The 61288-nt window shown below is 42.7% G+C and overlaps 2 protein-coding genes across 2 annotated transcripts; both read left to right on the plus strand.

Annotated features, from left to right (window-relative positions):
- The first annotated feature begins 13449 nt into the window (after positions 1-13449).
- On the plus strand, positions 13450-34872 carry HEBP1 (heme binding protein 1). The gene is made up of 4 exons (XM_087814782.1): positions 13450-13630; positions 20163-20301; positions 22058-22238; positions 34296-34872. Exons 1-4 carry the CDS (start codon positions 13553-13555, stop codon positions 34465-34467), a joined length of 570 nt encoding a protein of 189 aa, XP_087670908.1. The 5' UTR covers positions 13450-13552; the 3' UTR covers positions 34468-34872.
- A 16688-nt stretch (positions 34873-51560) lies between these two features.
- GPRC5D (G protein-coupled receptor class C group 5 member D) lies at positions 51561-58201 on the plus strand. The gene is made up of 3 exons (XM_087813946.1): positions 51561-52455; positions 56967-57023; positions 58112-58201. The coding sequence occupies exons 1-3, from the start codon at positions 51561-51563 to the stop codon at positions 58117-58119; spliced, it is 960 nt and encodes a 319-aa protein (XP_087670072.1). The 3' UTR covers positions 58120-58201.
- Positions 58202-61288: the final 3087 nt, after the last annotated feature.

The following is a 61288-nucleotide window of genomic DNA, read 5'->3' on the forward strand; positions in this document are numbered from 1 at the left end:
GGAAGGTGTTAGTAGGTTCAGGAATGTATAAATGTAAAAATTAGTGTTATATATGTTAGAATGTTATAAATGTTAGAATGAGAGAAATTGCTGCCTACCTAGGTTCCCCAGGAAGACCCATAGGGCACTTCCATCACAAGAGTAATAAAAGATAACACTGGTGATGGGGCACCAGCTTTGAGAAGTTAGGATTCCAGAATAGCAGAGGCCAAGTGGTGGCACCTAATCTTAAGAGTCAAGGTGAACAAAACTATTGTAAAACAGACCAAGCCTGAGTGATATTCAAGGTCCTTTGACCTACCAGGATTTGTGGTGATAGCTAATAGACCATAGTGTTATTGGGAGAAATATAGATGGGTAACAGATTAGAAAATTTCTTTGTTTATATATCCACACAAAAATTGAAAGCTAGCGAGCAAAAGGCTGGTATCAGTCACCACAATGGGTTTGAGGGATCTCATCTTCCAGATCTAGGGCATTTCTGAGACTCAGAGCCCATTGAAGAGGAAGACTAATCCACTTGATAAAGGACCCTGCAATGCCGCTGTAAGTACATACACTAAGCACTTCCCATTCCTTCCCCAAAGGGACCTGCAGCCATTTGCCAGGTATACTAGGGAAAGGGGAATAACCAGACCTTTTGAGGGCTACTAGATACACAGTCTGGACTGACACCAGGGGACCTGAAATGCCATCATACACCCCAAGCTAGAGTGGAAACTTATAAAAGACCAGAGGTAAATGGAGTCCTAGCCCTAGTCCATCTTGCAGTGGGTACAATGGGTCCATGAACCTACCAGTAATTGTTAGGTCCCTGAGTGCATCCTTGGGATGGTTATACTTAAAAATGGGGAAACCGTCAGATTTGCTTCTTGGCCTATTGAATAAGAGTCATGATGGTAGAAATGGCCAAGTGAAAGCCTCTGAAATCACCTGCCCCCTCTTCCAGCCATGATAGTATGTATGTCAAAAGGAAAACCACATACTGGGAAGAATCACAAAAGTTGTACTACCTCCAAAGAATGAAAGGAGGCAGGGATGGTGGTCTGCATCATATCCCAGTTTAATTTACCTTCTCCATCCTGAACATTGGAAAAAGAAAAAAGATTGACTCTGATAACTGCTGATTTACTGCTACAAACTTATATAATCTTAACCAGGGGGTAGTCTCTGTCACAGTTGCCATCCCAGATCTGACACCTTTAGCAAAACAGAACAGCACAGCCTCTGTATACACTGTTGATCTGGTAAATGCATTCTTTCTAATCTCTAGAAGAAAGAAAGTTTTTTTTAATGTAGGATGGACAGCAGTACTCATTCTCTGTTTTGACCCCAGGTTGTGCTAACTTTCCAGTCTCTGGTGTCTTTCATCATGGAGCTACACTTTCACCTGGCCCAGGACTCAAAGAAGCCAATTTTTTTTTAATGCCCATCCGGAGCCAAAAGAGGTACAGGCTTCTGCTCCCTGCCAGCAAAGTAAAACAGCATATGAGAAATAACATGCCTGAGTTGCAACAGCAGCTGATGCCCTGCACAGACCTTTAGAGCACTAAAAATGGCAACTGCTTCCTTCCTTTCAAATCTTGAAATTCTGAGAACTATAGTTCTAGCTTAGATCAGTTCGGACAGCACAAAGCCACCTCATCAATTTTCATGAGTGTGGTGGAAAGTATCATAGACAGTAGTTATCAAATTTTATTGTTGCAAAAGTATCACCAGGCATTCTGGTTGTCTATCGCTGCCTAATAAACCTCCCCCAAATTAGTGGCATAAAACAACAGCCATTTTATTATGCTCAGGGCTTCTATGGGTTAAGAATTCAGACAGAGCACAGTGAGGATAACTTGTCTCTGCTTTACAACGTCTGGTGACTCAGTCGAAAAGTCTTAAACAGTTGGGGATGTCCTAAATGGCTGGAGAGGGTAATAAGCTGGAGTCTTCCTCACCAACATGATGTGTCTGGTACCTAGGCCGGGATGAATCAAAGGCTGAGCTCAACTGCGATTATCAACCCGTTGGGCTTGATAATGTGGCTTGTGCTTTCTCACAGCATGGCGACCACAAGTAGTCAGCCTTCTTACAGGGTGGCTCAAGGCTCGAAGGACAAGCCAACAAGAGAGAGGCTGGTGGCCTCTCTAACTTACTCATTTTTGTCACATTCTATTATAAGTGAGTTATTTTAAGTGAGTGACTGAAGCCAGTCCAGATTCAAGGGAAAGGGAAATTAGACTCCACCTCTCAGTGGAAAGGATGTCAAAGGATTTGTGGTCATCTTTAAAACTGTAACACTGGAAGAGCTTCCAAAATGCAGATTCCAACTTTTGAATAAATACATTGATATAAAAGCAGAATCTATCCATTGCCTCTTAGAAAATTATCCCAAAACAGCAAGAAGAGGGAGAAACACAAACATCATGTTCAATAAAATTAAGAAATATTTGAAACCCTGAACCTCAAGATAGGCAAAAGAAAAATGCCAAAAGCAGAGAGGATTGAGCAGGGATTCAGGAAAATTCAGAGAGGGAGAGATCACCCAGGGCTGTCAATCTCAGTTGGCAAAGGCATTCCACTAAGGTTAAATGTATACACTGAAGTGCTAAATCAAAATAATTTGTTTGCAATAGGGGGGAGTAGGATGCACAGGTTAATTCCAAAAACTACAGGATGTAGGTTTAAAGAAGAATCCCTTGGACTAGGCATATCCCCTCCCTCTATTCTCCTCTTCCTCTTCATCATCATTATTATCATCATCATCATCATCACCATCATCATAGTCATCTGTCCAAAAGAAGGCAAGAAAAGAGACAATTTGCATTGTGAGTTGTTTGTATCTAGCTGGAGAGGAAGTGGGAAAGGCGTAATGAATTCCGACATATACCTCAGAATTGTTTTTTAAAATGTCCCTAACTTGAAACACATTCTTTCCCCTTTCCCACATTAACCTTCCATGAATAGCTGATCAAGTAGAAACTCAAGTCATTCAAAATTGAGTAATCAAAATGGAACCAACATAAGAGCTGTACAGAGACCCAACAAGGAAAAATATAGAGGAAAGGGACAGAAAAAGGGGGAAATCAAAAAAACAACAGAAAAATATGTCTATATAGGTCAGATGAAAATTTAGACCAAACATTTTATCATGACTTATAAAAATCTAATGCAACTATCACTAAAGAACAAAAGTAAAACGCAGAAATACAAAAACTCCAGGAAATTCAGGGAGAAAAAAGCAGTAATACAAATAAAACTGTCACAGAAATGAAAGAGTGAATGGAAGTGTAGACGTTGCTGAAAGTATAGTGAAGGAAACAGTGGAGATAATGTTCCCCCCAAAACAATGTTGAAATCCTAACCCTTAGTAACTGTGAATATAACCTTATTTGGAAATAGGGTCTTTGCAGATTATCAAGTTTAGATGATGTAATTAGGGTGGTCCCTAGTTCCATATGACTGTCTCCTTATAAAAAGAAGAAATTTGGACCCAGAGACAGATACATACAGAAGGAAAATGATGTGAAGACATAAGGGGAATGCCCTCTACCTGTCAAGTAAAGTCTGAGGCCATCAGAAACTAGAAAAGAGGGCTGGAATAGGACTATTCCTCCCAACGAACCAACCTCAGAAGGAACCAACCCTGCCAACACCTTAATCTTGAACTTCTAGCCTCCAGAAATATAAGACAATAAATTTCTGTTGCTTAAGCCACCTAGTTTGCTGTACTTTGTTACTGCAGCTCTAACACACTAATTCAAGGGAAAAGGTAGAAAAACCAATATACTAAATTTATTATTGGTCATTGTAGGGAACTAATCAGAATTATCTCAAGAAATATGTGAAATAGAGTTCTATAATTAACATAGTTACAAAAGAAACCACTTATACAAAAATATAGTGTTAACAGAAGAAACACACAAAAAACAAATTTGTTATAAATTGTCAAAACAGAAAATATAACTTAAAATTTTATAACCAAACATTAGTCTTATAATTAATGTTAAATGACTAAATTCACCTTTTAAAAGAAAAAGTTTTCAGATTAGATCGAAAGTGAAACTCTGTTATGTATAAGGGCACAAGTAACGGAGATTATCTACTGCATATTGCTTTGTCCATTTTAAAATGTATCTTTCATTGCTAGATAGGAGCTCAGTCAAGAGGGGTATGCCACCCCTAAAGATAACCCTGACCCTATATTACCTCTGTATGTCACAAATGAATTTGGAAACTTCTCTAGTACTGATTATACATTTATGGATGGGCCTCTGCAAATGAAAAGTGTGATTTCAGATATAGGGTACATTAAAGAACATATAGGCAGAGGTAGGATTCTTTGTCCATAGTTCAAATATGTGTGCCTCAAATTCAGAAAAGTTAAAAATAAAAAGATGGCAAAGGCATCAGAAAAATCCAACTGAAGAGAAAGCTGGGGCTATAATCTTAATATCAAAGTTGAGTTCAGAGCAAAATATATTAACAAGATTTTTAAAAGTACTCTAAATTCTAAAGGATGTAATTCAGAGTAAAAATATAAGTTATTAGTGTCTATGCACCAAATCACATTGCAGCAACAGTCATAAAACAAACCTGTAAGTGGCACAGAAAGACACAGGCAGAAGTACAATAGTAGTAGGAAGCTCTATGCCCACAAATTTCACAATTTAGATGAATTCCTTGAAATACACAAAATACCAAAACTCACACAAGAAGAAATAAATAACCTAAGTAGTCCTATCTCTATGAAAGAAATTGAATCAATAATTAATAGCCTTCCAAAAAAATAAATCACAAGGCCCAGGTGGTTTCATTGGTGAATTTACCAACCTAGATGGAAAATAATTTAATATCTATCAAAACTTAAAATGTACATATGCTTCAGCCCAGAAAATTTTTCTTTAGATATATTTGCACACATGGGAAGTGATATATGTTGTTCTTATTACCAAAAGATTGAAAACAATGTTAATGTCCATTGATTGGCTACTTGTTACATTAGTTATGGTACATCCATACATAGGACTCAATAGAGCTGCAGAAAAAAAATGAGAATGCTCTTCAGATATCATTATGAAATGATTTCTAAGATATATTGGCATATAAAAACAATGTACAGAAACCATGAGAATCGTAAGCTATCATTTGTGTAATAAGGGAGTGGGGATAAGACTATATGCATATATTTGCTTGTCTACACACAAAAAAATATCTCTTGGAAATATATCTTAAACTAATATAACAATACATGCTTCTGAGAAAGAGAAGTAGGTGGCTGGGAAACTGGGTTAGAAGGGAACTCTGTATTATACATCCTTCAGTACATTTTGAGCTTTTGAAACATATTTTTTACTCTAAACTATACATGACAGTTTTTAAAAGTTAACCATTTCCCAATTGGCCCCTCCCAGAGATTTTTAATTGGGGCCAAGGACTCTGCATCAATAACAGACTCTCCAAGTCATGCAGGAGATACAAGGAGCACTGTGAGCAACACGAATTCACATCTTAGGTCCACCAAAGTACTATAAGAAATGTATCACAGAGAAATGAGGCTGAAAACATTCAGGTGTTGATCCCAATAGAATGGGGAAATTATTGTTCTAAATAGGATAAGATGGAAGGGGAATGTACCAAAATAAAGCACAACCCACTCATGTAGATGTAAGTGGGAACTAGATCCTTCTACCATTCTAGCTGCAATTTTAATATAGACTCTGTCATCAAAAAGAAATAGCTGATATTACAATTGAGTTATGGACATAATGAAGTTCCTCTCTTTTGATTCCTCTTTTTCTCCAAAATTGCTGATTATTATCAGCCTCTAAGTTTCAAATATAAGCATATTTTACACAACTTTTTTCTTCTCCCCTCTAAAAAAAATATATTTAGTGTAGGATGGAATCCTAGATACTAATACACACACACCTCTTCTACTTGGGTAACCCTGTTCATGTTGCCACTTTTCCTAGAGTTCTGCCCCTCCCACCCCATCCCACCTTCATTCATTCAACAAATATGTACTGAGAGCTTATGTTTCTGGGATGATTCTACATGTTAGGGACAGATTCCTGATCCAGGTCCCTCCCCTTAATGATGTGCACACTCTAGCAGAAAGAGTCAGGCAAAAGGGAAAAAAGCATAGAAATAAGTATCTTCAGATACTATGTTCTTTAGAGCATTTTTTCCCTAGTACAGGGTCTGGTCCATGACCACAGACAGCATTTCCTTGTCATGTCTCTTTAGCTTCCATTAGTCTGGATCAATTCCTCAGCCTTTTCTTGTCTTTTAAGATACTGGCATTTTAAAAGAATACAGGCCAGTAATGTTAAGACTTTTCTTCTACTTGGGTTTTTCTGATGTCTTTATAGTTAGATTCAGGTTACAGACCTTTGGCTAGAATGCCGCTGGGTGATTTTCTGTTCTCAGAATGTTAATCCAGGGGCATGTCATCCATCCTTGGTGATGTTAATTTTAATCATTTTGATCACTTGGGGAAGGTATTGTCCAGTTTCTACACTGTATTGTTATTTTTTGGAGAAATATTTTGAGAACATATAAAATCATGCTCCTCATCAAAGGAACTCTTTGAACATAAACATTAATTTGTACCCAAGAAAAATGACACTGATTCACAGTTCAGTTTTCTGGATTATTTATAGTTTTTTAACCTTTAGTTTGTTTAAATCAGAATCCAAAGAAGGGCCATACAGTACATTTGGCAGCTATGTCCCTTAAGCATCTTTCAATATCTGACAAAGGATCACAAATTCTTAAATCTTACAAGCATGAAGTTCCATGATTGAGGAGATGGCCGGTCACTATATGCAGTACCTAGCACATGGAGCTCATAAATTTTGGTTGAACTGTGGGCTTCTCACGTACACACGGACTGTCTCATTTGGCTGCCGGTGGTAGCTGTGCTGTGGTCTCTCTAGACTCTAAAATCTCTCTGCTGGACAAGAAGCTTGGACAGGGCTCCAAAACATTAGCATAGCCAAAGTCCCAGTAAGGACTGGGCTGGAACTGCTCATGGCATGGAAATATCCAAGCTGCCAATTCAAGAGACAAAGGTGTAACACGGGAAAAATAGGCCTCTTTGGCAGTACCTCAGGGCTGAGCTATGCAAGATCCAGTGCTCCTTGCTATAACAGCTGAGGTGGGGAGGAGCTGCAATCCTGGCTGGCACTTGACTGTAAAATATTTCAATACCATTACTGGGAATGGTAGAAGCTGAAAGAACTCACTTCAAACACTGCAAACTTGAGTGTGGCATGATGTGGTATGGTGTGTGTGTGTGTGTGGGTGGGTGTGTGGGTGTGTGTGTGTGTGTGTTGCAATAGAGGCCTGGGTTGAGTTCCTTTTAGTGCAGACTGTTATGTTTGGGGAAACTGCTCACATAGGTCACTTAATTCAGTGAATGTGAAGCAGAAATCACAGTGGGAGATGGCAATGTTTGGGAAGCTGCAGCTCTCTGAGCATTGACAAAATGGGTCATCAGTGTGTGAACTGAGGTCATCTCTGATGATCACCTCCTTTGGGAAAAAAATATGTTCATTTTTAAGTATGAACTTAGACTGTGCTGTAGCTAAAAACAAACAGTTATTCAAGGGAGATATATTTGTCCTTATTTGTGCAATGGCAACCAAGAGGTGAGTGTCTGAGGCAAAGAAGAGTGCAGGAGAGACTAACAGACACCCTGTGTACCTCACTCCCAGGGAAGGGCCGCAGGGATAAGCCACTGCTGCTGTCCTCCATACTGTATGTTTAAGGTTTTTATTCTTCCAGGTGCTCAGACCAAACAGGCCATCTCACCAGCTAAATCCTACTCACTGTACCTTCAATTTCATCCAGAAGCAACCATGTCTCACCGTCTTTATAGCGCCCACCCTCGTCTGAGCCATCAACATCTCTCACCTGCCTCACCTCAAGGGCCTGATGACTGGGCTCCCTGCTTCTGCCCTTGGCCCTACCATCTATGATCAACAACACAGCAGCAAGAGAAGTCCTTTCAAACCCTCCAGTGGCTTCCAATATTGCTCAGAATAAGCCCAGTCTTTACAATGAATGACCTATAAGGTCCTACATGATCTGCTTTGTACTCCATTTGTATTAGTCAGGATTCTCCAGGAAAACAGAACCACTATGCGATAGATTGTATATTACATTATTATATACTATATATATAAGACATATATATTATATATCTCCACTATTTTTTACATATCTATTTTAGAGGAGAGAGAGAAGAAACATTGATTTGTTGTTCCACTTACTGATGCATTCATTGGTTGCTTCTTGTATGTGCCCTAACCAGAGATCAAACCTGCAACCTTGCTATATCAGGATGCTGCTCCAACCAACTGAGCTATCCAGCCAGGGCTGTATCTTCACTATTATACATAATCTATCTTGTTATATCTAATTTTATATATTATATATAAAGAGATTTATTATAAGGAATTAGCTCATGTGATTATGGAAGCTAAGAAGTCTCACAATATGCTGTCTGCAAGCTGGAGAACCAGGAGAGCTAGTGTGGTAAGTCCAGTCTGAGTAGAGATCAGTGTTCTGCTCAAACCAGGCAGAGATCCTGAATTCTCCCTTACCCCACCTTTTGTTCCATCCAGGCCTCCACCAGATTGGATGAGGCCTACCCACATTGGGGAGGGCGATCTGGTTTACTGGTCTACTGATCCAAATGTTAATCTCATCCAGAAACATGCTCACAGACACACCCAGAAAAATGTTTAACCAAACTTCTGGGTATCCCGTGGCCCAGTCAAGTTGACACATGAAATTAACCATCACATCATCCCAAGTGACATTTCTTTTTTCTTAGTTTAAGATTCACTTAGGCCCGGCCGGGCGTGGCTCAGCGGTTGAGCATCGACCTGGGATCCAGGCGATCGGGGTTCGATTCCTGGTCAGGGCACATGCTCGGGTTGCAGGCTTGATCAATGACTCTCTCATCATTGATGTTTCTATCTCTCTCTCTCTCCCTCTCCTTTCCTCTCTCTGAAATCAATAAAGATATATTTTTTTTAAAAAAATTCACTTAGGAAGCACTTACTGTGTGCCAAGCACTGTTTTAAGGTCTTTACAATTATTCATTCTAATAACAAGACTATGAAGTAGGTATTATCATTACCTTCATTTTACAGATGAGAACCCTGAGGCACAGAGAGGCCAAATAACTTGGTCACCAACTTGTAAGCAGTGAAACTGGGGCTTGAACCCAGGCAGCTTGCCTCTAGAGCCCATGCCTGTTGCCACTCTTGCAACTACCTTCTCCTGTTCTCAGTCTTCCCCAGCCACACTGGCATCCTGGCTTGCCTCAACATACCAGGTACTCTCCCATCTCAGGACCTTTTCACGTGCCAATTTTTAAAATGTGTGAGTGATTTTTAAAACAATAAAGCCCATTCTGAAATGGGGGAGCCAAAGCAAAATGGTCCATTATGCCCTATTGCAGTAATTCACAACAATGGAACAGGTTCCATTACTCAGTGCTTTCTGGGGGGAAAGGTTGTATAAAATGGCACACCCTCAGGGTATGCATGTTTTTGAGCTTCAATTCAAAGCTAGAATAAAGCTAAAAATCAAAGTCAACCAAATGTAACCCCAAAGTCATTGAACGTTCTTTGCTCATTTTATCTCCTCCTAATGCAGATATCAACTCTGGCACCCTTATAACCCACTCACTCGGGAAAGTATGCTGGCTTAATGAACATTTCTGCAGAGATGGAGGAGGCCATCAACTCATGCATCAGAAAGGAAAATTTTCCTTCAACATCTCTTTCCTCAAAATCTTCCTCTCCCCCCAGCAGCTGACTTCACTCTTTCTTTAACACTCTCTTCACCAGCCTCTTCTACCATAGCCCCTGGTCTTGCATTCTTGCCCTTGTAAATTTTTAGTAGAGAGTTCAACATGCATATGACTTCATTGTAAGGTTCTGCTTTGTCCTGCTTTGCACATAAATATTACTATCTCTGTTACTTCACTCTCAGGCTAGGCAAACTCTGCTTCTGAGTGCTCAGCCCATCAAGCTCCATATTTTGAGTGGGTTCTTCTGCTGATGATATCAGCCCCCACCTCCCACCCTCAATCTCTTGAACTAATCTCTCTTCCTGGGTATCATTTCCAGGGAAACAACTATAGCAGCTGCAGCAATTGCTCTAATTAACTGTGAAGTCCCCTTGAGTCTTCTTTCCCACCCTTTTCAGCCCTTGGTGATTTGGGAGTTTGGGTTCATACCTCCTCCCCTGCTGCCCGAGGTGCTTAGAGGAGCATTAAGAGCAGCATGGCTCTGGCCCTGCAATACCTGCCTTTGAACCCTGCCCTCACCATCACTAGCTCTCTGCTCTTAGCTGGATTCCCAAAACTCTCCATGCCACAATTTCCTAATCTGCAACGTTGGGGAAATAATAGTACCTTCCTCCCAAGGTTACTGTCAAGGTTAAATGAAATAAACTAAATAGAGCACTTACAGTGCTTACTGGCTCATATCCAGCGCTCAATGAGTATAAGTTATTATTACCTCTCTCCTACCAAATTCTTCTTCTTCGTAACATTTTATTCCTAATACCATTCCATAAACAACACATACCATTTCTTTTGTCCACAGTAAACACACACTCAACATTATTCAATCATAATACCTAATAAATTGCAAAAGAAAATATTTCACAACACATCATAGTCTTTAGATAAAGGAAACCATCTAATAATCTGTGCTTTAAAATGATGCATCTGTGCAATGCTCTTGAAGCAGCTGAGCTCAGTTCTTGGTAGCAAAACCACCTTTACCTGGGGGGTGGAGAGAGCTCAGCCCCTAACAGTGCTTTTAAATGCCTGAGCTCCATCGATCCTCCCAACAGCACTGTGAGGTGACCTTATTACCCCAACAGTGCAGATGTAGAAACTGAGACCTGCAGAGGTTAGAAAATTAGCAGAAGAGACATAAGTCACACTAGCAGGACGGAGTCAGATTGTAACCAAGATTTTCTCACCCAATGTTTTCTCATTCCCAGATGCTTTTGCTACTTGACTATGCTGAGTAATAGGCCCATTTCCTCGTGCCTAGTTCAGTAACTAAAAAAGGTAGTTAGGTCGAATATCAAGAACAGTCTTGTTAATCATTCAGCAGTTATTGAGCAACCCCTAGGTGTGGTGAGTGAGATCAAAGCTAAAGCAAAATATGTCTTTGCCCTTTAAGAAATTTGTTTGTAAAGGAGACGTGGCTGGGAGCAGGAAAAATACTCAAGAACGCTTACAAAGCAATATACAATCTCTTATGAATTGTGAGCTGCATGTCATTTCACACTTTAAGGTCTCTGGATGCTTTCGAGTCAATTGGATGTCATAGTTTACGTGGTAGCATTTGTTTTCTTTCTTGGTGGCACATAAAATACAGTGTCTCTTATAATCAATGGCATCTTAGAGTCAAGAAAATATAAAATAATTAAATGGCCACTTATTTTACAGCAATCAGCAAATATCTATTTGTCAAAAAGTAACCTTTTTTATATGCAGTTAATAAAGTTAATATCTGTTAGCACAAAACTAGAGGTCATCATTATCACCATTGTCGATTCCCACTGCCTGGCTCGGGTTCAGTGTCCCCTCGCTCAAGCAGGAAGTCCCTCAGCGTTGGTTCAGAGCAGCCTTAACAAAGAATAAACCAAAGAGCACAGGTTCAGAGAGAAGGCTCACCCCGTGTTCCCGGAGACACAGTGAAAGTTGTGCTTTCAGAAAAGTCAGATTTCAAGGGGCAAATTAGAGGGGGAAGACGTCATGATGGCGGCATGGGCGTGGCACAGGGTCAGGGACATACAGAGGGTATATGTAGCTCTGTAACAGGCCAGGGTGCCGAGTGCAATAAAAGCGTGGTGGATATTGAAACTGGTAGGCAGTTAGACATGAGCAGAGCAAGGACGCTGGGCCAGGTACAGAAGGTCACCAAGGTGGAAAGCCCCAGGTGCCTAGCAGAGGATAACTGTAGGGTGGGACCTCGCCTCTAGTGTGACTTTTCGTCTCTAGATCTATATCTGTGGTCATGCAGTTTGAACCCACTGACCTTTCCTCCCTAGAGATACCATTTAGGCCTCAGTTGTATTTCATCTCCAGGCCCAGAAAAGCAGCAAAACCAGCCACAGCTGACCTCAGGACCAACTGCATTGGATAATGGCCCCCTAGCATCAGCCAATCGATCAGTGGAGACATAGACCCTGAAAGGACACACCTGGAAAGCTGATGAATATTCTATTGAGATCTTGCCCTGGGACCTCCCCTAAAATCTCCACCCTTAAAATCCTTAGGATGGAGAACCCAGATCCCTCTCCCTCCTGAAAGCACCCAGGTGCCTTTCCCTCCCTCTTCCCCCCACCCCCCCTTCCTTTCCCCCAGGTGCATTACCATTACCTTCCTCACTCCCAAGCTCCAAGGGCCCTTCCTTTGCCTCTATAACTTGTTTCCTAAGCCCACTCTACAAATTACTTCTATGTCTGTGATTTTCCAAATAAAAGTTCTCTTATAGTTTGTCTTGGTTGTGAATTCTTTCCTAACCAAAACTCAAGCACCCAAGTTGCTGAACCCAAGTCCAGCCTGACCCCACCCGTCTAACATGGGGTGCCTCCTGCAGCCCACAACAAAACCACAGTGGGATATGAATCCTGGCCAAGCCAAACACTGGGTTTTTTTACCTTGGTAAAGTCACTGAACTATCTTGAGCCTCGATGTTCTCATCAGCAAAATATGTATGTTCAGTTGTGTGAGGAGTAGAGCTAAGATTTTCAAAACATGTGGCAGGGAGAGCAGGCACTCAATAAATGGTAATAAAACTGGTTAGAAGGTTTTGAATAGGAGTGAACGAGCAAAGCCAGGCACTGGAAAATTAATGTGGAATCCGTGATTAAAACAGACTGGAGAAAAGAAACTGGTAAGTCGTAAGCTAGTTAAGATGCCTTTTCTGTGGCAAACTAAGGGTATCTTGGAGATGCGGCCGTGGGAAGTCTCCAGGGGCAGAGGGCTCAGGAGACCGAGCCTGGAGGGCGCAGCACCCGCCCGCGGCACAGCCCTAGCCTGCAGGCCGGGACAGCACGCGAGGAATCGGGGCTCCCAAGTTTGGCGCCCAGGTGCACGAGCGCGGCCGCGGCGGCGACAGAACTGGGGGGTGGGGGTTCTCCACCGCTACTGCCTACATTCTTTGCGGGGGACAGTTTGCAGGCACCCCGCCAACGAGTCAGGCTCGGCCTAGGAGGAGGGGTTGGCGAAGGGTGACCCGCCGGCCGGCTCCTCCCCGGGGCGCGGGGGGCGGCCGGGCTCGGGCGCGGCGGGGCTCTTCCCGCCCCTTCCCGGCGAGCGCGCCCCGCCCCGCCTGCCCGCCCCGCCCCGCCCGCCCCGGCCCGCGCAGTTCCGCGGGGCGGAGCCCGAGGCGCCCCCCCCCGCCCCCTTCGCGCTGGCTGTGCCTGTCCGCGGTTGTCGCCCCCGGTCGCCCCCGGTCGCCCCGCCGCCCCCGCCACCCCGCGTCGGCCGGTGTGTCCCGAGCGCGGCGGCACCATGCTGGGCATGATCAGGAACTCGCTGTTCGGGAGCGTAGAGACGTGGCCCTGGCAGGTCCTGAGCAAAGGGGGCAAGGTAGGCCCGCGCCCCGCCGCACGCCGGTCGGGGCTGGAGCGGGTTCTGAGGGGCGGGTGGGACGGGAGTGTGCCCGGGGTGGGGCGCTGTGGCTCCCGCCGTGCGCACGGCCCCCACTGCCCAGCACTCGGCCTGGGAAGGAGGGAAGGAAGAGGTGCGGCGCGGCGGGGCGCAGGGCTGTGCGGGAGGAGGGGCCCCAGACGGGCTGACTGGCGGGGAGAACCCCCCTTAGCGACGTGGACAGCGCCTGTTGAATGCACTCGTCCATTTAAACATTCTGAACATTTGTTTGCTGAGAAACCCTCGGTTGCAGAAAGGACTGAAAAAGTGCTGACCTTTAGAAACTCCCAACTGCTGGTGGCCTGAGTATAAAAGAACAGGAGAGGGGTAAATGTGCAAGGAGCACAGGGGGAGAAGCGGTCCATTCCGCCAGGGCGTGAGGATGAGCCTTCGCAGAGAAAGTGTCTTCAGCTGGGCCTCAGGAATGTGCAGAGGTGCACCGAGAGGAGAGATCATGTGCAAAGGCCCAGTAAAATGGCTGTTGGCCAATGGGACTCCCACAGTTGGGTGCCTCGAATACAGGAGGAGGGAGCAGGGCATAATTGCTATGTCCCCCTGAGATTGGCATTGCAGCTAACACAGGCAAATTGAACTGCCCCCACAAAACAAGGAGCCTGCCACTAGATTATAATCTCCTGGAGGACAGGTACTGATACACTTAGTGGCTATATACTCAGCTTCCAACTTAGTGCCTCATTTGTTAAGGAACTGTGTTGTTGGGGGACAAGTTCTGGTACCTAGTACAGTGATGGTCACACAAAAGCCCTCAACTAGACTCTGGATTCTTCAACTAGAGCCAGAGGCCTGTCACTTCATCTGTCAGTATTTCAGTTTCTTCAGCTATAGGATGAGTGGTATAGCCCTGAACAGGGGTGACATTCAAATGCTTACAAGCAGCCAGGCAGGTAATGGAAATGAGCGAAGTTGGCTGTTTTAGACTAAGGTAAGGTGGGGACTGCAGCAAATCAGAGAAAGAACTCAGGTCTTCCTTGCAGGGTAGCTCCAGGCAGTTGTTGCCATGCAGTGATGTGAACCAGGGCTGCCAGGTTAAGGAAAACCAGCAATCCAGATTCTTCGTGTGACATCTCTCAATTTAAAATTAACTCACTTAACAAATAACTGTTGAGTGCCAACTGTGTGCCAGGCACTCTTATGGGCAATGGGGATAAAGCAGTGAACCAAACTGACATAATTCCTGTCCTCATGGAACTTACACTTTAGCGGCTAATGAACAAGTAGGCCGCATGTATCAGGCGGTCGTCGGTGCTGTGAAGAAAACCAAGCAGAGAGGGGGAAGAAGGGATAGGGAGTGTTGAGATTGAGGCTGTGGTTTAGGGTAGGGCATCTATGTCAGTTTTAACTGTTGGACATTGATGGCAAATGTTTGTAAACACTGCAGGCCAAAGGATCTGTCCATGGCTGGATAGTGCCTGAGCACATGCCTGTCTGTGGGCACAGCCTTTTTGGCCCTAACACTTGGAAGAGCCCACATGTTACCAACAGCTCTCAGAGAGCTTTTCTTTCTGTAGTGGAATCTGGCTCACTTGGTCTATTTGGGTTAACAGACAATGTGAATGCAGGCTGGTGGCCTGGGCTGGTCTGCTGCCTGTTTGCCTTCAGATCCCTGGCATATTTCTGGCATAAGGAGCTTCTCTGTGGCTCTTGCTAGACAAGCCACCATGGTTCTAGCTTCCACCAAGTGCTCCAAGTATCTGAGTTCAGGTGACAGATAATCCTCCCTCTACCTCTACTAGGGCACTTACTAACCTCTGGGTTTCCTCACTGTCCCATTAGGTATCTCAGCCCTTTTATTATCTGTGAAATCCATTCCTTGAATTAAGGTCCCTCTGTTCCTAATACTCTAGTAGTTTCTGTTTCCTGTTAGACATTTATTGATACAGTGTCACCTGCCACTGATTTGATGCCTCTAGGGATAAGTGCAGCACCCTGATAAGCATCTTCCCTCAACATTTGATGGGCATATGGGGCAATATGGGATATTGTTACTAGGCTGAAGCAAATCTTTTAAACTGAATGAACCTCAGATTCTGTAGCAGTAGAATAGGTATAAAAATACCCTCCCCATCTAATTCCAGAGTTGCTATAAATATTAAATTTTTTAAAAACATGAAAATGTCTTATAAACTAATATTATATCAGAGCTCATCTCAGCTCCACTCTTACTGGCTGTATGGTCACAGGCAACTTTATTAACCTCTCTGAAGCTAATCATGAGAGAAAATAATCATGAAGTTAATCTTAAAATATCTTATAAGATTGTTTTGAAGTTTAATGAGATAACCAATTATAAGCTCAACAGAATACCTAGCACTTGGTAGGGATGGTAACTGTTAGCTTCCTCAGTTTTACAAGTAATTTTGCAGGTAAGTTACTGAACTTCCCAACCACTCTGAATCCTGAAATTCTTCAACTATGAGAATGACAACACCTGTGTAACAATTAAATGTTCAGATACTTGTAAACCTGTTACATATATTCAGGGTGTTATTATTTTGAATAGAGCCTCTCCCTGAAATTCTTTCTTACCCCAGAAAGAGTCTGAGTGAGAAACTGTTGTCTACACTCCTGGGCACATGGGTGGCACATGCTGTGCCCCATATAGCTCGGGTTTGGGCTCACCAGATGTTCAAGACTGATTCCAGGCACCCAGAGTGGAGGCCCAGGCTGTTGAAGACCTTATCATGTGCCTTCTGTGTTGGGTTGGGTGGGTCTTGTGTATGCTCAGAGCAGAACTGATATTAATAACTGACATCTTTATGGGAGTTGTGTCCAGTCTGTACACACTGGTGGGGACCCAACTACCTGGGTTTGAATCCTGGCTCTCCCGCTTGCCCACTGTAACTTGGACACATTACTTACTTAATCTCTTGTGCTCCTGTTTGGTCTGAAATTAAAGATAAGAACACTAATTTCACAGGGTTGCTGGAGGGATCGTATGAATGAATCCATGTGAAATGTTTAGAATATTATCACACACAGAAAGTATTCAGTTAGATTGATGATCATTATTGTTATTATTAATATTTTCTTATAATGAGAGAGTTGTCTTCCAAAATCAGTGTGTATACACACTCAAGTGAAAAGGGGGAGGAAAAAAACCTGACCTTGCAAATCCCATAGCAAGAAGCATTCTTGGAAGATCTCTGTCCAGGACTTGAACTTGACCAGGGTCCCAATTGAATGTTGAAAATTGGTGTTTGTGGCCAAAGGCCAAAATCCGCATCTGGTAACCAACTGGGATTGTGAGCTAGCAGAATGCAGGATAGAGAAGGACTTACGTTCCATGGTACAAGGAAATGCACTTAGAGATATTAGACTCGAAAAATCAAATGTGTCATGTTAGCTGGATTGACTTAGCTGCTTTATTTTCTGCAGAAATAGAGAGAACTCTATTTAAATTCAGCTCCCTGGAGAACTAAAATAGTTTTATAATATCCATTTCTCAAGCCTAAATTTCCTCAGAGATCCAGTGATTCTAATGAGGGGTTATGGACATAAATGCTGGGAAAACAGGCCACAGCTGCCATAGAACCATCTTAAGAATTTGTGACCAGCCCAGCCAGCGGTTGAGCATCAACCTAGGATCCAGGAGATCGCAGTTCGATTCCTGGTCAGGACACATGCCCAGGTTGTGGGCTGAATCCCCAGTCGGGGGCGTGCAGGAGGCAGCCGATCAATGACTCTCTCATCATTGATGTTTCTCTCTCTCTCTCCCTCCCTTCCTCTCTCTGAAATCAATAAAGATATATTTAAAAATAAAAATACAAAGAATTTGTGACCAGCTTCTCTCCAGGATAAATATAACTAGACAAGGTTCTCATCTCTCCACCAAGCTATGACTATTGTATGCTTTGTCGTTAGAGTAGAAACCAGGTTTCACTTTACAGCCTCCTTTCCTGAAAATAGAGTGCCAACTATATGCATCAGTGACAAAATGTCCAATGGGATGATCTATAAGCACCTCAAAGTCAGCATAACCTACCCAAACACATAAACACACAGTCATGCCCCCAAACTAGCCTAAGTAACTGTCTTCTGTGTTCCCACACTGCCTTACACTCCTCTCCTCTTAAACATATCTTTCTGTTTCCTGGCTACTTCCATTAGACAGTGTCTCTCGTGAGGTCAGGGACCGTACCTTTCACCTCTGTAATGTAGCACCTGACACAGTGCTCATCACGTAGTAGATGGTCCATAGTTGTTGGTTGAATGAATAAAAGAAGGAAAGACTACAGGGAAGATCCAGCCAGCTCTTTCTCCAGTGAGAGCTTGTCATTGGTTTCTCCATTTGTAAGAGACGGAGCTGCACTTAATGACTTTTGATGTCTCTTTTCTGAGTTTGACACGGGCATACAAGTGTCTACCAAAAATAACTAACTTAAGAGCTAAAGAAGTCAAAAAATGCAGCATAAAGTTCTGTGGCAGCATTAAGCTAAAATTTGGGGACTTAAATTCTGGTTCCAGTTTCACCATTTAGTAGCCCTGTGGTCTTGGGCAACTCAGTCTCTCTGGTTCTTCTTCGTCTCTTTGGTAAAATCATTTTGAGTGGGTGAACTTTAAAACCTCTTTCATGCTGAAATTCTGTGATTCACAGAGTGGCGTTTCTGGAATTTTAAAACATTTTAAGTGGTAAGACTCAGTGGGCCCTCAAATGAAGGGTGAGTCTAGTCTCTGCTGTGACAAAGCCAGAAAGAGCAAAACACCTCAAGTTTACATAACACAATTTGCTTCTGAAGGCTCATTGGAAATGTCAGACTCCCCAAAGGGAGGGCCTCATAGTGATCCTCAGAATTAGTAGGCATGATGACCCAAAGTCAAAGCCAACTTGTGGCCTCTCGATTCTTGGTCTGGTATGATTTCCCCTAGCCCATGTGAAGGGAAGTTTATAAAATTGGCACTCGGTGTTTGCTTTCAGACTTCCTTGGCCCCTTTCTCACTATTCTCCTTTAATTTTGCATGATAAAAACAATAGTATTTTTACATTCTAAATATAAAATTATAATATCACATGGACTGTACTTTTTCACACTCCACAGGCCACTCATAGCTCCACAGTCCTGCCCTTCTCCTGAGGTTCATTATGTCCCCTTGGGAGCTGAGTATCTTCAGTCTAGGACGTCATAGGAAGGCCTATTTGACTGACCTGGGCAGCCAGGTCCTCTGTCGTGTCTATTTTGCATAATCATCAGTAGGAGAGGCAGTTCCTTAGTCAATAGATTAATATCTATTGAGTATCTCACATACAAAGCTCTGTGGTATAGTTCCTATCCACAGAGACTTCACAGCAGATTTTTCTAGTGTTTGTTACCAGATGGTAAAATCAATAATGAGCAAGTTTTTCTTTCCTTAGTGGACGTAATAAAATTCACTCAAGTACAACAGAAGTAAACACAATGGGAAAAAAAAGGGGGAGGGGGTAAGTATATCAGAATGCATCCCATCCATAGGATAAAGTATTATTTTTGTGAAACTTTGTTTCAATTGCACATATGTTCATGATACAGCATGATGTAAAAATGTATTTCTTGTATGGATTGTAACTTTTAAAATATTTGAAAAACACTGCCCTACAGTATATTCAGAAATACAAAATTGTATCACTGAGATATGAAATGGCGAGGAGGAGGAGATGGAGAGTCGCGCAATATGGGAAAGAATAATGGCCTTGGGACAGGAACTCAGTGCAGGGAGTTGTGATGAGGAGGGGGGTCCTGCTAGGGAGGCAGGACTGTGGAGAAGTGACAGTGGAGCTGAGCGTTCGGGGCAGTGGGGGGTACGATTTAGTGAGCTGACTGGGGAGAGGAATCGCATCTGGGAGCGCGGTGTGAGCACAGCTACCCTGATTCTTCTTGAATTTCAGCCCTGCTATGGAAGGGGGCTGATCTTGGGGCCTTAGAGTTCCAGGGGACTGTTGTATTTCTCTGTTTCCTCCTTTCCAATCCCTTTTTCTCTTTTTCTGGATCTTCTGTTATTCAGATATTGGATCTCCTGGCTCGATCCCCAGGTTTTCTTTTCTGTTTTCTACTTCTTTGCCCTGTTTACTTGACTCTCTGGAAGATTTCCTTCAACTTAATTGTCCAACCTTTCTTCTGAATTGTTAAATTTCGTATTTTTCATTTCCAGGGGCTCTTTGATCTCTGAACATTCTATCGTTATGGCATTCTGAGGATGTTCTGGGTGGCGGTGGAGGCAATACCTTCCCTTACCTCTCTGAGAATATTGATTGAGTGAAGTTTTTTCTGCCGTCTCTACATCTGTAAGAAATTCCAGAACCTATTTTTTCACTGCCCTTTATACTCAGGCTGTTTTTTCTACCCTGTGGCCATACCCAAGCTCATTATAGAAAGTTCCTTAGCAGCTGTGCCTCCTGTAACTGGGTTATTTCTGATTCTAGAGTCATCACAGGTTGCTCCTGTCTATCTCTTAAGCCCTGTGTACTCTCTGCCTCTAGGAAGAGGTGTCCTATGAGGAAAGGACCTGTGAAGGCGGGAAGTTTGCCACAGTGGAAGTGACAGATAAGCCTGTGGATGAGGCTCTACGGGAGGCAATGCCCAAAGTCATGAAGTATGTGGGAGGCACCAATGACAAGGGTGAGTATCCCTGAAGGATGTGGCTCTGGTCTCAGAGGCAAGCCTTGCATGGTCTTCAGTGGAAAACACAAGGGAGGGGCCACAGGGCACCTGCACTACCTGTTTCAGGGACACAGGAACTTGCTGTGCTGCGTGAGCATGGAAGCTTCTAGAGACCACACTGACTTCAGCCCAGCCTACCCCTCTCTGTGTAGTATCTCTGCTTGATATCACAGTTCCTGCTTTTCTCTCGGATACGGAGATGCGTACTCTGTTTGGTTTGTTTGTTTTTAACCTTACAGTGCTTATCATGTCTTTGGATTGGTGGACTGCATGAAGTGTGCCCACGGTAAGCCAAGCCACAAAGAGAGGGCCAGCCTCTGACTGGAGACGTCTACCCCCAGGCTGGAGATCTCCACTCAGCCACCTGGTAGCTCAGAGTCTGTGGGGTTCTGAGTGTCAGCGAATGATGACTACAGCCGGTCCCTGGCTCTGTTCTGGCTTTAAAGGAAGGGTCTGAAAATTCTAAAGCTGTCCCACTCTTAGAGACTTGGCAGTCGGTGCAGGCTGTCTCCCTGTTTTAAAATGCTAGGCCTGAAGTTTCTGTGTACCTGTTAGCATGTAAACTGCATGTAAATATGAATTTAACTCTTAAGCTCTCGAGTTTGAACTATACTTTGGTATCAAACCCAAAATGGGTCAGAAAGCAAGGTGAGAAAAGAAATGTCGCCCTGGTCTGGTAGCTCAGTCAGTTAGAGCTTCATCCATACATGCCAAATTGTGGGTTCAATCTCCAGTCAGGGCACATGCAAGCAACCAATGAATGCATAAATAAATGGAACAGCAAATCAATGTTTCTCTCTTTCTCCCTTCCTCTCTCTCTAAAATCAATAAGTAAAATTTTTTAAAAAAGATGACATGTTTAATTTTTAGGATAGTTCTCAAGCTGATCATTTAGAAGGTTAGACACTGGTGTTAACCTTAGTAGCATTTACTAGAACCACAATAATCAGGCTTCAGACAGTGAGTTGACCTGTAGGAGGTTAAGAAGAAATCTTTTTCTGCTTAACACTATCATAACATATTTCATTAGAAAATATGTGTAAAAATTATAAAACTCATTAAAGAAAATCTTGAAAATAACAAAACATCCATCTTTTCTAGTACAATCATTGTTGCCTTTTGCATGTATTTCTTTAGGGCCTTTTAACAGGCTTTTTAAATACAATCATAGTGTTTGTGTAATGTATATTTGGTTTCTGTTACTTATTTCATCACTATCTTCCACTGTTTCGAAATAGTCTTCTTCAGCATAAGTATTACTAGCTGCATTTTATTGCATCATGTGCCTATAATTTCCTTAGGCATATTCCTATTTGGAGCCTATTTATATGGCTCCCAGTTTCCCACAATTATAAATTCTGCCGCAATGAGTATCCTATTACCTACAGCCTTTTCCGTATTTTGGATATTTCCTTAAAATTTATATTTAGATAGAGAGTAATTAGGTACTGATATATTTATGGCCTTGATATATATTACCAAGTAATTTTTTCCAAAAGAGTTGTCTCACAACACTCCTACTTCCAATATACGCAAATTGAAGGTCTTTTGTGTGTGTGTGACTACATATTTTTAATGCCTCAAGTGTTTATTATTAATTTCGTGAACAGAAAATATTACCATGGAAGTAGAATGACACTAGCAGATCTTCCACAGGCCTGAGCAAGTCCTGTCTCCCATTCCCACCTCCTTCCATTGGTTTTTCTGTTTGCAGGAATTGGGATGGGAATGACAGTCCCTATCTCCTTTGCCGTGTTCCCCAGTGAAGATGGCTCCCTTCAGAAGAAAATCAAAGTCTGGTTCCGGATTCCAAACCAGTTTCAGAGCAGCCCGCCAGTTCCCAGTGACGACAGCATTAAGATCGAGGAGAGGGAAAGCATCACCGTCTATTCCATGTAAGGAGACCATTCTCTAGGCACCCAAGGTAGCACTTGGATCTTCTGCAGCGAGCATTTGCATTACATTATATTTTCCCAGCTCTATTGAGATATAATTGACATATAACCTTGTATTACTTGAAGGTGCACAACGTAATGCTTTGATAAATGATTACCACAATAAGTTTCATTAACACCCTCACCTGACATAGTTATAAATTCTTTTTCTTGAGATCAGAATTTTTAAGGTCTACTCTCTTAGTAACTTTCAGCGATACAATACAGTGTATTGTTAACTGTAGTCACCTTACTGTATATTACATCACTGGAACTAATTTATCTTACAGCTGGAAGTTTGTACCTTTTGACCACCTTTACCCATTTCTCCCACCCTCCACTTTTGGCAACTACCCGTATGTTCTGTGTATCTATGAGTTCATTTTTTTTAATTCCACATATAAGTGAGCTCTTACAGTATTTGCCTTTCTCTGTCTGACATTTCCTTTAGCATAATGTCATCAAGGTCTGTCCATGATGTTGCAAATGGCAAGATTTTCTTTTTTTGTGGCTGAATAATATATATATATAATCTCACATCTTCTTTATCCATTTATCTGTAGATGGACACTTAGTTTGTTTCCAGGTCTTGGCTATTATAAATAATGCTGCATTCGACATGGGGATTCAGATATCTCTTCAAGATAGTAATTTTATTTCTTTGGGATATATATACTCTGAAGTGGAATTACTGGATCATGTGAAAGTTTTCTTTTTAATTTTTTGAGGACTCTTTCTACTGTTTCCCACAGCGGCCACACCAATTTATATAGCCACCAGCAGTGCACAAGGATTCCCTTTTCTTCACCTCCTCAACAATGCTGTTATTTCTTGTCTTTTGTACAATAGCCATTCTAACAGCTCTGAGGTCATACCTCATTGTGACTTTGACTTGTAGTGAGGTTGAGCACCTTTTCATGTACCTTTTGGCCTTTTGCATATCTTTTTTGGCAAAATGTCTATTCAGATCCTCTGCCCATTTTTTAATCAGATTGTTTGGCTTTTTTGCTATTGAGTTATGTGAGTTTTTTATGTATCTGGATATTAACCCCTTATCAGATTTGTAACTATTACCCCTTATCAGATTTGCCCCTTATCAGATTAACCCCTTGTCAGATTTTCAAATATTTGCTCGCATCTGGTAGCTGCCTTTTCATCTTGTTGGCAGTTTCTTTTGCTGTGCAGCTATTTAGCCTGATGTAGTCCCACTTGTTTATTTTCATTTCCTTTATTTTTGGTGTCAAATATAAACAACCACGGTCACGACTGATGTCAGGAAGCTTACTGTGTACTATGTTTTCTCCTAGGAATTTTATGGTTTTGGGTCTTACGTTCAAGTCTTTAATCCATTTTAAGTTGATTTTTGTATATGGGTAAGATAGGGGTCCAGTTTCAATCTTTTGCATGTGGCTGTCCAGTTTTCCCAACACCATTTATTGAAGAAACTATCCTATCCCCATTGTCTATTTTTCCTCCTTTGTTGTAAATTAGTTGACCATACATGCATGGGTTTATTTCTGGGCTCTCTATTTTGTTTCGTTGATGTGTGAATCTATTTTTATGCCAATGCCATATTGTTTTGATTGCAATAGGTTTGCGATATCATTTGAAATCAGGAAATGTGTGATACCTCCAGCTTTGTTCTTCTTTCTCAAGATTTTCTGGTTATTCAGGGTCTCTTATGGTTCCATACAAATTTTAAGATTGTTTTTCTATTTCTATGAAACCTTCAGTTGGAATTTTGAAAGGGATTGCATTACTCTGTAGATTGCTTGGGGTAGTGTGGACATCTTAGTGACATTCCTACAATCTGTGAGCCTGGACTATCTTTCCATTTAATTGTTTCTTCCATTTCTTTCATTTATGTCTTATAGTTTGCAGTGTACAGATCTTTCACCTCCTTAGCTAAATTTATTTCTAGATATTTTACTCTTTTTGATGTAATTATAAATGGGATTGTCTTCTTAGTCTCACTTTCTAAATTTATAATGTTGATTAATTAAGAAGTATTGAGTCCTGACAATTCCTCACTTCAGGGTCTTCAGCCGACAGCACACAAATGTTTGCATTGTATCTGAATAAATGCCTTTGTCAGTTGACAAATTGACTTGGATATAAAGAATAGCCCTTCTGTTTAAACTGAACACATATATTAGCCACAACAGGGTTCTGGGAGACTTGGAAAAAGCTAAGTCAAGCTGTAGTTTGGGGTCATAAATACATAGGAAACATAAAGGGCTGGGGATACCTCATTTTTGCCTCACACTTCCCTTAAATGCCAGAAGAGCAGGGAGTATATGCCAGAGCTGGACTGCCACCCCCTTAGTGGTTCATGGCCTGTGATCCTTCGAGCAGAGCACATATGCCTCCTGTTGTCACTCTAGTCCTGTCCCCAGGGTCTCATTTGTGGCCATGTTCGCATGACTGCAGTGAGTACCAAGGGCAAATGGTTACATGTCTTTATTTTTTGGGCCCCAACCTCCCCTTAGAAACCAAGTCTTTTCTAGATAATCAGTGACCCTCCATTTGTTAAAGCCCTACTGTGTGATGGGCACCAAACCATGGACAGGCGACGCCAGGGGCATCACCACTGGTAACCACAGGTGGGGGGTTGGTTCTACTCTACAACCTCGTGGAAAATACATATATAATTAATCTTGCACTGGACAGTTTTTGTCCACTCACTGGGGAGCCTCCAAACTTAGTTATTTGCCTGCCTTGCTCCAACTCTACACCTGAGGGTACAGTTTTCTCTGGAGCCAATGCACGCTGATAATGTGAGCTTGGCCGAACTGGGCAGTTAGGCCAGGCGACCTAGTTCCCCCCAGAGGACAGTGAGCATACTCCAGTGGGCAGCAAGCGATGGAGACCTCCGCTCTTCTACCCCAGTCTTCAGTCAGACTCTCCAGCCTTCCCTGCAGAGGCTGCATAGAAAGCAAACTCTAATTAAAGAGTATCTTCCCCAGTGCAGGGACTAGGGTGGGGAAGTGAGGCGCCTGCGGTGCAAGATTTAAAGAGGCGCGCATGCTCAGTTGTCCAAGTGCAGGATTGGCACTGAGAGTGAGTACCTCCTTCAGTCTTGCACACTGGGCATCTCCGCTGTCTCACCCCAGGTCCCGCTCCTCTTTTCTATTCTCTTTCCTGTGACTTGGGAGGCATCTTGGTGTAATATAATGAAATATTTTAGTATATTTTAGTTTGAATCCCAGGATGATGCTTGGGAAGTTTTCAAGACTTACCTTCCCCATCTGTTAAGTGCTGGTAATATAATCTGCCTCATAGGATTATTGTTAAAGAGTATCTTTCAATATTTACTAAGATACTATTTATAAATGACTTAATGTTTATGACCTGGAGTAGGTTTCAGTAATTATTCTTTCTCTTTGCCCTTCTTATTTTATAAAGATTGAGGTTGCCCAGCCGGGCGTGGCTCAGTAGTTGAGCAATGACCTACGATCCAGACGATAGGGGTTTGATTCCCGGTCAGGGCACATGCCCGGGTGGTGGGCTCGATCCCCAGTCGGGGCCATGCAGGGGGCAGCCAATCAATGACTCTCTCATCATTGATGTTTCTCTCTCTCTCTCTCTCTCTCCCCCTCTCCTTCCCTCTCTCTGAAATCAATAAAGATATATTAAAAAAAAAAAAAGATTAAGGTTGACATGATTAAATTAGTTCACATAAGGCTTCAACTAGACAGAGCTAGTTCCTAATCATTTGCATTGCCAGATCCAGGATAGCGAGTTGGTACAATGTTTTTCATTTGTCTTTAACTTTTTGGTATGGAAACTTTCCAACTTATAACAAGATCGCAGGAATAAGATAATGAAACACTGTGTACTCATCGCTCACCTTCGATGACAGTGAACTCAAGGCCAATTTTGTGTCACGTGTACTGTTACAGCTTCTACCCAGACCTACCCTGGATCAGGTTTAGGTGAATTCCAAATATTGTATTATTTCGTTCATAAATATTTTAATGTGACTGCTGAAGACTTTTGAATACATAATCATAGTAACTTATTACTCCTAACATTTTAGCAGTAACTCATTAACAATATAAAACACCTAGTGCTCAGATTTCTTCCATTATCTCATAATTTGTTTTCACAGTTTGTTTGAATCTGGATCCAGATAAGATCCATCCATTGCAGTTGGCCGGTACACCCTTTACGTGTTTATTAACACACAGCTTTTCTCACCCCACGTCTTCTCATTTTTTCCCTGCTGTTTATGGATCATTATTAGTCCAGTTGTTTTGCAGTCTGAATCCTGCTGGTTGCCTTTCTGTGGCTTTTTAACACGTTCTTCTGCCCACTATGTTGTCTGGAAATTAGTAGTTGGAACCAGAGGCGTGATTAGATTCAAGTTTGAGCTTTTTGCCAGGATATTTCCTGGGTGGCGGTGTAGGCCTTCATCAGGGGCTCGAAGCATCTGCTTGCCTCTGTTTTTTGATGTTAGTGATCATACGTCACCCTCACCTAGAGGCCTTGTATCATTAGAGGTTGTAAAATGATAATGTTCTCTATTTTCCCTCTTTATGTATTAGCTGGAATCCTTTGATAAAGAAAACCTTCCCCTTATCTACTATTTAATTCCCCTGAGGCAGAGGCAGAGTGAAAAGCTAGATGCCTGCTCTTTAGTCTGATACCTTCTCTTTGTTAATCAGTTTTCAGAATCATGATTTTATTCCTTAACAGCCTCCAAGGTGAGGTAGTGTTGATCTCTTTTTTTTGAGTATCAATATAAATATCTGAATTTAAACGTAAGTGGTACATTTCGGTTCTTTTCTGCTTTTTAAAATGTTTTTGTTGAGTGTGAGAGAGAGAGGGAGGAGAGAAACATTGATGTGAGAAACATTGATTGGTTGCCTCCCACACACACCCCAAGCGGGGGTCAAACCCTCAACCTGGACATGTGCCCGGACCAGGAATCGAACTGGCAACCTTTCGGTGCACAGGGTGATGCTCAACCAACTGAGCCACACCAGCCAGGGCTGTCATTAGTATTCTTATTGATGCTCGAATTGTCCCATCTTTGGCCAGTGGAAGCCTTTCAAATTGGTTTTTTAGTCCTTTGGACATGACTCTAGTAGTTATGATAGTTTCCTTGCTTTCTGGTATGTTTCAAGCACACCTTGACATTTCTTGTTCTACATCTGGAATTAGCCATTTCTCTAAGGAACCTTGGTTCCTTATGGTGAGAAAAGGTATCTATTGAAAGGTACTATTAAAGCCAGGTCTATGGAAGTTTCCTTTTAATTGTCTGAAATCTAAACAGATGAAAGTGACAAATATGGCGTGCAGCCTGGCTCCACAAATTTTTTTTTAACCTACCCAAGTCCTAAGTTAGCATGTGATCATTCCTCAACTAGCCACTTGGTGTCACTGCACAGTCAAATGTGAATTTAAAAGTGCCTTACGGTGGAAGGCAAAGTAAATGATGTAGTAGAAGGTAAAAGCCCTATTTCAAATACACCATGAGTGCATTAGATGACAAAATTAATTCTAAGAGGAAAGCCTGGCATCCTGAAATCAGTCTTCCTGTTCTGTGACCTTGTGAAGGATGCCCACACAGGGATTGTACATTTATTCACAGTATTAATTACAAGTGCTTTTAAGTTGAATAGAAGGCTATGAAAAAATAACACTATCAGAATAGTTTTTGTTTTCACAAGAGGCAACAGAATTATCCTTATACTTAGATGAGTGGCCACATCCCACCACACTGCCCTCCCTCTGTTGTAATGACCACTTAGGTTAGAGCTCAGCCTCCTCTACACAGTTCAGCAGTGGATTCTCAAGAGAGACCAACAGCAGCAGAGGTTTGATGGTTTTAATGAAACTTTCGTTGTTTTAATGACATGTCTGGGTATAAAAGGAAGGGTTGGAAACATGGAGTTCATGGGCGACCTGTGCTCCAGTCCCAGCCCTACCACTGAGTGACTGAGCCTCTCTGTGCTTCAGTTTCTCATCTGTCAGATGGGGGTAAGAGTGCCTAGCCCATAGGGATGTTGTGAGGATGGAATGTGATATTTGTAAATGCCTACGCAATGCTAGACGTGAGACAAACACTCAAGAAATGTTCTTTACTTCTTGACCTCCCTCTGAGACTTAAAGTTTTCTCTTAGAATTAACAACAAAAGGGCCAGGTTATTGTAGATACACCTGAGTTCAAACCTCAACTCTAATAATTGAGTTTTATAACTTTGGGCTTTCTAAGCTTCAGTTTTCTCATCTATAAACTAGAACATATGGTGCATTGCTGTGAGGGTCCAAGGCCTTGGTCCTTGTCTTCCCTGCATTTCTTTATTTTCCCTTCTTCCCTAAAGATCTTAGTCCCCTCCCATAGCGTCGCTTGTCGCCCTTTCATCAGTAACTCTCCAACTTGACCTCTGTCCATGTCCCTTGAATGTCTTATCGTTCATAGACTCATTGTGAAGACTAAGGCAAGGGCATTTACACATTCATTCATTCTTCCAAAAAATCACATATTCATTTCTCACTTACCTTGTACCAAGAATTGTTTTAGATCCCAAAAATATAGCAGGGACCAAGCAAAGAGAGTGCTCCTTGAAGTGGGAGAAGCATTCTAGTGGAGAAAACACACAAAAGAAGCAAATGTCTCAAGAAATTTCAGGACTCTGTTGTTTCAGAGATAAGAACTGGTATCTGTGAACTGAAATTATAGGGAAACATATTTCTACTCAAAAATAAAAACATTCTGGCATAAGGTGTCTATCAGTAAGATGGACAGGTGACGAGATAATGAAGTTCTTGTCCTGGAGGAATTCAAGCACCATCTGGACAGACATATGACAATTATGCTATGTAATGTTTGTAATAAAGTGGGAAATTTGGTTCAATTTGACAGATGTTTATTGAGTACCTCTGATATGTAAGCCACCTCACCTCCAAGAGCCCTGCCAATGATAAGATTCTGTCTCTAAAACCTAATCACCTAAAATCTAAATTAATCACCATTCATTTTCCCCCTAGCTGGTCAGTTGTCCCATCAATCTTTTACCAGCTGCTCCTGGAAGGGGCTTTAGTCACTATTTCTGAGTAGATGAGCCCAGTCTACAGAGCTAGTGCTGCCTTTCCTCCCAAGCACCAGTCTTACATTTCCTGTGCACCTGGAGGTATCGCCACATACACCTCCTCAGCCATCCTCCAGATCATCATGTCTGAGATGGAATTCATCTCTCCTCCCCAAAGCCGATCCCCCGTGTTCTCTGTCTTACTGAAGGTCCCCTCCATCCTCTTACCCACCTTGTTCAAATGTCATCCTGTCTCCTTCACCTTCCACATTTAATTATTGGCCAAGTTCTAGTCAACTCCTAGCTGCCCCTTCCCTTCCATCCACACTGCCACAGTTCTTCATCACCTCTTGCCTAAACTATTGCCATGGCCTCCTGGTTGTTTCTAATTCTTCCACTTCTGCCCCTTCTAAGGTGTCCTTTGATCACAGCCAGCTCAGAAGCGCAGGACCCATCACACTACTTCTGCTGCTCAGCTCTGGCTGTGGGCCTTGGCCTGCCTCTGACCCAGGCACACGTTAGAGCTGGGACCAAAGCCCAAGCTAGTCATAAAATGTTCCTTCCCCATGAGGAGGGGAATGGGTGAACTTTGGGTTGAGTCCCCAGATGCTTCACCAGGCAGGGAAGCCTAGTAAACTGCCTTGATGTGGCTTTTACTGCCTCCACACATAGCCCCAGTCCACCGTCCACCTCATCTCAGGGCATCTCATCCCCACCTCCCAACGGCCCCCAAACACACATACAACATCCATTTCCATCTTCCAGTCACACTCACCCAGCTCCTCTCAGATGTTCTCCCCAGTCTCTGCTTTTTGGAAGTTCTGGGAGGACAGGAATTTTTGTCATTTTGTTCATTGCTAGCATTCAGAAGAGATGCTTGATATCACGTCCTCCGTAATGCCCTCCCCTCGTATTCTAAGTCAGATCATTCCCTGTTGCCCACCCCCAGGTCATTCTGTTTGTGCCTTTTACCTCCATTCTAGTGCCTTCTGCCCTGTATCATCTTTATGTCTTTCTGTCCTGACCAACCCCTACAGTTAGACCTCGAGAGGGCAGAAAGATGTCTTTATCATCTTTACAGCTCTGTGGCGTCTAGTTTGTTTTGTGCTCAGTGATGCTCTCCACTCGATAAACTTGGTTCAGCCTGATAGAAAGAAATGCCTTATGGTGTTAAGCCCCTTTCCTGTTGACACGAGATTGCCAGCTGCTAGTCTTACACGTCTTTGGCTTGGCACAGAGCTACATGTAAAGCAGACTCTCCACAAATCTGTGTTGACTTGTTGATTGTTCAAGTTTTAGACCAAGTTGATGGTCAGGCTCAGAGTCATTTTATTTCTCTTTCTTCCTCACTGCCTGTCAGCACCAGACACTCCCGAAAAGATAACACGTTAGGATTTTTGCATCCTTGAACCTGCTCTCCTGCATCATCTCCTCCCCCAACTCCACCCCCAACTCTTCTAGCCCTTTTTCGTCAGTGCCTTTTGTGTTACTGGAATCCAAGACATGTGTTAGCTCCTTGGTTCCCATGGTAACCAAAAATCTTTGTTAGGAATGCTGAGCTCTGATTTGGGGTGAGATAAAATACAGTGCCCCCAGGAGAGCTTCTTTGAAGGTGGAGACTGAGAGACTTGTTAACAGGCTTACAAAACTAATATGTAGACTTCATGTTTATTTCCTTTGAGGAGCTCAGGGCGCTTTACGAGCATGCCTTAACTCACACTCACACATGCTCGTGAATTTGGAGAGCTGTGGGCACGGTGTTGTTACCCTCCGTGTACAGCCTGGAAGCTGAGGCAGGGAGGAATGCGGCAGCTTGTCCCAGAACACAAGCCAGGCAGCCAGGGCGGGGCTTCCTGCATTCATCAGGGTTATGTGCCTGGAAGGATTTGGTCCCTGGCTTGTTCATGCAGTTCTGTGACGTGGTTAGATCGCCAGGAAGGAGAACACTTGTATCTGTTCCATAGCCCACCCAGCTTTGCTTATTTCTAGTAGAAAGCCCCCAGGATGAAGCAATAGGGAAAGTTTTATGCTCATTACCAGCATGTCAGTCCACCAGAGGATAAATATAAAGTTAGGTGTTTTTCCCCAATAATGAACTTAGAAATCCCCGAGTGATGGCATTCTCCAAATCACTCCCTGCCTGGCTCGTACTTCCCAGGCAGCTCCTTCCCAGGGTCCTTTGCCAAGTTCTCCTCCTTCCCACCACTTGGGAACTAGGACTCCCAAAAGCAGTTTACTGATTCTCTCAACTCCGGTTCTTTCCCAAGTCTAAGGAGATTTTCACAGTGACTACCACACACTTAGGTACACAATAATTGTTGCATGAATGTATTTCACAAAGGCAACTTCATATCAGCGCACCCCAAACCAAATTGTTAACCCTCCCCAACCCTCCTTCCAAAGTGCCTCTTCAGCCTGGAACCTCTTACCTGGCTAGTGACATCAATATATACAGAGGCTTAATTGGAAGCCCTGGAGAATCCCCAACTCCCCTCTTCCCATCCCCGACTCCACATCCAGGCACCTCTCAAGGTTGCCTTTGTCCAGGCCTTCATCATCTCACACTGGACTATTCCTGGCCTCCAGTGACTCCATTTCTCCTGTCCCTCCATTACTAACAGGTCTCTCTCCAAAATATAATCTGATCATATCAGCCTCTTACTTTAAAACCCCTTCGAAAGTCTACCTTCATCTAGAGTCAGGTTCAAAGTCCTTAGCATGGCATTCAAGACCCTTCACAGTGTGCCTCCAGTCAACCCACTTTTCCTGTTTGAATTCCCACCACTGTCCCCTTAGTATGTATTTCAGGTGTTTATTATATGAGTATGTGAATGAAGAGGCAAACAGACCTAAGTGCTACCACCTTTAGGTCTATCAACCTAAAAGTAACTTTTGTTGTTTATCCCAGAATTGTTAATTTAGCCCAGGAGTCTAATATGTGTCAGGCACCGTGTTAGGTGCTCAGGATACACCAGTGGACAAGAAGTGGCAAAGGTCCTTGCCTCCATAGAGCCTGTATTCTACCAGGGAACTCAGCCGGTAAGCAATGAACACAATAAGTAAAGAAAAAGATCAGAGGAAGAAGGAAGGGGGAGGGGAGAGGGTTTGTAAGAGTAAACAGGATTTTGAGATTAGGCCTCGAGAGACAGTGAGAGGGCTGATTGAGCCAGTTCTTTCTTACAGGCTCTCCCATGCTCATGTACTACTTTAGGTTACTATCATGCCCCTCACCTCCGGAGTCAGGGAATCGAATGTCAGTTCCGAGCAAATTGTGAAGTAATAATAACAGCTCTGTGACAGGCACCAGGGCGAGCAGTTTGCACAGTCTTTCCTCCTTTTAAGCTTTATAGTGGCCTCCTGAGATTTATGTCATCCCTATTTAAGATGAAGGACCTGAAGATCAGAGAAATTAAAGCATTTGCCCAAACCCATGAGCTAGAAAGCGGCAGAGGTCAGAGTTGAGCACACAGCTAGCCATTTGCCTCCAACTGACAAATGAAGACAGTTGAGAAGCACTCCTGTGGATGTTCCCAAAACCAGTAGCTGAGAGAGCCAACATCATCCATTTTCACAAGAGAACAATTTAGAATCACAGCATGAGAGGGGCTACAGAGAGCCCTCAGCACCTGTTCCCACATCCAGCATCTGATTATTTTCACACAGGTGGTTCTCAATCTCTAGACATTCTTTGAAACTAATTCCAGTGTCTGGCCGGCTTTTATTGCCAGAAAAATACTTCCTTAATGCTCATCCTCTGTCTACGAATCCAGTTTCCTCTCATTTGAGCCTCAGTGAAGCTAGAGCTCAACGTTCTTCATCTGCCTTATAATTTTTCTTCGATATATTTGAAGAGCCAAACCTCCTCTATTCCAAATTGGTCTCAGCTCTGTCCACATTCTGTAGCTGTTGTCTAGACATTATAATAACCAATCTCTTAAAGATGAAATCCTGGGTGTTTTCACGTCAATAGCCCTGTAATCAACGTGCTGGATGCTCTCAAGCATGACTAACCACCATAAAAGAGCAAAGTGTGAGTCACAGAACCCCACCAAAAATAATGCTTTTGGCCTAATCTTGGCCTGATGCGGATTCAGACTTCTGAGTCATAAAGCTCATTAGAAATGGGAATGTATTTGACTCTAATAAAGATTTTTAGGGCAACACAGATTTAGAGTGGTTTATTTAGGGTAGGCCATAGGATGAATTTTGGAGCATAGGCTGGTGACATGAGGAGAGAATAGTAATCTTGAAAAGAGAGGCTTTATTGCTTTCCTGTTCCCACCTTCTGCCATCAGGAGAAAAGGCCTGATTTAGGAAAAGTGTCTTTATTTACTAGAAAAAGAAGGCTTTCGTGATTTGAGCAGGGGAAGGGATTTATTAGAAGTAAGTTCTTTATTTGGGGCATGCTTAAAGCTTGCCTAGGGGCCCTCCCAGAGTTGCCTCAGTTCCCTGCCTTTGGCAGCTGTGATTCTGAACAAAGCTGCTGCTTCTCAGCCCTGATGTGCTCACTCATTAGAAAACCGCTCTGCTGTGGGAGAAGCGTCGCCTGGGCCTGCACCCTGACCCCCTTCCTCCTTCCCCAGCTGGAGGCAGGGCCCAGAAGAGGGCAGTAGAGGGAGCTAGAGACAACGGTGTGCCTTGGGGACGGCAGCCGCCACCTCTGGGAAATTCAGAGGAAAAGCGGAGCTCAAGTTTCGCATGGGACTACTGTGTGTCAGGCTCTGCACTGGAGTTTTTCAATCTCTTATCTCACTTAATGCTCATAACAACCTTGGAGGGAAAAGAAAACATCCTAGTTTTTAAAATGAGGATCTGAGGCTCAGAGAGGTCAAATCTACCCGTCTAGGAAGTGGTGGGTTCACAATCTCACCACAATAACGTGATTGTCATAATAAGCGTGGTGAGTGACCTTTTTTGAAAGATCCCCCTCCCTCGGAGACCATGTCCTTTCTTAACCAGCCCCTTGCTCTTGCACCCTCAGGCAGTTTGGGGGTTATGCCAAGGAAGCTGACTACGTAGCCCAAGCTGCCCAGCTGCGCACCGCCCTGGAGGGCACAGCCACTTACCGGAGTGACATCTACTTCTGCACTGGGTATGACCCGCCTATGAAGCCCTATGGACGTCGCAATGAGGTCTGGCTGGTGAAGACCTGAGTCACTCACTGAGCCAGCACTTCCAGGATGTGTGCTTTGTCCCCTGACTGGGCGGGCAGGAGGGGCTTCGAACTGCAACTTCAGCTCAACCAATTTCAAAGCCAGTTACTGCCAGTTCCCTGAAATAAACATGTTCTATACACTAGGGCTCTTTTTCTCCTGGTGAGAAATACAGCGGAGATAGGCCGCCTCCCTCTCATTGATTTAGAACGTTCTATGGTATACCAGGAAAACCCCAGCAGCATTTTCCCAGCTACCTGGGTCTCAAAAAACTGATATTTTAAAATTGTTGAATCTGTATTTTTGTAATTGAGGGGAAATGTAATTTGTGTGCAATCTTTCATCTGCAATTCTTGTAAGAGCCTTGTCTAAAAAGAAACTGAAAATAAAGTTCTTTGACTTAAACAGCTGAGATAAATCCTAAGTATAATTATTTCCAGATTCTACCATTCTTGGTTGCCAGAGGGGAAGGGATTAAAGGGATGGGTGAAAAAGGAAAGGATTATGTAAAAATTGGTAGTTACAGAATAGTCACGGAGATGTAAAGTACAGCATAGGGAATATAGTCAATAATATTGTAATAACTATATGGTGCCAGGTGGGTACTTGAAATATCGGGAAGAACACTTTGTAAGTTATATGATTGTATAGCCACTATGCTGTACACCTGAAACCAATACAAAATGATATTGAAAGTAAACTAATTGAAAAATAAAAATTAAAAAAAATATTCTACCATGTTATAGATAATACAGTTATGAGTATTACTGATGGTGTTCATTGTGGCAAGAATCCTGTATTGAGAGTTCCTAAGTCCATCAGAATATAAACCCAAAGATCCTAGGGCATGCTTGAAGTCTCTAAATCATAGATATTTACGTGACTGTGCTGTAGTGATTCCACAATCATCAGTGGCGGGTCCTATATGCAGCCAAAAAAGTAGCCAGAGGAGAAAACTTATCTCACAGACATACAACCAGGAAATTTGCCTGGAGGATGTTTTTGGGGTAATGAGATGAGATTAGAAAAAGCTGGGGTCCAGTATCATTAACTAGAGAGGACAGAAATGAAAGAAACAATCTGTAGTTTGGCTTGAGAAGAAGGAAAGGGGACCCGAGGCGGTGAAAGAGGCAAGGGGGTGTGAGCGAGTGAGGACAGAAGGGGGTCACAGGGCTCATGGAGGGTTCACTGATCTCTCAGGGTCACCAGGCCAGCCTGTGGACAGTCCTCCCTAGAGCAGCTGGCATGGTTTTCCAGAGGACCTACCTCAGCACCCCTCTGCAGATTACTGCTCAAGTAGTGAGGGCTCCACAGGGTGCTCACAAGGGAACAAGTAAAAACAAGCTTTAATCCTCACCAGAAAGGGTTGTCATTGGGAACACAGTGGAGTTTGCTAAAGAGAGGAATGGGACCTATGTCATCACCAATCCTGGTGCTGTTCAGAGCAGCGGCCATGCCTGGTTCTGAAGGTCAGTGGGGAAGCACACCGGCGGCGAGCCTCGACCACTGCAGACTCCATGCCAGGTGCCTTACATCCGCCCTGTATAGTCCACATACACGGTCTGAGAGGGAGGTGCTGTCATGAACCCCACACACAGATGAGGGGGCTGAGGGTCCCATAGGCCCACACACCAGACTCGGGGCCAGAAGTGCAGCCACAGGGGGCCTTAGGTCATGTCAAGGAGTTTGAATTTTATCCTAAGAAAAATGGCAAGTCAATGGCTTTGAGCAGGAACATGATACCATCGTGTTTGAGAGGGGAAATTCTGTCTTCAGTGTGGAAAACGGATTGGAAGTGGATGCCACAGGAGGCCAATCACAAGACTCCAAGTAAAAGTTGATGGAGGACTCAGTTAGGGTCATGGCGTGGGGATGGGGAGAAGTGGACAGTTTGGAAAGAGAAATACGATCAATAGGACTTTGTGAGCAGCAGGTGAGTGAGATAAGGGAGAAGGGGCCAAGTACAGTGCCCAGGATGGGGCTGCCACTCTGAGTAGGGAGCACAGGCAAGAAGCAGGTTGACCAGGGAACAGTGTCCACAAGAGGGTATTTAGGCCTGTGGTTCATCCAAGTGACACTGTCTCATGCGCAGTTGGAAGTGTCTGTTACTAAAAAGAGAAACCTGACCTAAAGATATATAAGGGTGATGTCATCAATATACAGATGGTGTGGATGAATTATGGACTCTGCCAGGAAAAGGCTTTGGAGTAAAGAGAGAAGAGAGCCTAGGTAAGAATCTGGAGGAACCTCAGTGTTTAGAGGAGAACTGAGGAAAGGAGTCTGACAAAGATCGAAAAGAAACGACCAGTGGTATAGGAGGAAAATCAGAAAATCAAAAAGAAAAAGGTGACCAGGAGTGTTAACCTCCATCATTAATTAGATGCCATGAGGCAAGTCCTAAATGATCTTGAGTCTGTCTCCACTGGCACCATCCTAGGACACTTGGCCATCTTTCTTCCCTGGACTCCTGCAGCAGCCTCTTAACTGGCCTCCACATCTCCACTCTCACCTTCCTTTACTCCATTTTCTACCAAACACCCAGAGAGATCATTGCTTAAAGACTCACTTTGCCCTTAGACTAAAAGGTAAACTCCATTATATGGCCTGCCAGGCCTTGTGGGATTTGGCCCCTGACCACTTCTCTAATTCCTGTCTTTCGAATCTCTCCCTTACTATCCCCCAGCCACAGTGAGCTTGTACTTCCTTAACTAGGAGCACTAAGCTCTCTTGGCCCTAGGGCCTTTGCATTGGCTGTTAGTTCGGCCTGGAACCCTTTTTACCTCCTTTTCAAATGGTTCTTCTCATCCTACAGGCCCTAACTTAACCCCCTCCTCCTCAAAGAGACCTTCCGTGGCCCCTAGATCTAAAGTAAGGCCCCCCTAGAGTTCTCTCACATAGCATTATATTTTTTTATTTCCTTCATAACACAAACCACCGTTTATCATTTCTGGACTTACTTCCTTTTTTTCTGTCTCTCACACTTGATTATATTGGATAAGAAGGAGCCCCATACCTGCCTTGTTCTTCATTACACTCCCAGCACCTAGCTCAGGGTCATATATCATTAGGAATGAATTAAGCAGTAATAGAAAACTGAACCAACAGAAGCTTAAACTAATAAGGTTTTATTTTCTTGCATAGCAAGAAACCTAGGGATAGGTTTAGTGGCTCCATAGTTACATCTCTGCACTTGCCATGCTCTTTCCTTCTTGGCTGCAAGATGGCTGGCAGGGCTCCTGCCATCTCACCCATGTTCAAGGCAAGAAAAAGGGGAGAGGGGGGAAAAGCTGTATCAGTTGCATCTGTCTCATTTTTAAAGAAACAAAAGAGTTCCCAGAAGTCCCCCCAATAGATTCCCTCTTACCTTTAATGGGCCAAAACTGACATTCAGGGAACCCATGCCTGCAATGGAGATGGGAAAGTGTATGTGTTTGGCTTTCCAGCCTCTCTAGAGGGGAGCAGCAAAGGCAAATGATATTCAGAATGGCTTTAGGGCAGTTAATCTACAGTACTTTCTGCAGTGGGACAATAAGTAGGTATGTGCACCTGGAGTAAGAATTTGGGAAGTTGAGAAGTGGGGGATAACTGGAGAGACTGACTGAGGCCAGATTGCACAGAACCTTAAGGGTTTTAATTCTACAACCTCACTTCTGAGCCAGTGCAAATAGATCAGGAGCATGGTGCAAGCTCTCTTCCCAGGGTCTCCTGCTTCCCCCATCACCCCTCTCTCCCCATTTAAAAATCCAAAGCAGTGGAGCGTTCTGAAGGCGAAAAAGGAAGTGGTTGCCAACCACCACCACCCCCCATGAGGACATAGGGGTGGCTGGATGGTGTGGATATAGTGATTAAGAAAAAAGAGGGACAGGAGCTAAGGAAATAAGTTGTTTTTCCTCATTCTGGATTCAGTAATGAAAAACAACCACAGAAACCAGGGTTGCTAATTGCCAATTTATGGACTAGAAAAGCAATCTCTCTTCTTTACCCCAACCCGCTCTTTTGTCACTATCTTTCCCAAAATAGATGGCCCTATCTCACTCCTCCTCTCCCTAGGGTCTGGAGTAGAGCATATGGCCAATTTCTTTAGATTGCTGTATAATTAAGTTGGAAAACAATCAACAGTAGAGTACAGATATTAACAAATATCCAAACTGTGCTCTGAGTTTAGTGCTCAGGGTGGCAGGCTTAAGGCTGCAGCCTCTCTGCAACTGCTTATATAAGAAGGTTCTGCCTTCTGCCTAAAGGCATCTTCCTGTGATGTTAATCCCCTTGTACATTTTGTGAGCAACACCCAATAAACTTTGTCCTGCGTGCAGCACAACACAATACCACACTCTCCTGCTCCTGTGAGTGTTTAAGGGCCATCAGGTGAGCTCAGGGAGTTGGCCACCACTTGTTTAAGGAAGACCTCCCTCACTTACATTTGGCTTCTCCACTCCTGAGTAATGTCACTTTGATCTTTGAGCCCTGTAATTAAAGCTTCGCAGTATGCCACATTGACCACTATTTATCTGGTTGAATGCCATGGATTTTTGCCTTTGAATCTATATTCTTGCTTAGCTCTAGTTTTTTTTCTTTAGAAATATTTTATTTCTATGGCCACCATTATTCTAGGAATTTGGGGAAGCACCCAAGCAATATCCAGAAATTCAGAATCAAGAATCAATTCATGTCAGGCGGACATGCCAGAGCGGACTGAAGGAGTGGTAGGAACTGGTGTGGGCTGTGTAGAGCTATCTCAACATCAAACTTCAGGTAGAACTTGAATTAACTTTTCCCTGGCAATGAATTAATTAGACTTTTATCAAAAAGTCATTTGATGAGTGGGCTCAAGCCCCAGCCTCTTCTCATATCATGCCTCATCTTCTCTCCCGGGTTCCTTAGTAGCATGAGAATAAAGCGCCGGTTCCCCTAAGGCACCCCCACTTCCCCGTCAAGCTTCGGCTCACACCGCCCCGGCACTCACCTCTACCCATCCCTCTGGCCTTTGAGGTCTTCCAGTCCCTCCAGTTACACCCCTCTCCTCTGTGACTTATGGTCCCCACATCACCCCCATAGGATAAGAATATGTGCACGGTAGCTGCTCAGTCTTATTAATGTAGATTAGTTTCAAAACTTATTTTTAAAAAAATAAGAGATGTTGATAGCTCACATTTACTGAGCATTCACCATGTCCCAGGCACTATGCAAACTCGCTCCAAGAACTGCCTTATTTACTTTACACAACAGCCCTATGAGGAGTCCCAGACACTGTCCTCTCTACCCCATTTACAGATGAACTGGAGCAGCTCAGCGGGTTCATTAACATGTTCCAGGCTCCACAGATGGTACGTGACAAAGCCAGAATTTTAACTCCAGGTTTCTTGTCTGGCAAAAAATGAAATGAGGCAGAATTTGACTCTACATGTGAGAACACTGGGTGGATGCTCCCTCCTCCCTGTATAATTTATTTTGAGGCTCAGCCAAGGTGACAGTGATATAATCCCTATGTCCCTAGGGTATGTGCCACTGCCTGGAATCTAGATGAACAAACTACATGAACTTAAAACTCCAGAAATAGCACAACAGCCACCTACATGCCACCTGTTAGATCAGCAGCCCTGTCTATCTTTCCTCCCTTTCGCTCTATTGATTAAAATTCAGCTTAAAGAAGTTCTTATGCCACCAATACAAACACAGGACCATTTCCCCTCCTTAAATAAAATAATGTTTATGAAAAACTTTTAAATATATAATGTATGTGTGTAATCACGTTGTCTCGGCTCTCATTTTAGAGCCCTTTCTTGTAGGCTACCAGGTTGTGGGTGTTTGCTGTGTGAGCAGAGTGTGTTTTATGAGAGGGGGGCCCTAAGCTAGAAGTAGAGCCCAGCGGAGGCTCAACCATTCCAGGAATCAAGAGGAACCTTCAGCACTTGGATGTCTCTTCAAGTGCTTCATGAAGGAAGTGGAGTTATTTCTAGAAGAGGCTCGAAGGCCATGAGAAAACACCATCCTTGACTCCTCCCCTCTCTCAGAGAACGAGGTGTCCCACCTGCCATCCAAGGTTAATCTTGTCACCTGTGCTGGGTGGGGGCCAGCTCTCTCACTTCTTTAGAAATTCCATTCTATTTCACTCTGTCCTAGTGATTTCAGTCTCTCCCTCTTCCCTGGCTCTTTCCTCTCAACACATAATCATGTTCACACTCTCCAATTAAAACAAAAAATACTTCCCTCAATCTTTTCTTGCTTTCTACATATCACCTCAGTTCTCTCATTTCCTTCACCAATTGCCTTACAAATTACACACAAAGTGTTTGTTTTCTTTCCTCTCATTCCGTTCACTCTATTCATCCACATTTACTGAAATGGATCTTCATTCCCAAAGTCCAGCAGGTTAGGGACTTTATCAGGTTAGATGGCTCCTCTGTACCATTTGACACTAAGACCCCTCCTTCTTTCTCCCTTGTGTTCCTCCTTTGGCACCTGTCCTTCTCCAGGTGCACCAACTTCAGACTACTCTTCTACTTCCTTCATTGCCTTCTCTCTCCCCCCTAGCCCTTAAATGTTGGTGTTCTCTGGGGGTCGTACTCTATCCTCTATTGCATTACATCACTCTCCCAAGATGAGCCCATCAATGACAATGCAGATCATGCCCATAGGTTCTGTGACACCCATGTCCCGGTGTCTCCTGAGGTTTCATTTCCAGCCCACCTCTCTTCCTGACTTCATTTTTTTCTACAACCCATATTCTTTTTAAATGTGACCCTCAGGCATGTGGAAATGAGAAATGGGTCCATTGCTGAGACATGCACTGAATAGTCCCTCTCTTAGTGACACAAAAACATAACAAAAGCTCTCAAATTATCACTCATAAGGGCTCATAAGGAATTGATAAGATTCATTCTCTTTGGGGGGTTCTCATTCCAGTAGGAAGGGTTGTGGAAGTATTAATTTATTCTTCAAGTTGTACGTAAATCTCAGCGATTTGTCAGCATATTTCCCCAATTAGATATGATTTTCTTAAGTGCTGATATTTAGTATTATTTATTTTTCCACTCTCAGTTCCCAGCAGAATACCAGTGCACAGCAAAAGCTCAGGATATGACTGTGGGAGGAATAAATGAATGAAGGTGTTTCCCAATTCATGCAACTGCTGAAAGACCACTGGGAAATGAAAATGAAGAGGGCTAGCCTGCCTGCCTATATGCCACCCAGCTTGGCACATGTCTAGGATGCCAACAGGAACCTGGCAATAAAGAAAATTAGCAAAAGGCAGAAATAAATCTATAAGCTCCAGCTGCATATATCCTATGACCCATTTGACATTCACACAAGTAATTCACAGATATCTCAGACTTGGCATGTCCAACACTGAGCTCTGGCTTCAGAATCTTTCATCCCCCCAAATCTTTTCCTCCCTTAATCTTTCCCTTCTCTCTAAATAGCGCCACCATTCACCTACTTGCTCAAGTCAAAAAACTGGAAATCATCTTATGGAGAGACAAAGAGTTTCCTTATTTGCTGGATGACCCTCCCCATGCAGCTATCATCTGAGCTCAGAATGTTTCTCTTGCCAACAAGGCCATTTCCCCAACCTTGGACAGCCCTCATGTTAATTTGATCAGTTGGCCACTTGTTTTCTGTCTCCTCCCAACTTCTCTTACTTAAAATGGAGGGGTAGGTGGGGCAGAGTGGGACCCTCCTGGAGCACGAACCCACAGTGCCTCCAGCCACGCCTGGCCAAGAGTGAGAGTCTGGAGGACCACATGCATTTTGCTGACCTTCTGTGTCTGTCTTCCCTGGTAACCCTGCTTTAGCCTGTGCTTGTTTGTGGTGTTTGGTTCCACTCTATGGCTTAACACACTGTTGATTCCTTCTCATCATTCATTCATTTCACAAATATTCATTGAGCCCCTACTATATGCCAGACATTGTTCTGGGAATTAGATTTTCCAGTGAACAAAACAAAGACCTTGTCCTTGTAGAATAGGGGATATAGACATGAACAATAGACATAATAAATTATTTATTGCATTGTATTTTAGAAAGTAATAAGTGCTATGGCAGAATTAAAAAGTAGAATAGACTAAGAAAATGGACAGCGTCAGAGTATGGGATGGAGATGGTGGTGTGAAATTTTTACTAGAATGGTCAGGGAAGGCCTCATAGAGAACAACGATTTGAAGGTAGTGAGTTAGCTATGTGATATCTGGGGGGAGTACATTCTAGGCAGAGGGAGCAGCCTGTGCCAAAGGCCCCAAGACAAGGTGAGCCTGTGCGATTGAGGAACAGGTCAGGGAGGCTGAAACAGGGAGAGCAAAGAATGAGGTCAGAGAGGTCATGAGAAGGGCCAGGTCATCTAAGTCCTTCAAGGCCACTTTAAAGACTCTGGCTCTTCCTCTATATAAAATGGAGAAGCCCAATGAAGGATTTTTAGCATCACAGTGACATCATCAAACTGAACTTTTCAAAGGAACCCTCTGGCTGCTGTATTGATTGTACACTGTAAGAGGCACAGAGTTGGGATTGGGGTTGTGGGACAAGAGTGGGAGCAGACAGCCAGTTAGGAGGAGTCTACTGCAGCAATGCAGACAAGAGATGACAGTTACGTGGACCCAGGTGGTGACATTGAAGTGGTGAGAAGTGATCAGAGTCTGTATATATATTTTCAAGGTAGAACCAACAGGATTTCCTGTTAGACTATATTTGGGGTGAATGAGAAAGTCAAGATGACTCTGGGATTTTTTACTGAGCAACTAGAGAGATGGATTTGCTATAAACTGTGATGTGGACAGCTGCTCGTAGAGCAGGTCTGGAGGTATCATGAACCTAGTTTTCCTTCATTCTTTGTCTCCCAACCACCAGCAAGACAGAGATTCCACTTCCAAAGTGTCTTGAATCTTATTGGCTCTCTCCATTGCCACCACCCAACTCAAGAAAACTCATAGCTACCATCACATCATCTCACCTAGACTCTTGAGATGGCTTCTTGCTTCCTATCTTGATCCTCTCTAATCCATTCTTAAATGCTTTGTGTTCCTTAGTAGATTAGACAGACTGCAGCCAAATTGATCTTTTTATAATCCTTCCTTAATGCACTTTAGCGGTTTCCTGTTCCATCAGACTCCATTCCCTGGGTCTGAAGCGCCTGTACCATCTTATGCTCATTTCCTACTCTGCTCTCCCCCTTTGCTGTTCCCCCCTCTTTGCTGCAGACATCATGCCTTCTTCCAATTTCTCAAACACAGCACGCTCATTGGCACCTCTGAGCTCCTGCTCATCTTGACCACTCTGCCTAAAATGCTCTTCCTCCCACTCTGCATGGGCGTGGCTGGCTCTCTCCCATCCTCTGGATCTCTGCTCACACACTGCCTTCTCAGAGAGGCCCTCCTAACCACGACTCCATTTTTCTCTGTCACAGCATCTTTTATAGTACTTCCCACAATCAGTGGAATGCTAGTGCCTCTGGGATTACCTGATTCTACATGAATGTGTGCCTTTGGCTTTGACTAGGCTTTTTAGAACTCGGTAGAAATAGATGTTAACTTGTAGAAAACTTGTAGAAAACTCACAGCAATGCAAATAATTCCTATATATAAACATGTACATAAATTCTGTTCAGTGAGGGTTCAGTTGAACAACTGGAACAAGAGGATCCATTTCCCAGAGGGCTTTTCCATTGGCATTTCTGGTGCTTTGCCAAGGATGGCTGGAAGGCTGGGCTCAGCTGTTGACTAAAGTACCTCCATGTAGTCTCTTGTGTGGCTTGGGATTCTCAGAGCATGGCTGCTGTGCCTCAGAAGAAAGCATCTGGAGACCAAGTATTCCAAGGGACCAAAGCAGAACCTGTGAGGCTTGTTTCGACCTACAGTCAGAACTCGTCCATCATCACTTCCACCACATTTTATGGGTTACAAGAGAGTCACTAAGGCCAGCCAAGATTCAAGTGGAGGGGGATTCGACCCCATCTCTTGATGGGAGGAATGTCAGATAATCACAGCCATTGTTTAAAACTGCCTTGTCTTTTGAAACCTGTGAATGTGTTTGACATGTTAAAATGTATCACAGTTTCCTCCCAAAATTATAGTTAAGAATGCCCCAAAAGAGATTAACCAAAGAAGTTATATGCATATATGCAAACCCATGGACACAGTCAATTATGGGATGAAGGCCTGGGGAGGGGGTGGGAGCTAGGTGGAGAGGGTCCATTTGGGGGGGAATGGGACACCTGTAATACTTTCAACAATAAAGATAAATTAAAATAAATAAAAAGAGAAAAAGGAAAAAAAATATCTAAAAATGCACTTTTACTATCCAAATACCATGTCCAAAAATATTCGCCAAATGAGATACTTTTCCAATTCAAGAAATCTAACACTTATTTCTGAGTTGATGTATCATGCTTAGCTTAGTATTTTACCTTATGACAACCAGGAATTCCACCGTGTATACTAAGTGGGTATGGTCAGCTCCAACATCTGAACAAAATATTTCTAAATGTTGTGCTCACTGACATCTCATTTGATTTCAATAAATCCATGAGGTTCAAGTAAAATTTGTTTAGGTGCCAAAGCTTCCTGATGAATAAACCATGGTTGTTAGTCATTTTGTATAACAAATTTTGAATAAAAATCTTAATAATTTTTCTGGTCATATTTGTTGTCCAAGTTTGTAATCCCTTTGGAATTTTTCCAGTTTAAATAATCTTGACTCAACAATACACTTTTCAAACATGGAGATTACATCTAATCAGTTGTGAGTAAAATTAAATTCAAACAATACAAAAAATTTTCTGTAAAAATGATATTACTCATATCTGATCTAACTACAGGTCTTGACAACTTAATATCTTTTATCAAGTTGAATCACAAAATCTGTATCAGACTGTAATTCTGTTAAAACATTGCTCCTCAAATAAGTCACAGGGATGTAATGTACTGCATAGGAAAAAGAGGCAATATTATCATAATAACTTTGTATGGTGGCATGTGGTTACTAGACTTATTTTGGTGACCACATTATAAGGAATATAAACGTCCAATCAAATCACTATATTGCACACCTGAAATTAATGTAATATTGTATATCAACTATAGTTTCATTTAAAAAAATTACTTTTCTATGTTCTGCAATAGGAAGGAATTGATGAGATATTATGGTATATTAAGAGATGTAATTTTAAATTTGTCAGCTGGTTCATCATTTTATTATCAAAATCATATGTACTATTCCGTACATCCTGGAAGAATAATTTCTCACAGCTGTGTGACCCATTTCTTGTTTTGCTACCTAAAATACTACTAGATTATAATAAATCTTTTTTATTAATAGATGACAACTTAGAAATTATTGATACATTTATGTATTTTTCTTGTGAGTGACATATTCCCAAATATAGACAGGCTACCATGTTGTTTCCCCAGGTGTGTTTTTAATTTTGAAGATTTTAAGTTTTCATTTGTAAAATTTTCATTATAAATTATATGTTGTCTATCATTTTTTAAGCTTTGCATATCTTAGTAAACCACATTTAAATAATACTCACTATAAGGTCCTACATCTACTTTTCCTTTTTATAATGCAGCCCAAATAAAATTGACATTTTTCTTAGTGAACATTGTCTCACTGTTGTCATATTTATGTTTCCAGATCCAGCAGTTGACTTGGAACGTGCCTCTATACTTTTCACACCATCTGCTTTCCTCTAATAATGATAAAACCACCCAATATAAGAGCGATGTATACTACTTCACTTAAAATGTTGTAACAGTCACAAACTGGAAAAAAATATCAGAAAGCTTCCTTTCTGAAAAATACCCTGAACATTCATAAAAGACACCCAGTCTTGACAATTTGCTGATCCAGATAAAATACTGAGGTTCTTCCCAACTAACAGCACATTATATTAATATACAATTCAACTACACACTGTTTACATCCATTACAAGATTGATCAAATTAACCATCATATACCAGGAAATTAAATGAAGTGCCCAGCCAGCCACCTAATTTGCAGGGCCCAGTGGAAATGAAATGTGGCACCCCGCCTGGGCATGGGTATATCAGCCCATTTTTCCAAGGGTCCACTGTCCAATCCGTGATGCACAACTGGCCCCCAAGTGGAATGTGGCAGCAGCAATGAGGCAGGAGCAGAAAGGAGGAAACTGGGTAACCCAGGGCACCAAGGGGTAGCATGGAGTGGACAGCCAAGAGCCTATCTCAGGTAGGCAGGGAGGCAATGGAGGCAAGATCGCATGTGAGCCAAGGCTCTCAGCCCAGCGCACGCTCCATTGTCCCATCTAACTTCACTTACAGAACACAGATTCAAAGACAAAATTATTAAGAATTTCAAGACGGTGACCCCAGAGCATTTAACTCCAAGCACAGGATCCTTCTGAGTGTGGGGCCCTGAACAACTGCACTAGTTGCATCCCCGCAAAGCCAGCCTTGGAGATGACAGTGAGCGAAAGAACAAATGATGCTCCTGGCCAAAGCACCCCGTCTCACACAGCCAGCCCTCACACAGCCAGTCATGACAGCTGCAGAATTTGTTGCAGGATGAAGAATATGTGGTGCATCCTTTCTCATAATCTATTCTCTCTTTTTTTGGTATTAAATTCTATCTTTTTTCATTTTTCAACTACAGCTGACATACAATATTATATTAGTTCCGGGTGTACAACATAGTGATTAAACATTTATATAACTTATGAAGTGAGTACCCCAACAAGTCTGGTACCCATCTGACACCATACAGAGTTGTTACAATATAATTGACTATATTCCCTATTCTGAGCTTTACATACCGTGACTATTTTTATTTTCTTTCTTATTTTTTTCAATTACAGTTTATATTCAATATTATTTTGTGTTAGTTTCACATATACAGAACAGTTGTTAGACAATCTATTCTTTCTTCTTGTTTCTTTCTGATCATGATCCACGTGTCATGTCTAAGGCCTTGTCTCTTTCAGGGCCTGTCCCTCCTGAAGTGGGAAGTGTCAGGAAAGGCAGCCTGGTATGATAGCAAGAATGTTACCCGGGAACAAAGATAAAGAAAAAATAATAATAATAAAGAATGTGACCAGGAGTCAACAACCCTGGCTGTCTCCTCTACCATTCCATTCGCTCTGCACATCCCTTCATTTCTCTTGGCCCCTGCTCCCTTATTATTTAATTCCACGTGTAATGAAGCTGGCTTTGTGGATGAAAAGAGGCCACACGCTAACCTGGCTAGCTCACGGAACGCCTGTGTGGCAGCCTTGCAAACTCAGAGACCTAAAGTAACCACAAAGGATGGTCTGAAATGAAAACTTTTTTAACTAAAAAGCAGTTTATGGTGGGTAGTCATGTCCTAAGCCAGTATCTTCCCTCACGAAGGTCAATCTTTTACCTTAACTGCACTTTTCTATTGTCTTTGCATCTGTGATAACATATCGTTGCAATGTCAAAGTAATTTTCCTTTTCCCAGACCCCTCAAAGCACAAGCACCTCTCTGGAGACCACAAATCCCCTCATTATAATTGAGTTGTTGACTGCTAACTATCCTGCACCCACCTAAGTAAAAGAAGTGTGTGTCTATCATTTTACTTTTCATCCAATCCAAAAGGTTTCCCCACTTTGCTTTTTCCCGCCTCCCCAATCTATCACAATGGATTTCATGTAGCCCACTTGCGTCTCCCCCTTTGACTGTAACGCATAAAACAAGGTGTAAAACTGCCATTCCCCGGAGCATTATCTCAATGCGTTAAGATTCTGCTTCTCAGCGTATGTCGACAGTTTGGCTCAAATAAACTCACAAAAATTCTTCACAGGTTTGAATGTTTCTTACGTTAACATCTTCCTTATTATGAATTATTAATGAAAGGATTAAGACAGGTGACCTCTAACGTTTCCCCCAGCTGTTTCTGAGAGCAGGAAACAACACAAACAGGTGTTTGACAAAAGGCATTTGACATCTTGACTGTTTTATCTCCATTTTTAATGGGCTCATGCTAATCAATACATTTTGATTCATCAAAGCCATATCTGAACTGCTTGGTGTGATGTTGTTGCCACACAAAAGCCAAAAGAATTGAGTTGTGAGTGACGTGGAGGTGTGTGGGCAAAGGAGGCCTCATTTCCTTAAGGCCCAGCAGCACATGGGTCAGTTCTACAACCCCAGATTTTTAAGTAACAATAATTAGGACATGAGACAAGTTCTTTTATGTCAGGTGCTCAAAGGCCTGTGTGGTCATTAACCCATTAATTCACCTGCCTCAAGTCATCAGGTCAGAAGGAATTGCCTTAGAAGACAGGCTGGCCAGAACATCACAACAGTGAGGAACGGCCATGACTAACTAGCTGGGGGGCTGGGAGGAGGGAAGAGGTCACCAAAATAATTCCCCTGGAAGAATTCAATGGGAAATCCTCTGTTGTTCTACTGACAGCAATTGAACCACTCACTAGGCTTTTTGAGTGAATTCGCATGGATGTCACATTTCATTATCTAGAAAATCCCTTTACCCTTTAATGTAAATTTTAGATTCGCCTTTTCAGCTTCAATCTGACCACAATTATGCCTAAAGCAAGTAAAGCGGAAGACTCTCCTCCCTGGAATATTCTTCTCTTAAAGGAAAAACATGAGTTTTTAATGTTAAGCCGTCTCTAAAATAGAACCCACTTCAAAATGACTTTGTCTGGGGTGTGTTAAGGCCCTGACCTATTTGCAGGTGGTTTTCATTAAAAAGCATCTGCTGGGAAAACACACGGCTGAAAAGCACCTTCACAAGGCCTGGAATTCTATCATTAGGATCCTTCAATTAAACAATCTGTCCACCACCTGGGAGGTGCTCCGCCGGGGGCCAGGTGCTATGGGGGCATAAAATGTGGAACCTAACCCCCGAAGCAGCTATAACTCTAACCAAAAGGATGAGATAATACAAATATAATAAACTAATAAATGTATTTATTTCTAAATGCATTTATTTTTATTTATTAATGAATTAATTAATGCAAATAAAATAGATAGAAAATATGGTTTCTGTAAGTTTGAACAGCATAGACCCTATATGTTGTTGAGTTCAAGGTGGAAGGAGACGAATGAGGGCTACAGTGATCAGAGAAGGCAGGAAAGCTTATAGAGGAGATACAATGACCAGGTCTAAAGGTAGGAAAAGCATTTGGGTAGGAAACAGGAAATAAATCACAAAGGATAAATAGGAATAAAGCGGAGGCATTCAGGTCAGGAACAGCACGTAGGAGAAGGCAAGCAGATGGGAGCTTATTTCTTTGGGAGGCAGTAGGAAAGCCACCCTGGATAAACCACAGGACCAGGAGACCTGAAAGAAACACGGGTGGATGAGAAAGGGAGGGCCAGGTCACAGAGTAACTTGAAACTAGGCTAACAGGTACTGATTTGGGGTCTTCAGCAATCCTCTGTCAAAATGCAAATATGCAGGAAAAGAACTGAGGCATAAATTGGGAGCAGGGGTGGAGAAATGAGGAGGGGCCCAAAGCCAGTATAGATGGCACACAGTACTGTGTGCTCTCTTATGTGTCGCCACAGGAGAAAAGGAATATGACCTACCAACGTCAGCTGGTAACTCTCAGTTTTGTGTCCTATCTTGGGCCCTAGGAGTGCCCCGGTGGAATGAGACCCAAAGCAATACATTCTCATACAGGGTGAGGACAGGAAGGACATAGGGAAGTTATACCAAAGTCCACACTTGGTGGACAGCCAAGGCCTGAGCAAGGACTTGGAAAAGAGAGTAGCGGAGAAGACAAATCTCCCCCAATTCACAATTTTGCCAACCTCTGGCCCTCTAAATGCACACACCCTTCTTTATGGCCCAGAAAAGTTCCTATTCCTCTGTTGAATGGATGCTTTTTGGATCTTACAATCAAAATTAAGATGTGGGGGAGACTCTGTAGATGGCTTTTCAAGGAGTAGGTCAGAAGAAGAATGAAGAGTCCTCATGTAAGGCCAACTGAGGGCCTCTCTCAGCTTCCTGAACACACTGGAGTATATAGGGAGCAAGCAGACTTTCCTAAATTCACTCCACCTGCAGGACACTCTTAAAGCCAAGGTTCCTCCAGTGAGCAGTAGAATGAAAAACAATTGTTATCACCAAAGAAGTCTCTGTAGAAAAGTTGCTGTGAAACTGGAATAGGTGTGTCTTTCTGACCTTCCGGTTCTTTTTATAGGCACTGCAGGAATCTGAGTGAGGGCCTCCAGTCCTTCCGCCCATTTGGGGAGGGAATAAAGAAGCTGAAGTTGTCTCCCTCTTACTCATTGGCAGTTACAACCTCACAGCCACCACAGCCTCAGCTTTCAGCGTGGACACAGAGAAGGTAAGTCAAAATGAAGGGGCCATGCCCTCAGCTATAAACCGGGGTCACTCCAGCCATCTGGCTTGGGAATAACTGAAGAGGAGGAGAGCTAGGAGTATTCAATTGCAAGGTACTTTTTTCCAAATGAATATGTGGAATTTTTTCCTAGGCAACCTCTGTTAAGACATAGATTTTGGTGCTAAACTACCCAGAAAGTTATTTAAAGGCAGGGACCATTTTGAATAATTCTTTGATGAACAAATAGTAAATATTGAACAATTATATGATGCATGGAATTGACTTGAATTTAAAGAAGGAACAGTCATTAATATTACTAGGAAAAATTACCTGTCTGTCTCCTTCAGGCAGTGCATCAGTGTCTTGAGTGATCCAATGATCCATTAATGTCAACAGCCCTTGTCATGAAGCCTGCGATAACTGGAATCCCATCGATCACGCAGACTTTGTCACACACCCCGTTTTATGAAAAATATCCTGCGTTAACTTCAGCCTTGGTGGAAATTGTGACATGGAAATGAATGAATTATCTGGAGCCCCCAAGTAAAAACAGGGCCCCTGCTGTTTTTCCCAGCAGGATAGAGCTAGGATAGTTTTGAGGGTTTGATAGTTTGGGGCTATTTCATTCAGTACATCCAGGTGTCTTTATTTGGGACTGAGAGACATTATAGTGACCTGCATATACCCAACAGGTATTCTTGTGGGTAGATGTAAAGTCATAAGTTTGTCTCATCTTTTTTCTCCAGGGAAACAGAAGTCCATTCTCGTGAGGTCCACCTACAGTCACCATGTATGAGGACTTCACCGAGTCCACTGGGGACTATTATTTCCTCTGTGACACAGAGGGGCCATGGGGCATTGTTCTGGAGTGCCTGGCAATAATTGGCATAGTGGTCACAGTTATTCTGCTCTTGGCATTTCTCTTCCTCATGAGAAAGGTTCAAGACTGTTGCCAGTGGAATGTGCTCCCCACCCAGGTGCTCTTCCTGCTGGGTGTGCTGGGGCTCTTTGGCCTTGCTTTTGCCTTCATCTTCCAGTTTAGTCAGCAAACTGCCCCTGTACGCTACTTTTTCTTTGGGGTTCTCTTTGCTCTCTGTTTCTCATGCCTCTTGGCTCATGCCTCCAACCTAGTGAAGCTGGTCCGGGGTGGAGTCTCCTTCTGTTGGACGACAATTCTTTGCATTGCTATTGGTTGTAGCCTTTTGCAGACAATCATTGCCATTGAGTATGTGACTCTCATAATGACCAGATGTATGATGTTTGTACACATGACACCCTGTCAGCTCAATGTGGACTTTGTTGTGCTCCTGGTCTATGTCCTTCTGCTGATGGCCCTCGCATTCTTCGTCTCCAAAGCCACCTTTTGTGGCCCGTGTGAAAACTGGAAGCAGCATGGAAAGTTCATCTTCGTCACTATGCTCATCTCCATCATTATCTGGGTGGTGTGGATCTCCATGCTCCTGAGAGGCAACCCACAGCTCCAGCGGCAGCCCCAGTGGGATGACCCTGTCATCTGCATTGCCCTGGTCACCAATGCATGGGTTTTCCTGCTGCTGTACATCATACCTGAGCTCTGCATTCTCTACAGATCATGCAAGCAGGATTGCCCTTTACAAGGCAACACCTGCTCAGCCCCAGTCTACCAGTGCAGCTTCAGAGCGGAGAACCAGGAACTCTCAAGAGGTACTCTCCTGGGGGATTCAGGGAGCAGGGAGAAACAGGAGAGAAATAGGGCAACAGCGTGAATCAAGAGGGAACAAAAGGGGAATGATCAGAATTTAGTGGATGATTAAATAGTTCAGGCATGGCGATGAAAATCCCCAGAATCAGGGTTAAATTTTGATGAAAACTGAGTTCTTCCAAAATACAGAGACCAAATGGAATGAGACAAGACAGAAATGAATCAAAGGCCCTAAGTAAAGGGGGCGTGGCTGTAGTGCTCACGCTGGGTAAAGAAAGGCGCCCACTATAAAATGAGTTAGCCCCAAATTAGGCTTGGACCATGCAATTGCATGACATATAATGCTAAGTCCAGATGTTTTGGCTGTCAAGTACAAAAGTCAATCCTGGCAACAGTGATTGACATTTTAAAAGTTAAGTCTCGAAGTTAATTTGCCCAAACATCATCATAAACCGATTTGTAGGACTCATCACCTCGTTAAAGTCACAAAGCCCAATAACGTCCGGATCTCTGCTTTTTAAACTATTCACTGCTTAAAACCCTTCAAGGCTTACAAAAAAACACAGGAAGAGGCATTAATTCAGAATCCTGAGTAAAGGCACAGATGTATAATCATTAATAGAAATAAAGCAACGTGCTTAAGTGACATTTTCATAATAATTCCTAGGTCATATTTTGATCCTTATGTAAGACCAAGCCACCTGACTACCCTTTATTAAAGAATAAAATATATTATCCATGACAATAAGGTGGCTGGGACACCAACAACCTGGGGGAAATAGTGGCTAATTTCAGTCATCTGGAAATATGTCAAAACATCATTTCCTTTCTAAAACATCTGGCCTATTATTCATAACCAAATATCATCATTGTACATCAATTCTTGTGTCTTAATAGGCATCTGATTTCTCACAATTTATTTCCAGTGTGCACAGATGATGCTATTTTATATATTGTATAGCACACACAATGTTCACTAGGCTCAAAAAAATTAATAGAAGTTTTCCTTTTAAGTGCATACACTTTTTTGAGCTATAATCTATGGTTAATTACACATTCAAATTAAATCCTGTTCAGATGGATGCATCCATTAATTCCTTTCAGTTCAGTTGACCGAGAGTCAGGCATTGACAATATACATCCTTCCTATAACAGTTTTTCATTGCTTGTTGATGATGTGTAATCAGATCGCTGGAGTTTGAGCAGATTTGCAGAGTCTATTTTTCTTGAAACTACTTCTCACTAGAAGATAGAGTAGAACTTCCTGTGTTTGTTTTATTGTTGTTTTTATGTTTCCAGGAAACAAAAGTCAGAAAGAGGAGGAGAGAGATAATGCTAAGAGTTTCATAAAACCCAAAACACACTGGGATTTGTAATGATCAATATTCCATACCCCAAAAATATTGGGCAAGTGTTTCAAGTGTCCTAAGGAGTGTCCTGGTGGAAAAGCAAGCAAGGGGTTTGCAAAAGCACAGTGTTTCCTAGCACTGGCCTTATTGCTCAAGCAGGTTTAGAAAATCCACTTCTGAGCAGAAAATAGCCTGCCAGCGATAGTCTTTGTCAATGTAGTTTGATACTTTGCGGGGGGGGGGGGGGGGGGGGGACCAATAGCGTAGTAAAGAACACACAGATTGCACTCCAAAACTGGGCAGAATAACCAGAAACTTACGCTTTAAGGAATGGAATCAGAATTTAGGTCTCTTGGAAAAAGTACAAATATCAAAAATTAGAAGAATGATTAAAACTCAATAGAAAGTATAGGATTTTACCTAGTTAGGAAAGACATACAAGTAGACACAAAATCGTTAAGAGCCAGGCAAGTAGAGTATAGTAAGTACGTATAATAATTACTTGAAAAAGTCTAAGCGTGTTGTAGGTCCTGAGCTGACAGTGGGAAAGCAGCTTAGCACTGTCTTTGTTTTTGTTTGCTCAGGAAACGATCACCACACTATATAAACAGACATGTGGTCAGCAAGAACAATCAGGCCATTGTTCGCAGCACGGTCAGTCTCTAACAGAATACCCCTTCCAGTTCTGGGATCCACTAATGAGAAGCGTGGGGAACTTGGAGAGGTTTCGGTGGGAAACCACAAAGATGATTAAAGGGTTATAACGTCAGACCTACGTGGAAAGGCTAAGACAATGAAACTGAGATGGTAGTTCTTAATGTGCCCTTCTCTTAGACTAAATTCTCTCTCTCAGTTCTGTACTAAAACATGACATTTTGTTCGAGTCCATGAAGTATGCATTTGTCATGTGATCTTCTGATTACTACTGTTTGTAGCTATGACTCCAGTCACATAATTATTTTATTTACCACTGGGTTGTGGGGCCAGAATTACTCAACTGAAAGAAGAGTAAGACAAGAGGGATTAGCAGGGAATTTCACGATATAAAGACCTCTCCCCAAGAGGCTGCTGTCCTGTTATTTTCTGTCGCCAACTGAAGACAATGGGTAGAAATGGTCTCAAACAAAAGCATGAGGGATTTAGATTAATATGAAAATAAGAGTTGGTAAACACTGAAACGGATCAGCAAAGGGGATTAAGGACCCCATTTCCCTGGAAGTCCTTCAAAAGGATATTAGGCTCTATCTCTCTGACATGGGTTATAGACTTAATTCCAAGATATAAAAACATCTAGGTGGAGAAGGAAAATGCAGCCATGTTACTATAGGACACCAAATGACTGGGTATAAATATTCTTCACCCTGTTACAAATGTGGTCCTAAAAAGCAGTATATTGATTGACCTTTTGAAATTAGCCCTTCTTTTAACTGAGAATTTTAAATGTGATAGAATTTGTGAAGGCCTTAAATATAGTCGAATATCAGCCATGAATCTTTTTTTTAGGATGGGAAAGCTCCTGTTCTAGTATCTGTTTTAGACTAATTAGAATATTGTTATATCAAGTTTGCTAAAAGCAAGACCCATGAATTGTTGAAAGTATCACATTATTGTGATCATTTTTCTGTCCAATGTTTCAATGTGTACAGATAAACCTAGTATGATTTTTTTGAAAGTATTAAGACAAAAATAATGAGTCTATGTAATATAAAAATGGGTCAATGACTATAAAATGATATGAACCAAGAGAAAAATGTTTTTGCAAACATAGCCCTTTGGGTTGTTCTTCTAGCAAATACCAACATTTGCTGAACATAGTCCTTTTTGACAATTCTCAACATTTTTTTCTTCAAGGCACCCACCTTACTATGAAATACCCAATTTGAATGGTCCCAGGGAGTGTGATTTTGGTTTGTTCTTTCCTGGGAACAAATAGTGAAACCGTTCTTTTGTCACCCTCAAGAGTGACAGGTCACAGAGAGAGAGAACTGGCATATAGTAGGGAGGAAGGCAGTGAGCTGGAGAATTAGGCTCCTTTAAGTTATGATCTGGTCTGATAAGAATGTTGGATGAACATTGGTTACCAAGGGGCTGAATATGAAGGAGTCTTATGCCTCAAGTAACAAAGTTAAACCAAAAATTCAGTTCATTCTCCTATGAAGGAAAAAGGAGCCTTTCATATTTCACAGGCTCCAACCCCTCTAAAAAATGCCAGTAGGAGAAGATATCAGAACATCAATTATAACTCTATCACCACACCACCACCAACAATAATATATAAAGGTTATCACTATGGTGGTTTCTATATATCATGCCCTATTCCAAGGGCCTTATATTTATTAGTTGATTTAATCTTCAAAACAACCCTCTGAAATAGATTTACTATTTTGATCATCATGATCCCTCTTTCACTCCCATCAGGAAACAAAAGCAACAAAAGGTTAAGGAATTGGGCTCTAGGTAACACAGCTAACCAATGAGAGGACAGAGCCAACCTGCTCCAAGGCTACCACCACAGAGTGTGAATACTAGTGGCCCAGGCATATCTATGTCTGTGGCCATCAAACAACAAATATTGAGCAAGGGCCTAGCCTTAGAGACAAACACAGCTATTTCTTCATAAAGCTACAGTCCTGCTGAGAAGACAGATGTTAAACAAGTAACCACGTGTGTGATCATCTACAGCAATATAAAATTGTCTTTAATGATGTTTTATATTATGTCCAGTTTTTCACATTGAATCAAAATGTGTAAAGTATCAAGCTTCAAGGGACTTCAGTGATGATCTAGTGAAGGCTTTTTATTTTGCTGTTTGAGACAGTGAGATGCCGGTGGTCGTGTGGTAATACTAGACAGCAAAGGCTCTGACCCAGTGCCCATGTTTTCTCCAGAAAGTGATGAGGAATTTCAGCTTCTTCAATTACTAAACACAGATGAGCTTCTCCTGAACACAAAAGGCTCTCCATATACAACCTTCCTCAGAAGCTTTAAAAGTACTCTTTTTTATATTATAGATTTTGTTGTTGTTAGAACAGCCTCAATAGAGAATTCCTTTTTAAAGGGACAATAGCCTCTTTGCAAGCCATTAAGTCTTCTCCTAGTCCTCGAGTGCTATTTCCAGGTGAATCTCTGACACTAACCCAGTCCTTCCCTCCTTTGGCTTTCAGCCCGAGACAGTGATGGAGCTCAGGAAGATGTAGCATTAACTTCATATTCAGCTACAGGTAAATGTGCTCACCTGCGTTCCCCACAGAGGGCCATAGCAAGCACTCCTTCCCTATAAGAGCAGTCAGGCTTCATCTCCAATGGCTTTTACTGACCTGAGAGAGGAGTGGCAGGGCAGGGACATCCCTGCAGGCCTGTGGATCCTGAGCCATCTAGAGTAAGCCATACCAGGGTGGCACAACCAAGGCAAGTCAGGCCTTTTGCCTCCACCCAAGCCCCTCCCAATCCCCATCACCGCTACCATCAACAATATATTCTGATGCAGTGAGTGTCCCTGGAGAGAAAAGGCAGCTCAAAGGGCTTGTTTGAGGATGCAGAGGAGCAAGCTCACCGGTTTTTGCCTTGGGCACAACAGGGATTGTAAATATGTATGAGTGTCAGATCTGTTTTTAGTATCAGTTGTCAAAATGAACCCCCTGAGCCTCACTGGCTGCCTCTGAGTCACTGTCCAGCTCCAGCTGTCCATCCTGCCCCAAGAGCTGGGCGAGGTCTGTCATCATCATCTGCATGTCCAGCTGGATGTACCAATTTTAATCCTTTCAGGCAAAAGCAGAGAAAGCACTGCTGAGTAGAACTGGAGATAACTTGCTTTTGTCTGTGATGGCTTGAAGCCACACAATCCGGACATGATTCTTGTACTATTGGGATCAGAAGTTACTAAACTGTGAGACTGAAAGACACAAACTATACTGGGCAGCTCTAGGCTAATCCCTCTGGTCTGTTATCTGAGACTTTGCCTTTTCCTGGAATGATGCACAGTCCAGGACATAGCTATATTATTTGCTATAATTAACCCTCTGGAGGCCATTTACACGATAAGAAAACCTTTATTATACCCTGCGAGAATTTCTTGGATTACTTTCAATTTCCAGTGATCAGCTATTCAAGAATCTTGCAAAGAGATTCTTGTTAATGACTAAGGGGAAAGATGGTAAAAATGTTCTGATACGGGTAGGCTCAATTATTTTCCTTTTTTATTAACAAAGTATTAAATGTGGTGAAATGATAATATTTTAAACATAGTTCTAGAGAGTATCATCCCCCGTGTTGGCTCAGAAAGTTCATGATGGCATTTCTTCCTTTCTAGACTGTTGATCCCACTCAAGAGTATTTCATCCCATGGGCTACACTAGGCCCCCACAAAGATGCAGAATTATAAAGTCCAGGAAACCCGAGTAGTGAAAATCCAGAAGGCCATCCTAATGTAGCCCTGGTGGGCTGCTGGGGAACCCACAGAGTCATACTGCCAACAAATTATCAACTCCTCCTTCCTTCTCTGCTTCCTGGTCCACTCCATCCATCGGGACCCATCATCAGAAGACCGCCTCTTCAAGCATAATTACAATCTTGCTGGCCACCTTACCTGACTGTGTGTCTTTTTCTTCATTCCTGTAACTGAAAGATCCCCTTCCTTAGCAATGCTACAACAAATTGGCTCCTCTTACTAATGGGACCAAAAGACCCTGGTCTGAAGAAATTAGGGTCATGCTACTATGACAAAGTCTAGAGGTCAGTAGCAACTCACTATTGGAATACTTGTCATTTTTTATAAAAAGGCCCCTACATATGAGTGACCCAGTATTTGCAACAAAAGCCACAGCAGAATCTTCAGGATCCCCACAATTGGGCATTTTAAATAACGCGAACATTTCATGGACTTGCAAGGTGGCAGGCTTTCTCCCATGATGTCTGTACTCAGGACAGCGAGTATGATGGCATTTGTGGCTGAGGTTAGTGACCTGCTTTGGTGAACAAATAACAGCAAAGGAAGAACCACCGAGTTGATGCTCATAAAGGATTTTAGGTGGTGCACATAAAAAGCAGAGTCTGCCTGTCTTGATGTTTCTAATGAACCGATGCCTCTGAACTAATTACTTTGCCTTCATTCCTCATGCAGCCCCACGTCCGTCCCTATGGATTCATCTGTCCTTAATACCCATTTGTTACATGTAATAGGTAGAACAGGATCAGAGTCAGAGCTGTGCTGCCAGAATGGTTCTAAGGGTCCAATTCAGCCCTCTGACCTTGCAGATGAGGAAACAGAACCCTGGGGAAATGCAATGACTTGCCCAAAATCACACAGTAGTTAGTGATTTTCCAACCCACAAACAACTCTTTTTCCCAGTCCTGGAGGCTTCTCCATGCCTGTATTTCTATATTAACAAGTAAGGTGTGCTCCTCCCCTGAGAACCAAATGTGATATTTCAGACCAGTGAGTGTTGAGGGCCTGCTGTGTGAAAGATCTTTGAAACATAGCTAAGACTCCATGCATGAAAAAAAGCCTTTTTAATGACCAATTTCAATATCAGCAAGTATCTCCTGAGCATGTGCAAGGTACCAGGAACTTTTCTCAGACTCAGTCCTAGGCAAACAAGGCAGACAGCACTGCCTTGGTAGATCTTAAATTTTTTGTGGGGGAGATAACACAATGGAAAGAGTTGTTTTTAAAGATTTTTTACTGATTTTTAGAGAGAGAGGAAGGGAGAGGGAGAGAGAGAGAAACATCAATGTGAGAACAAAACTTCCATCTGCTCCCTCCTGCATACCCCCTAGCAGGATTAAGCCCAAAACCTGGGCACGTGCCCTGACTGGGCATGGAACCTACAACCTTTCAGTGCATGGGACAGTGCTCAACCAACTGAGCCACACTGGCCAGGGAAACAACGCCCTCCTTTTAGAGACAAGGAAAGGGGACTTGCCCAGGATAACATGGCTTGTTAGTGATAGAACCAACTAGAATCCAGGTCCCCAGCTGCTGTCCAAGTGCTCACGCTCTACCCAATGTTCCATGTTCATATATTTTTCTGCTACACTCAAATTAACTTCTCCTTCTCGAAATCTGTGCCCTGAGCAATGTTCTCAGCACAAACCATCACCTAGGTAAATGATCAGAATTTGACCTTCTGTTCTTATTGGTAATAAAAAAAAAAAATTGAGGGAAAATGCTTAAGCATTAAAACTCAGACCTATTGATTAGAAAGGCCCTAATCTGAGAGGGAACAGTAAACCATGCAACCTCACATCTCTGGAGGAAAACCATCAGCACTGATCCTCCTCGTTTCTAATCCCAGAAGTGATGACAATGATACCTTTGACACAATTTTATTTTGTTTTGCAGGCAGGAAATGTTTCTGAGTCGGCTGACAAATTTTAATAAACACATTGAAGCCATATAAATAATGGCTGAAGTTGCTTCCCAAAATGTTTTCCCTAAAATTAGTAAAGGTGAAATTGAACCCCTCTGTACCAAATACCCTCTGAAGTGTATAGCACTATTTTACCAAATGTTGGGCTATGTATTAGTTAGATTTGGGGGGTTGTACAGTTGCAAGTGTTTCATTCAGGCTGGTTCAGGAATAAAGTCCTATGGTAAGGCTACACAAGGCAGCAGGGAGACAAAACCCTCTCTGGACCCCGTATAGTCATTCATGCGGCTTCATGGAGATGGACTACTGTCAGGCACTGGGAGGGGCTCCTTGTCTCCTGCCCTGGCCTGACAACCCCCTTTAGCCACTTTGACACTTTCCTCCTGTATGTCACAGTCAGACTCCTGAGAGGGGGCCTGATTGGTCCAGGTATTCGTCCCTGTCTCTGGTTGGGAGTTCTTTTGCATTGGCCTGCCTCTTGATTTATAACCAGCCTGGTGATTGGCTGCCCTGGGGTCCAGTACCCACCACTGGCCCATTGAGCTCTGGCTGGCTCGGTCATGTGGTACAGACTTGGTCACATAAGTCTGCGTCCTTAGCGAGAAGCATCCTCTGGGCCGCAGGGGAAAGCATAACATGCACCATGAGTGACCAACTCAGGAGACATGAATCCAGGAAAATAACATTTTATGAAATTATAAAATATTTTAATGAAAATACAATTTTATTTCTCTCGAGTTTATGGAGCAATTCACATAAAGCTAAAAACCCCAATAGCCTTCTAACTTGAGACCCATGAGGAACCATTTAAAAGAAAAAATAAAAGAATAAATAAAACTATGATTAGGCTGTTGTACTCAGTTACTCAGTAAGTATTACTTGAAGATCTAAACTCATTTACTTGTGTGTAATGGGTTACATAGTTTGAAAAACACTTATTCTCTTAAGTATTTTAAATAGCTCTCTTCTGATTTTACTTGATTTTATAGATCTATCCAAAAGAAAGGGTATCAGTGAAAAACTTCACTATAAAATACCTTCCCGATGGAAATGGCTGGTTAGCTCAGTTAGAGCAGACTGCTAGGTATTATTTAATTTACTCTTCATCTTGATGCTTT

The sequence above is a fragment of the Miniopterus natalensis genome, chromosome 2 (assembly GCF_054644295.1).
Source record: "Miniopterus natalensis isolate mMinNat1 chromosome 2, mMinNat1.hap1, whole genome shotgun sequence".
In the NCBI taxonomy this organism is placed as follows: Eukaryota; Metazoa; Chordata; class Mammalia; order Chiroptera; family Miniopteridae; genus Miniopterus; species Miniopterus natalensis.

Bases quoted from the DNA above. Each gene is read 5' to 3' on its own strand.
- GPRC5D (XM_087813946.1), top strand. From the start codon at position 51,561: ATGTATGAGGACTTCACCGAGTCCACTGGGGACTATTATTTCCTCTGT. The intron at 52,456-56,966 runs GTACTCTCCTGG...TTTGGCTTTCAG, and splicing joins GAACCAGGAACTCTCAAGAG to CCCGAGACAGTGATGGAGCT.
- HEBP1 (XM_087814782.1), top strand. From the start codon at position 13,553: ATGCTGGGCATGATCAGGAACTCGCTGTTCGGGAGCGTAGAGACGTGG. The intron at 13,631-20,162 runs GTAGGCCCGCGC...CTCTGCCTCTAG, and splicing joins TCCTGAGCAAAGGGGGCAAG to GAAGAGGTGTCCTATGAGGA. The intron at 20,302-22,057 runs GTGAGTATCCCT...TTCTGTTTGCAG, and splicing joins GGGAGGCACCAATGACAAGG to GAATTGGGATGGGAATGACA.